General features: G+C 38.0%; 1 pseudogene; it reads left to right on the top strand.

Annotated features, from left to right (window-relative positions):
* Nucleotides 1–56,442: 56,442 nt before the first annotated feature.
* Nucleotides 56,443–70,457, top strand: LOC116898373 (annotated as a pseudogene).
* Nucleotides 70,458–72,089: the final 1,632 nt, after the last annotated feature.

The following is a 72,089-nucleotide window of genomic DNA, read 5'->3' as shown; positions in this document are numbered from 1 at the left end:
TGAAAATCTTTAGTATAGGCTTTTGTACATTGAGACCACTCTGAGATAAGGATACTTGTTGCTGTCTTCAGGTCTTCTTTCCCCCTTTCATTCCTCCAGGTCAGTAACCTCTGTACCTGTGGTGCTTGAGCAGTGATCCAAACTCTGCCAACTTTCACCCAATGTTTAGCTACTATTTAGCGAAGACCTAAGGGGGAAAATATCCACAGTCTAATAGGCAACAACACTAATTGGAAATGGAAAATGTGTAATTTAAAAACAGTTTATTCAACCCCCGCATGCTTCCTACAACCTTTGAAAGGGCTCCTTATACACATGCAATTAATTAATAACAACATGATATGGAGTGAAAACCCCAGAAGTTGCACTTTAAACTCTACCTTGAAACCATAGATCAACTCTTCTCGAGATATTCATCTTTAAATATTTGCCCTGTGACTTTTCTCTACAGATATTCTGGTGTATTTTTCCAAGAACGATTGCAGCATTTCTGTAAATGTGGGATTTATTGTATTGATGGAATAATAAAGAGCTAGCTGTGTAGTTATAAGTATGAAAATCACGGTCTCGTACGTGCTGTCAAATCAATTCACGCAACAGCAGTGTTGGGTTCATTTCCATCAGACTGATACCAAGAATCTGTTTTTCTGCTCTGTGGCTCTTCCTTTCTTTTCAGCCATTTGGTTGGTGACATAATACATTGTTCAGCATCATAGAAAACCTTTCAATCTACATGTATTTACCTCATACAGAAGTCAGGATTTATTCGTCTCCTAAAGTATAGCTCAAATAAGAAGTGAAGCGTCAATTATGAGAAAGAGATATATTATTCAATCGTTTGTTCCATGCTTCTATGAAATTCTATAACTATGTCTCAGCCCTCTGGGGCATGGGGGTTCATGTGTTAGAGACTTGGTCCCCAATATACCCATGATGGGAGATGATGTAGAACAATTAAGAGATAGGGCCTGGGAATCCACTCGGCTGCTTTGGGCTATGCCATGAAAGAACTGTTACTAATATTACAATGAGAACCAGTTTCCACGACAAGAGGTTGGTACAAAATAACGAGGTTAGCCTCTTTGCCCTGTCTGGCTTCTTCAGTCACCATGTAATCTGTTCCCTCATGTTTCCACCAAAATTTTATTTTGTTGATGTCATGTGTCCAGGGAGGACGTTGCCAAAGCCTTATAATTTTGACTTTTAGGCTAAACTGTAAGATAAATTAACATTTTTCTTCATAAGCTACCTAGAATAAACAGTGTAAAATGAGCCATGTACGATCATTTTTGTCTGCAGAAACCATTTTTCACCACTCCTTTCTTATTTCTGAATTTGTATATTAACAAGGAGATATAAAATTAAGTGATTAACATGTGGTTTGTGCCTCTTTGTGAATTACATAGAGTACAAGGAGCCATGGTAGAACAGGAGGAACGTAGTTACCAGACTTAGACCATTGTCTAGTGTTTGGTGAGCATATCTTTCCAGGTCTTAGTTATGGTTACTATTGCTGTGACAAAACACTGCAAACATAAATCAACTTTGGAAGGAAAGGAAGGGGTTACCAATTCATCTAATACAGTGATGACAGGAACTCAAACAGGGTAGGAACCTGGAGGCAGAATCTGATACAAAGGCTATGGAAGGTACTGTTTCCTGGCTTGCCCAGCTTGCTTACTTATAGAACCCACAACCACAATGGACTGGGTCCTCACCTATCTGTCACTGACTAAGAAAATGTCTTACAGGCCTGCCTATAATCTGACCGTATGGCTGCATTTTTTAATTGTAGTTTCCTCTGAGCCTGTGTCAAGTTGGCAATAAAACTACCCAGCAAAAAAGGCATTTAAAATTCTCTCATGGTGTGTCAGTTGCCTAAAAGACTTAATCAAACTCCATGAATAGAAGATGTAGAAGAGAAGCAATATAAGAAAGGAGTCTGTAGAAGTGGTGTGCAACAGATCAATGAGTACTTTAGAAGAAAGGTTAGAAGCTTGTAGTGCTGATATACAGGAGAAAGTTCCAAGTGCTTCCGATCCATTGTACTGACATATTAGGTGGGGAATTCCCTATTGCGGAGTCTATCCCATGACTTGTAGGATGTCTCGGCAGCACACAAACACACACACCATTTATGACAACATATTTACAAATATGTCTAAATCCCATGTTGGCTGGGAGTCACTACATAAATCAAACGAAGGGAACTGAACGACTTCAGATGAATCAGTCATTAAATCTTCAGGGAAAGAAACAAAAACCATGTGATAGAAAGGACCATTACACACAACGTGGCAGGAATTTTTCTCATCTTTTGAAAGATTAGGAAAAGGAGGTGCTACACACACCTATTAAACGAGAGATTGGGGACTTAAACTAATTTCAATCAGATTAGCACAATAGTTTGATTTAAAGGATATGTGAATTCAAGATTGATTGGATTAATCTAAATATACGACTTAGTAAGAACTACTTTAATTTGGTCTTTTAAATTTTATTAAAAGACTTTTTCTTGCATATTCAGTGCCAGGAAAAATCTTGACAATACTTCACTTCAAAGTCATTGTTCTTGAGGTACTGAGTTTCAGCATTGACAGGCAAAAGATGCGTTCATATGTCACCATTAAAGCCAACATTGTTATCTTCAACAGTTAAATAAATTCCAAAGGATAGTTTTTCTTTCTTCCTTAAATATGTGCTGGCTCAGCTCATCTCTGTACAAACCTGCCTCCTATCAAGACCAGACCCGATCTAGAAAGCTAAGAAGAACAAGTTTGAGCTAACTGAAAGAGCTTGTGTGACAATGACTTTAAATCCACACATTTCAGTTTATTTCTCTAAGTTTCATAACTATTGATTTTGGACTTCTCTTTCTCCCACACTTTAGAATTTGTATCAAAGAAGAAAATTAATTATTTCAAAGATGAGTAAAGAATAAGAATGAAGAGATAGAAATATTTCAAACACTGACTCATAAAAGCATCTTCCTATTTAGAATATATTTAAATATATTGCTTTTATTTAAATTTAAAATCAAACAACTTTGTAAATTAAACATGAACAAAATATAATGTGAGAAAACTTTAAAGTAAAAATAAATTTAAATGGTCATCTTAGGCATTTATAATTCATAATATATAAAGTATATTGTACCTTTCTGCTTTCAATGAGCAAATATGTTTATACCATTTTTTCCTAGACCCACAAATTTTTACACCTGAATTTTAAAATAATGAAGCACATAACATAGGAACATACTGTGTAAATCTGTAGTTCACCAACTTAGTGTATAAGGAAGTTGACATTGAACTATTTTTAGAAGTTAGTAAAATAGTTGAGTTTTATGACAGAAATCTGCAAACTGCAAGCAATTCATGAGGCTAAAGAAAACACAGTAGCCATGAATTCAGTGTAGTTATAAATACATTTCTGTCTGTTCTTTCTAGGACATCCACAAAGCTTTATTCTCTTAGTGCAGTACTCACAAGATCATATTTGTTGGCAGGATGACTTTTCAATTACGGATCTCTTGGAAAACTAATGATGTCTATATGTTCATACTGCCAACCCCAGGTCAGCCCATTAAAGAGTCTGTGATATTAAATATACTGGTGTAAAATTATATGTTATTTCTTCTCAGCCATGTGCAAACAATCTAGCTGAAGTGCTAGAATTATGTGGAAATCCTCCTGAGACAAAAGCACAATGGAATTGCATTGAGGGGAGTTAAAGTGTTCCATTATTTTAAGTGACTCCATGAAGTATAGAGACGAAAGCTCCAGAATTTAATTGCATGGGATCCATCACTCAAGGCTTCTGGTTAAAGTTATAATAATTGTACAGTGTTATTTTTACTATGGGGAAGGGAGAAGAGAAGAAGGTGTCATTAGACACCATTAATGTATTCATTCCAAGTTTTACAAAATCCATACATATCAGATTCTGGAGTGAAATGTTTATGGTTCTAAGAGATCAGAAATGGTGACTTTCTTTCAGGCAGTTGATATTACAAGGATCTGAGACTAAATATTTTCCTTCACATAATTACTATAGAAAAGCTAGGATCATATATTAATATTTATCATTCATAGCAAACTCTCATTTATTGGTTATGAACATTAACAATTGTTCAATGTGATGGGTTCCAGATGTACAAATACAGTCAGTAACAAGCAAATGATAAAATGAGCTATAGAGAACACAGTAACAAATAAATAATGAATATACTTCAAAAATGCAATATATAATAAATGTGATCTTTATTCACATATTTAAGATAATTCTCTATCAAATTCTCTTGATACATTTATTTCTTAGTTCCATGTCTCTTCCCTAATACATCAAGTTTAGGCAAAAAATTTCAGTAATCGTTTTATTTCATATGTATTAAAAATACCTGTATGATGTTCTCAGAGAATAAAACTATATAAAAAAAGCAAATAACATTAGATTCTTGGTACCCTAATAGCACAATAATTAATAAATAATAATTTAAATCTAGGCTGGTAAACTATATATTAACAATTAGAATATTGTTTTCACTGATCCTATATCAAAAATGCACCATACATATAGTTCTTAAGGTTTTGATTTAATAGAATTTTGCTACATTTTCTTAAAGATAGCTTTACTTATAGTAGAAAACAGAAAAATTTAATATTTCTTTTCAGTTATAATACATACAGTATATATACAATCTTTAGAAATTGTTGACATAAATAGCTGTGTACAATTTTTATACAATAATAATAGCCATGAGAGATAAGTAGTTATAAAATAAAATAAGTAGAAATTAGGAATGACCATACATGGCTTTTTATTTTTAAATTTTTATTTAGTGTGTGTTTGTGTGTGTGTGTGTGTGCGTGTGTGTAAAAAGCAGAGTGAAGGTATATATATATATCAGGGTCAGAGGACAGCTTTCACCAGTCAGTTACAACCTTCTATCTTGGGTTCCAGTGACTGAAGTCAGGCCTTTTGGCATTCATAACCAGTGCTAACCTACTAAGTCATATACCCACCCTGAGGTCATACCCATTTTGATAGAAATGTTTGTTACTTTTTTAAAGGTTGGGATAGGAAGTGACAGATGTATATGAAGCTATCGTTAACAAGTCTCCAATATTAAGGCTTATTCAATATTAGTGATACTCAAAATGATGGTAAGTAATTGAACAACCATATTTTGTTTACAATGAGCAAAGAGGCTCATCTTTGCACGATTTATAAACAGGTGCTGAAAATACCTCTAAGTGGCTCTTATTTCAAGTTGCAGTACACAGTGAATTTGTCCTCAAATACTATGTCTCCCTGGAATTGGCTTCCTTTGGAGATGTCATGATTTGGGTATAGTTGGTACCATGAGACAGCAGCTATTTATTAGCTCACAGCTCTGGCTCTCCAACTGTGGGTGTGGCACGCATCACTGAGTGATTTCACAGGTGAAGCCAGGTGTCATCTAAGCCATGTCCCTGTGGGTGTCCCAGCCTCCACAGTCTGGTTTACCCTTAGTCCTCTCTGTTCCACTGCATTGGACCTTGCTAAGAAGGGAACTTTCTGAAGTTATCTGCCTATCTCCTTGTAGTATTTCTGCTGTCCACCTAGTGCTTGTGACCAAAAATTCAATTTAATCCATGACATTTGACCTTTTTCTAAATATTAAGCCAATGCCTATAAAACAAATTACTTTAACAGGAACTATCCTGACTCTTCTGGTTGCTTCATGAATCAGACAGTGCTGTATTCAAATATGAATTTAACTCCCAAAGAAATGATTAAACAGTCAGATAGATGGGTAATAAACAAGAAAAATAGTAGGGATTTATATAACGTTTCAGAGTAGCTAGGCAACTGGACCTGTTTTAAAATAAAACACTGTAATATTTTAGGTATACTTTATATATGAACTTGTGTTTTCTACTTTATCTAATTTGTGTTTTTAAAAAAAGAATTCAGGAAAATTCCTGAAAGAATCCAATCCCTTATGCCTGTCAAACACGAAAATTGAATGTATATTTTCATTTCATCAACCAGGATAAATTACCCCCTCCCCATCAATACCCTTTTACCTGTTTTATTTCTTTTAGTGAATATCAAACAAAGGATATTTGAATTTTCTGTGAACTACATACTAATCATCATTTATTGAGGTCATAATAATGGTTAGCAACATAAAAATATGTACCTGACAATGAGGATGACAGATTATAGATGAATTTTTTAGAAAGCAAGCTGTTCCCAAAACAAAGTACCAACTATCAAATGCGTGCACAGACACACGCACACTCACACACACACATGCACACACACACACACACACGCTCACACACACACACGCTCACATTCAAACACACACCTATTCACACCTCACCTAAATGAACAGCCTGTTTATGTTGATACTAAAGAAAAAGAGAAAGACTGTTTACTAATCATTTTCAGTGTGAGAATTTGGACTCGTTTTGGATATGAGAAAATTAATTGCTTGCGGGTATAAACTAAATTATCAGAAATAGTGCATACAGTGTCCATACTACTCAAGGAGTTGCAGACCCAAAGCCATCCAGAGCAATTGCACAAGTGTGGAAACGCATTGAACGTCTTACACCTGAAGTCTCCAGGGTGCTTCAGTCTTTCATTAATTCTTTCATTGAAAAGTCACAGAATACCTTTCACCGTGGAGCGTGCCTTGCTCTTTAAATAGACATGCTTTCTCTACATTTGCACATTTAAATAATTGACAGTTTACATGAGTTGTCAAGAACTTGTGTTTAAAAAAACTCTAAGTGAAATAAACATTTATAGACGGCTTTTAAACATCTGAAAACATTTAGAGAACAGATCACTTTTTTAAAAATAAAAATATGAGTCAAGCAAAATGTGCCTTTTTCTCTTCACTCTGATTTTTGTTTGTGAGCAATGAAGTGTCCCAAGGACCATCACGATTGTCGCAACTGTAGCAGAAATAATTTCTTTTGATTATAGCTCTTGTTATTTGCATTCTTCAAGTAGAATAACTCCAACCTTGGGTGTTGCCTCCCGTCACGATAAAGATAAGATGACTAAGCTTGGAGACCTTTGAATTCAATTATTAGTTAACTTTATCTTCCTTCAGAAGGCCATTCCAAGGCCTATTGGTGAAGCAACTTTGTTTCCACAAGACAAACTTTATAAACATAGAAGTTGTGTTGATCTTCTGATACGGTGAAGTGTAGAGCTCTGTCTTCCTGGTTGCTAGAAGCACGTTATGAATGAGGAGCTTTAAAACTCAGATGCTCTGGCTGAACCTTGGACCAATTATAGCAAACTGATGCCTGAGGCCACTTCACCAACACCTTAAGATTTTCCATACACTCCTAATGTACAAATGAGAAAGAGAAAATGATCCTAATTAAACATTTTTCAGTTTGTTACACACTAGAATTATCTATGGAGCTATGAAATATCTTTCAAAATAAGCAAAACCACAGTCTATACCCAAAACAAGAAATAGATGGATGAGCATTTAAAAATATACTTCAGTTTATTCCAGTGTCCAACCACACTTGATAGCATGTGCTTTAACACAAAAGCCAGCTTTGACCCTAAGTCAATGTTTTATTTTGTCTTGGTGAAGCAAAGGAATATTGGGGGAAGTGTTAGTAACCAAACAAAAATTCTAAGCCATTTCAAAGAAAAGCAAGAAATTCTATCTTATAAATAATGGTAGTTAAAACATGTATAATGAAAAGGTATATGATAAAGGTCAATCATATTGAGAACTCTATTTGTATAAAAATAAAGTACAAATGTTTAATGGATGACTATCTGTGAACCTAAATCAGTGTGAAATAATCTACAATTATATTTTCCACAAAGAAAATATAGAATATGGAATTAAAATTATAAACTGAAATAACTGTTGTAAAATATTTATTTCATTTACTTCAAATTGATTTTTTATTGAAAAATTAAATGGAGAGGTATTTTTTAGTCTCCTGAACTTCAGTAAAGTGTACACATTTTTGTTAGTTCAGAATAATTAATGATATGTAATATCTAAAACATGAATATATTAAATCTTTAAAATAATTTCTTTTAAAGCTTTTTCTCTGTTTTTTGAATTTTTCATATATGTATACAGTGAAAAATGATTATATCTATCCCTTTCTAGCTCCATCTCTCCCCATATCCTCCCAACATATTTCCCCTATCCTCCCAACATATTTTCCCTTCCTACATGTACACACACACACATGTACACACACACACACACACACACACACACATATACACACATACACACACACACACACACACAATCTTTTATTGTTGAGATCAGTCTAGTTCTATGGCTATAAACAAGTATTTCAAAGGCTATATTTGACAGCATGACCAATTTGCAAAATAACAATAGAAAGTCTTACCCTAGCTGGTATCATGTCCCTAACTGTGGGCTGTTGTCCAGGATCACAGTATCGGGCATGGAATGCCCAGCTGTCGAGCAGACCTCAAGTCCACCCAGACAGTAGTTTTCCTATGGCAGTGCCACAGCTACTGCACTGAGAGTACAAAAGGCCACACGGAAGCCTGTTTTCTCACAACCCAGCTTAAGAGCACAGTTGGAAGGATAATGGGACATGAGAAAAGGGAAAAGGAGAGGATACTGATATTCTAAAGGATTAAGCAGGGATGGGAGTGGTGTATGGGTGAGTTAACAAGGTAGTGGAGAGATTAACCAGGTAAGGATACATGAAAGAGGCTTGAGGAAAGTCACTAGTTAGTAAGCTAATTTCAAAATAAGACTTTTAAGAAGTTCAAAGAGAATTATCCTGAATAGGTAGACAGTGTTGCTCCCCCAGAAAATATGATTATTAAATGAAAAATGGCAGCTGAGGGCATGAGATATTTGTATGAGCTATTGATTGGGAAAACCTTAGGGTCTCCAAAACAACATGGGCTAATTTGCTCTGGGTTATACATTATAACTACATGGTCAGATCCTCTTGCTAAAGACACTGCAGACTTCTGCTAGTGACAGAGACAAATCAGTTTCAAACTAACTAGGAAATTCCCTACCAGCTAGCTTTTCATAATGCTATGTAGGATGTTGGCATAGAAGAGAGAGCAGTGAATTCATTTTCTTTTTCTATGCTGAGAAAGACTGTGAAAATTATATATTGATATTTGAATCAAAGGTTAGGGTTTTCTTAAATGGACGGTTTTTGTTCTTAAGTCTTTGCTTCTACATATGACACCTAATCAGATTTTCACCCCAAAGGGACTCTAAAATTACATGTAAATATCAAGAACATCATTTATCACTTCTCTCTCTCTCTCTCTCTCTCTCTCTCTCTCTCACTCTCTCTCTCTCTCTCTCTTTCCCTCCTCTCATCTCCCCCATTGTCAATCATTATATCTTTTTTCCAATACACATCTAAGCTTTACTCAAAGTCATGGAATAACCTAACTTGGTCATTATACATCGTACATAGGAATTAAATTATCACACTGTAGCCAATAATTATATACAATATACAATGATTGTTAATTTAAAACATAAATAATAATCCTGTATTCTCAAGAATAGTAGGCTTCAGAAGTTTCCACATACAAATGCCTATACTTAAAACATCTTAAAATGGCAAAAGAGGAAAAACAAAATAGCAGTGAAGTTTATTTAATACTTTGGTGAAGAGAGGAAGTCCATGAATTAATTTTAGAACATATTCATTCTATTATACAATTCCATCCTTCCTTTCCTTCCTTCCTTCCTTCCTTCCTTCCTTCCTTCTTTCATTCATTCATTCATTCCTTCATTACTTCCTTTTATTCTTTTCTTTTCATTTCTGTTTTGTTTGACTGGTTGGTTTTGGTTTCTTGTTTTTTGAGACAGAACTTCTCTGTGTAGCCTGGGCTGTCCTAGAACTTTCTTTGTAGAATAGTCTGGCCTTTACCTAAAGGATCCACCTGTTTCTGGAGTTTGGGGATAAATGTATGAATCACCATTCTCAGCAAATTTCACATTTCTGTAATAAGCCTTTATATACTAGACTTTGAAATCATTGAAGTAATATAGGCTTGCTTACCTGATTTTTAAGTTTATTTCAAAATGACCATATTTTATATACATGGTAATACATTTCTGTAGTTAGTCAAGTTCATTTTATTTGCTGGAGTCTGTTTGATTATTTGTATCAAGGACAAAATGTACATTGAAAACCAAGAGATAGAAATAACTCTGTGAGGTGTTTCTATCTCTTGGTTTTCAATGTCCACCTCACACCAGTCAGAATGACTAATATAAAAAACTCAGGTGACAAAGGATGCTGGCGAGAATGTGGAAAAGAGGAACACTCCTCCATTGTTGGTGGGATTGCAAGCTGGTACAACCACTCGGGAAATTGGTCTGGAGGTTCCTCAGAAAATTGGACACAGTACTAACTGAGGACCCAGCTATATTACTCCTGGTCATATACATAAAAATGCTCCAACATACAACAGGGACACGTGCTCCACTATGTTCATAGCAGCCATATTTATAATAGCCAGAAGCTGGAAAGAACCCAGATGCCCTACAACAGAGGAATGGATACAAAAACTGTGGTACATTTACACAATGGAGTACTACTCAGATATCAAAAGAATGACTTCATGAAATTTATAGGCAAATGGATGGAACTAGAAAATATCATCCTGAGTGAGGTAACTCAATCACAAAAGAACGCACATGGTATGCACTTACTGATAAGTGGATATTACCACAAAAGCACAGAATACCCAAGATACAGTTCACAGACCACATGAAGCTCAAGAAGGAAGACCAATGTGTAGATGCTTCAGTCCTTATCAGAATGAGGAACAAAATATTCACAGTAGGAAATAAAGAGACAAAGTATGGAACAGAGACTGAAGAAAAGGCCATCCAGAGACTTCCCCACAGGGGGATCCAGCTCATATTCATACAGCCACCAAACTCAGACAGTATTGCTGATGCCAGGAAGTGCATGCAGACAGAAGCCTGATATAGCTGTCTCCTGAGAGGCTTTACCAGAGCATGACAAATACAGAGGCAAATGCTAGCAGTAAATCATTGTACTGAGAAAGGGGTCCATGTTGGAGGAATTAGAGAAAGGATTGAAGGAGATGAAGGGGCTTACAACCCCATAAGAACAATGCCAACCAACCAGAGCTCCCAGGGACTAAACCACTCCCCAAAGATTATATACATGGACTGACCCTGGACTCCAATTGCATATGTAGCAGAGAATAGCCTTGATTGACATCAGTGGGAGAAGAAGCCCTTGGTCCTGCCAAGGCTGAACCCCCAGTGTAGGAATGTCAGGGCAGGGAGGCGGGAAGTGGTGAGTGGATGGGTAGGAGAACACCCTCATAGAAGAAGGAGAATGGGGACTTGGATGGGGGCTTTATGGACAGGAAACCGGGAAAGAAAATAACATTTGAAATATAAATAAAAATTATCCAACAAAAAAAGAAAGAAAATACAGGCTGTGACTTTAACCCCAATGTTGGGTTTGGAGCCTTTACTGATTTTTTGGCCCAGCTGCGAGGAATATAGATTGATATTAAATTCAAGATCTTAATGACAGACCACTAAGTAGATTATGGGGCTATATAGTTAACTCTAAATTTTATTTCCTGATCATCCCTCCTTAGAAATATAGCCACCATCTGAAATTAAGTTGTATGTAGAAATATCTTGAACATAGATTGTTTGCACTCAAAGTCTGACTCAATTCAATCAAGACGAAATGATTTCTCAGTAGAAAGTGAGCTTTGATTGTGATTTTCCAGGCATAAGTTTGAAGTCTATGGTTTGCTAGCTCTGTGGTAATAACCAAAGTGTGCAATATCATGAGTTCTTATCATAATCATTAAAAATTACAAATAACAAAACAATCCATGACTGTAGTGTCAGTAAATCTGATAAAATCTGCAACATCCCTAAATGGGTAAGTGGCATGTTGGGCACCTAAACAACAAGATTTCCCCTGCTTTATACGTGCTAGGAAAGTTAATGCATCCTGAAAACAGTCTGCCTCAAAGAGTAGTGATAAGTGGATAAAGCATCAACAACAACAAACTATTAGAAACGAATTCTGCAAAGTTTCCATTATAATGCCTTCCATTCTCACCTTTCACATACTCACCTTTCTTTTTCCGGCTGGGATAATGCACACATTTTCCCCAGACCTATCTTTACACTTTCCCAGACATTGCATTTTCACAGACAGACACTTTGACAATTAAGCCTGAAAATATTTTATATTGAATTATTAGTTTTAGGTCAAAACATACATATAAATATTTAGAGATGATTTAGCTTCTTAGAATGTCTTTTGGTACTTAGTGACAATACCAAAGGTTTTTATTTCACTGAAAGCTTCAATATCTTATTTCCCTAATGACAGAAATCCCCAAGTAAGAACCATTTGTTTCTCTACTGTCAATTGCAACAATTCCTTTGTACATGCACACAGATTTCTTCGCAGTACATGGATTACCATGATCTCTAATCCTCACAAATATACCTAACCCAACATACCCCTTCTTTCCTCTTCATTTAGACCAAATGAAGGAAACCAAAACATATAAGCAGACGGGATCAAAATTATATCATTATTATGTCAAATCATATTTATGACTAACATCAGGTTTCCAAGTACTGAAGCCCAGAATCACCCATATTTTGTTCTTATACTCAATGAAAGTAAATAGAAACTCTCCTCTTCAGATATGAGCCTTCCCATTTTAGATAACAAAATTCAAAGATACTATATGCTTTTGCAGGCAACTGAGTCTAAATCCAGTTATTACTGAAAAATGTGCATGGAATTCAATGTTCCTTTTTTGAGAGGATGTGAGAGATATCCTGGAGAAAAGGCCAAGTCTTTACACTAAAGTATGCTTTCTACATAAGAAAAAATTATAAAGGTTCCTCTCAGAATAGAACTCAAATTATGGATGACAGGATTATATTTCTGGCCTTTGAACTCTAGAGATCTGACAGGGACTTGACTAAATTCCCTGTCATGAATTGAATGGTAAACATTCATAGTTTAATATCATTGAGAGGAAAGGAAGAAGGGTCATAGGTTGCCTGTGGAATATTTATGATTATGCGATAAAGGTATATTGTCTTTTGGAAAAAGCTTTACTCTAGCTATTTACTGTTAACCATGATACTATAATAATATAGTAAAGAATAAACAACCCCCCAGATCTTCATAGTAACCACAGTAATTTTCTATTATGTGTCCACCTGAAGTGAAGGTGGGCTTTTGTGCCATTGAGTATTTTCTCAGCTACTTGGCATTCATTTAACAATTTGCAGTGGTAGTATGACTTCTGCTTACGTAGTCATAGCATGTTGTCATGGGTTATATGCTATATATTCTGATGACTAAGATAATTCCTCCATAAGAAACAGCTTATCTGTATTATTGAATACACACACACACACACACACACACACACACGTATATATATTCTTAGTTTCATTTTTTTTTAACAGACAACTTCTAAAATCCCTAGATTTTGCCTATCGAGTGTGGCTTTATTTTTCTTTTTGGCATACTAATGGTTTGACTGATAGCTGGCCCTTTCTATGGCACCAGGATGAAGGCTATCCAAGTGCACTCAAGAACAAGTCCTCATTAGAAGAGTGAACTCTCAGACACAAGCTCCACCCTCTAAGGGCTGATGACTCTGTTCTGTACTGATGCTCCATGACTGGAGCAGTCCTCTGGAAGGAACAAAATCACCATGAAAAATGCAAAAGGGCAGTGTTGGGAGAGTTTACCAAGGTCTGGAAATGTGAGATTTCAGTACAGTGGGCACTGTGAAATGCAAGCTCTATGCTTTCTCAAAACTTGCCCTGTGCAACTTTTCATCTGTAATACCTTATGAGCCTTTGTAATAAATGGGCAGAGAGAAGTCAGTATGTCCCAGAGTTCGGTGAGCTGCTTATGATAATCGAACTTATGAAGGGAGCTGTGGGAAGCTCCATTTACATAAGCAGACCTCGGAGAGGGTAGGATTGGTTCCAGATCACCCTGTTAAAGCAACTCCTATTAAATGAGTTGCAGAAAACTTTGGTTTCCGGCTGCATATAAAAGTCATCAGAAGATAGAAACTCAGTACCATTTTAGGCTGTGTTTACTGTTCTCAGTCTCTTCCATCATTTCTGTTTGTTTATTGACTTTTGCTACTGATTATTTGAATTGTTTAAATTCACCACGATGGTGCAATCAGTATCTTCTCACCTCTTTTTTGTCAGTATTTTCATCTTCATCATAAATTTTTAATAGTATATGAAATGATAATTCTTTTTTAGGAAACTATCAGTGTACTTTGCCCAGATCCATGGGAGGTATCGTATCCAAATCTCAACTCTAAAACAATATCTCTTAAATACTGTCTTGGTGGTCAGATTACCCCTTGATATATGAATTATTTGATGAATATTGCATTACCAAGAATGAAAACTAGGCAGAGAACCTCATATCAGAGCTGGGTGAAGCAACCCAGTAGGAGGACAAGGGCTCTAAAAGCAGGTAAAAGAGTCAGAGACATCCTTGCTCCCGCTGTTAGAGTCCTACAAAAACATGCTAACAACCATATCATAGATGTAGACTCTTTGATGGGTGTTTCAGTCTCTGTGAGGTCCTATAAGCCATGCTTAGTTGATTCTGTGGGTTCTGCTCTTCTGGCGTTCTCGACCCCTCTGAATTCTATACTCTCTCTCCCTCTTGGATGGGGTTTACTGAGCTCCAAGGGAAGGGACCCCTTTGGCTTCTGTCTCCATCAAATTAATGACTGTTGGTCTCTGCGACTGCTCCCATCAGCTGCAGAAGGAAGCCTCTCTGGTGATGACAGGGCTAGGCACTGATCATGTTATCAGTATTCAGTTGATATTCCTGGGAAGCCTGCTGTTTTCTGAAGGGAAATTGAAGAAATATGGATCAGGAGGAAAGGGGTGGTGGACTGGGCAGGGAGAAGTAGGGGAAGGGGAAAGTACAGTTATGTCTTATGGGATAATAATAATAATAATAATAATAATAATAATAATAATAACTGATTGATGATTTTATTATACATCTCCAATTGGACAATTGGGTGTCCAAGGACATTGTCAAGAAATTTTTTGTTGTTAGGTAGGTTTAAAATATTCAGTGTTGTGAGGAGATGTGCTGTGATTCAGTCTTTGACATTCTGTTTACACAGCACAGAGAGAGTAGGTTTGTAGTTTTGAAGGGCAATAGGATTTTTTTCAGGATGGTAAGTGAACATTGATTTCAATTTAAAATTAATAATTATGTTAGATTCTATCAGATATTCTTCATATCCTTAAAACATTGAAGTCAAGTACTTACTTTGGTCCAATTGTGAGAGTCCAACATGGCATCTTTTTTCACAGAAGGCTGTGCCATGTATATTGAAAATATATTGATTTTTGTAGCCACCTTCATTATTGACCTTAAGTAGATTTTCTGTCCACCCTGCCTTTCGGTTGTATATAGCTGTGCTGTGCCTTTAGACATGAAGCAAACTGCTGGGTTTATGCTCTTTTCTGTGGCTTTCTTTCTCAGCATGTATAGAAAACAATAACAACCCTTACAGATGTGTTTTGAATTGGTCATTAGATTTAGAGGCTAGTCTGCTCTCTCTGGTTTCATATTCTATCTAAACAACTAAAAATATACATCGGCAATAAAGATTGTTCTGCTTCCTTATCCTTTGTGTTTTTACTGAAGTGCCATTTTTATTTTCTCTCAAGAAATTTCTTTTGCAACAACCGCTTGGCTGTTTCGAAGAGGATGCGGAGGCTAAGTCATTTCCCTTCGTGACACATGCTTCCCTCACGAAGATGATTCACTTCTGGCTTTCCTGTAAAGGTAGACTCAGATATGGGTCTTTACTTGACCTTGCAAAACCACTCTTAGATTATTAATTAGCCTAATTTACATGAATAACTAGAGAGTAAAGAAACCAGAACAGAAGATCAAAAGTTGTGGGATGGATAGTGGATTATCACACACCAATTTACTGTTCGGTATCTTAAAGGGACAGTTTTTTATTCAAAAGACAACTGCAGTAGTGACATTAAAGACCCTTGATCACAGAAAACCAAAAACAAATACAATAACAAGGAAAACGTTTGGAATACTAAAGGAAAGTCAAAAAAATGTGAGAGGGACAAAGAGTGCTTTCCAGAGAATGCCGTAGATGCACTTGCTAATGAAAGGCCTTACAGGTTTTTTTTTTAATTTCAAAACAAAATATATAATAGTCAAAATACAATAAATCAAAGGGCGATAAAATGAGATTTGTCTGCTGTCTGTTGTCCATTAGCACGGGAAACTTAATCAACTGTTGCCAGCAATGACTCATCTGTGGCCCAGAAGTCTTTGAGGTTGGATCCTTACCCTGTGAGATTTGATCCTATGTCAGAGAAGTGACCAAACTGAAGTAAGTAGAGGATGCTAAACCAATGTGCCCTGTGGAATCGAGTATATGCTTGTCACCATGGAGAAGGTTTTCTGCGTGGCATGGTGAGAAAGCAGAGAAAAAGCGGATTTTGAACTGGTGCTGAAATATGTAAGGCTTTTTTACAGCAGGTACCTTGACATCTGAATAAGTTTATAAAGCTGAGTGGGGGACATGGCGACATTTGGTGGAAGAGGCAGGAATATGCATTCCTTCCCTTTACGGAAAGTACTGCAGTTTCGGGATCCAGAGGGCGAATACAGTAAAGGCAGGGACAGGTCACGAAGCCCGTCATTACGATTCATTTCACCAAGTTTGAGGGGGAAAGAACATTTCCAAACTCTAGTTAACACCATGAAGAAAGATACACTAACAGCTAAAAAATAAGTGAGTCCACCTACTTCCAAGTGAAGTCTACCAGGCACCAACAGAAATGCTGTGACAGTGTGGTCTTCCACATGATGACTGTACTATCATCTAGACATAAACAATGCTGTCCAGAATAAGATTATTTTTCTTTTTTTCCCATCTTTACTAAATTGGGTATTTCTTATTTACATTCCAAATGTTATTCCCTTTCTCGGTTTCCAGGCCATCAGCACCCTAACCCCTCCCCCTCCCCTTCTATATGGGTGTTCCCCTCCCAATCCTCCCCTTATTACCGCCCTCCCCCCAACAAACCTGTTCACTGGGGGTCCAGCCTTGGCAGGACCAAGGGCTTCCCCTTCAACCTATGCAGTTGGAGCCCATGGTGAGTCCATGTATAGTCTTTGGGTAGTGGCTTAGTCCCTGGAAGCCCTGGTTGGTCAGCGTTGTTGTTCATATGGGGTCTCAAGCCCCTTCAAGCTCTTTCAGTCCTTTCTCTGATTCCTTCAACGGGTGTCCCGTTCTCAGTTAAGTGGTTTGCTGCTGGCATTCGCCTATGTATTTGCTATATTCTGGGTGTGTCTCTCAGGGGAGATCTACATCCAGTTCCTGTTGGCCTGCACTTCTTTGCTTCATCCATCTTATCTAGTTTGGTGACTGTATATGTATGTGCCACATGTGGGGCAGGCTCTGAGTGGGTGTTCTTTCAGCCTCTGTTCTAAACTTTGTCTCCCTATCCCCTCCTAAGGGTGTTCTTGTTCCCCTTTTAAACAAGGAGTGAAGCATCTGCATTTTGGTCATCCTTCTTGAGTTTCATGTGTTCTGTGCATCTAGGGTAATTCAAGCATTTCGGCTAATAGCCACGTATCAATGAGTGCATACCATGTGTATTTTTCTGTGATTGGGCTACCTCACTCAGGATAACATTTTCTAGTTCCATCCATTTGCCTATAGCTGAGTAGTATTCCGTTGTGTAGATGTACCATATTTTCTGTATCCATTCCTCTGTTGAAGGGCATCTGGGTTCTTTAAGCTTCTGGCTATTATAAATAAGGCTGCGATGAACATAGTGGAGCATGTGTCTTTGTTATATGTTGGAGCATCTTTTGTGTATATGCTCAAGAGTGGTATAGCTGGGTCCTCAGGTAGTACAATGTCCAATTTTCTGAGGAACCTCCAGACTGATTTCCAGAATCATTGTACCAGTCTGCAATCCCACCAACAATGGAGGAGTGTTCCTCTTTCTCCACATCCTCGCCAGCATCTGCCGTGACCAGAGTTTTTGATCTTAGCCATTCTGACTGGTGTGAGGTGGAATCTCAGGGTTGTTTTGATTTGTATTTTCGTATGACTAAAGATGTTGAACTTTTCTTTAGGTGCTTCTCAGCCATTCGGCATTCCTCAGCTGTGAACTCTTTGTTTAGCTCTGAACCCCATTTTTTAATAAGGTCAGTTGTGGGTTTTGTCCTAATAACCTTACTGAAGCTTACAGAAGCTTTTAGTTTTATGAGATCCCATTTGTCGATTCTTGATCTTAGAGCATAAGCTATTGGTGTTTTGTTCAGGAAGTTTTCTCCAGCGCCCATGTATTCGAGATTCTTCCCCACTTTTTCTTCTATTAGTTTGAGTGTATCTGGTTTGATATGGAGGTCCTTGATCCACTTGAACTTAAATTTGTACAGGGTGATAAGCATGGATCAATATGCATTCTTCTACATGCTGACCTCCAGTTGAACCAGCACCATTTGCTGAAAATGCTATCTTTTTTTCCATTGGATGGTTTTGGCTCCTTTGTCAAAAAAAATCAAGTGACCATAGGTGTGTGGGTTCATTTCTGGGTCTTCAATTCTATTCCACTGGTCTATCTGTCTGTCTCTGTACCAATACCATGCAGTTTTTATCACTATTGCTCTGTAATACTGCTTGAGTTCAGGGATAGTGTTCTGCCCCCAGAAGTCCTTTTATTGTTGAGGATAGTTTTAGCTATCCTGGGTTTTTTGTTATTCCAAATGAATTTGCAAATTGTTCTGTCTTAACTCTATGAAGAATTGGATTGGAATTTTGGTGGGGATTGCATTGAATCTATAGATTGCTTTTGGTAAAATGGCCATTTTTACTATATTAATCCTGCCAATCCATTAGCATGGGGGATCTTTCCATCTCCTGAGATCTTCAATTTCTTTCTTCATAGGCTTGAAATTCTTAACATACAGATCTTTCACTTGCTTGGTTACAGTTACACTGAGGTATTTTATATTATTTTGGACTATTATGAAGGGTATTGTTTCCCTAATTTCGTTCTCGGCTTGTTTCTCTTTTGTGTAGAGGAAGGCTACTGATTTATTTGAGTTAATTTTATACCCAGCCACTTTGCTGAAGTTGTTTATCAGCTTTAGTAGTTCTCTGGTGGAACTTTTGGGATCACTTAAATATACTATCATATCATCTGCAAATAGTGATATTTTGACTTCTTCCTTTCCAATCTGTATCCCTTTGGTCTCCTTTTGTTGTCTGATTGTTCTGGCTAGGACTTCAAGAACTATATTGTGAAAGTAGGGAGAGAGTGGGCAGCTTTGTTTAGTCCCTGATTTTAGTGGGATTGCTTCAAGTTTCTCTCCATTTAGTTTAATGTTAGTGACTGGTTTGTTGTATATGGCTTTTACTATGTTTAGGTATGGGCCTTGAATTCCTGTTCTTTCCAGGACTTTTATCATGAAGGGGTGTTGAATTTTGTCAAATGTTTTCTCAGCATCTAATGAAATGATCATGTGGTTTTGTTCTTTCAGTTTGTTCATATAGTGGATTACGTTGATGGTTTTCCGTATATTAAATCATCCCTGCATGCCTGGGATGAAGCCAACTTGATCATGGTGGATGATTGTTTTGATATGCTCTTGGATTCTGTTTGCAAGAATTTTATTGAGTAATTTTGCACCGATATTCATAAGGGAAATTGGTCTGAAGTTCTCTTTCTTTGTTGGGTCTTTGTGTGGTTTAGGTATGAGAGTAATTGTGGCTTCATAGAAGGAATTCGGTAGTGCTCTATCTGTTTCAATTTTGTGGAATAGTTTGGATAGTATTGGTATGAGGTTTTCTATGAAGGTCTGATAGAATTCTGCACTGAACCCATCTGGACCTGGGCTCTTTTCTGTTGGTAGACTTTTAATGACTACTTCTATTTCTTTAGGAGTTATGGAGTTGTTTAAATGGTTTATCTGTTTCTGTTATAACTTCAGTATCTGGTATCTGTCTAGGAAATTGTCCATTTCCTCCAGATTTTCAAGTTTTGTTGAATATAGGTTTTTGTAGTAGGATCTGATGATTTTTTGAATTTCCTCTGATTTTGTTGTTATGTCTCCCTTTTCATTTCTGATTTTGTTAATTTGGACACACTCTCTGTGACCTCTGGTTAGTCTGGCTAAGGGTTTATCTATCTTGTTGATTTTCTCAAAGAACCAGCTTTTGTTTCTGTTGATTCTTTTTATAGTCCTTTTGTTTCTACTTGGTTGATTTCAGATCTGAGTTTGATTATTTCTTGCCTCCTAATCTCCCTGGATGTGTTTGGTCTTTTTGTTCTAGAGCTTTTAGGTGTGCTGTCAAGCTAGTGATATATGCTCTCTCCTGTTTCTTTCTGCAGGCACTCAGAGCTATGAGTTTTCCTCTTAGCACAGCTTTCATTGTGTCACAAAGGTTTGGGTATGTTGTACCTTCATTTTCATTAAATTCTAAGAAGTCATTAATTTTTTTCTTTATTTTTTCCTTGACCAGGTTGTCATTGAGTAGAGCATTGTTCAACTTCCATGTATATGTGGGCGTTCTTCCCTTATTGTTATTGAAGACCAGCTTTAGCCTGTGGTGGTCCGATAGGATGCATAGGATGCATGGAATTATTTCTATGTATACTCTCTCTCTCTCTCTCTCTCTCTCTCTCTCTCTCTCTATATATATATATATATATATATATATATACATGTATATGCTGTGTTTCTATATAAACTGTATTTGTGCCCTATTATATGGTCAATTTTGGAGAAAGTACCATGAGGTGATAAGAAGAAGGCATATCCTTTTGTTTTAGGATAGAATGTTCTATAAATATCTGTTAGGTCCATTTGGTTCATAACGTCTATTAGTCTGTCTATGTCTCTGTTTAGTTTCTGTTTCCATGATCTGTCCATTGATGAGAGTGGGGTGTTGAAATCATAAGATTTTAGAGTTATAAAAATTATGTCTCTTCATGGTTATTCATTGCAAGCCAAAGAAAATACCAGATACTGTGACAGGAAATCAAAATGGTGACTCCAAACCAAGCAATCACATCTAGGGCAACCATATCCAGTCATTTTGCTAAGTCAGGAAACCACCCACAAGTGAAAAGGCATGAGTCACAGGATGAAATCCCATAAGAGACACTACAAATTCTACTTGTCTGTCTCAGTGGACAGGAGAGATGACACCACAGGAAGCCAGGTAGTATCTATAATGAGGAGAAAAAGGAAGAATAGAAAAACATGTGTTTGTATCTATCTCCTGCATGCTCTACTCACAGATTATGAATCCCCCACCTCCAGCTTTTTTAAATAGTACTCACTACAGATACAATGTGTAGTTATGTCCCATTTAGAGCGAGAGTAAGTCAAGGTAAATCATGACACAAGCTGTTTCCTTCACATTTATGAAAATAGAAAACTACACCAGTCTTTCATCATTGAAGTGTTTTCTTGTGAGTTGTAATAGGAATGAATATGATGACTTGACTTTCAGGCAAGGGTTAACCTGAGCTTGGTTCTGGAGTTGAGTTGGTTTTGGTTATTTTGTTATTTTTATTTTTTATAGAAATAATGTGTACATTATCTAGTACTTGTCTTTTCCCAATAAATATGCTTTAAGTCAATGAATATTCATTGCATATATTGATAATATATATTATGCTTTTGACAATGTGATGGGTATGAATAATATGGGTATGAAGTACTATAACATCAATGGATTAAAGTAAAACTTCCTTGTTTAATTGAAACTGTCAAAAAATAATCCAGGGCCTTGTGAATGTGCACGCATGAGTGACAATGAGACAAAGTATAGGCTTTGCCCCCCTCTATCAGCAATATTTACTGTGAATATTATAGCTGCTTTCTACATAATATAGCTGCTTCCTGTATCATAAATAGGAAAAAAAAGATAGATTAACAACTTAAGTCAGACAGCATAATTGAATTCTTTAGTATTCTCTGCCTACTTTTCATCATCCAATTCACTTTCATCTTACAAGAAAATTACTTGGGTCAAAAGTCATTGCTTTAAGTCTCTAGGTATATTATGAGAAGCAGAATGTTGTGCTGAAAAGCCATTATTGGGTTTCTGATAAGGGCTTTTGTGATAGGAATTCTAATTTTTGCGTGGTCATAGTTATTAATGAGCACTGTAGATGCAGGCTCTGGTTGCTCTACTGGATAATTCAGCGGGCCTGTCTGACATCATGCATCCTGGCAGTGTACTTGAACATTTCCCTGCAGGATTAGCTCAACTTAGTCTGTGTAGAGAACATTCTCGCTCACTGCCTCCCAAAGGTGCCTATGTGCTTTTCCTCTCAGATGTTTTTCAGAAAACATTTCCTGCTGAATAAAAGCAAATGCTAACTTTGGTAAAAATTACACCTAATATCTAAAAGGCATCCACCTCCAAGAGGATTGATACAGGGTGATATTTCAACGTAATGACCTTCCTCTTCCAGTAAGTTTGTCACTACTTATAAATTAATCTTAAAATGAATGTTTGCAGAACCTTAAATATAATCAATTTATCTTTCATACATATATCCAGACATGATGACAGATGTATCCTTACATAACTTGATCCAAATTGGTTCTACTCTCTTGGGCAATTATTGACAATTCATATGTAAATATTCTACTCTTGTAAAGTTTTTGAGCTTCCTGTTTCACATCAGGTGACTTGGATGTGCACAAAAGGAGAGCAGAGCTCTTCATGTAGAGGAACAAGGTTTCACAGTGAGAATGAACAGCAGAATCTGTGATTGGTTATACATGGCAAAGTCTCACTTTTGATGTTCTCTCAAGCTAACACAATCGTTTCTTCAGAAAGTGAGATGGGGCATTGTTCTGTTCTGTGTTCAGATACCACACATCTTGTTTCATATCTAGCTATGTATGTAGGATTATGCTAATTGGTGGAATTAAAGTGATTTGTCTCTTTACTCTAATGCCCTACACAAAGCTCTACCCTGATGTTAGCGGTTAAATTCCCTCTTTCTTTCTCTAATTGTTTTTTAGCTGTCATGTGCTTAATATTACTGCATTCCTAAGGAAATTAAACTTTCAGAAAATTTCAGCTAAAATCCCTATGTAATGTTAGAGTACCCAGTGAAGAGGATGCTGGCCCTGGAGGCTGAATGAAATATTAGTTGCTCCCATGGTCCTCTGTAATTTCTCAGGATATTACTGAGAAGCAATGAATTGCTGCTGCTAAGTGCTCAGAATGGTTCTCCTTTGTCTGAACTGACACCTTCAATTGGAGCTAGATGTTCTTTCTTTCAGGATTGGATTAGCTCAGACACTCGCATGATGAGACCTGGTCAGGGACAGAACATCAATCCTGCCCCCAAATAACCATCACAGTGTGGTTTCTCACAGCCTTACAGACACTGTAGTCTTCACAATGAAATAGAAAGATACAGGAATATTCTATAAGGATGTGGAAATGCAGGAGATAGGAAGAAAAAAAATTATATTGTAACAAGAAACATTATATTCATGTATGCAAGTATCATGAAATTAGTTTCCTTTGACAAAATGATATTACCTTTTAAAAATAAAAGCACTCTAGAAAAGACATGCACTTATCATCTTCACCATTTATATGATTATAATTTGTCAAGTAGATAAAAAGGAATGAAATATAGCCCAGGCAAATAATTTAAAGAATCACTTTAAAGATTTATGTGAAAGTTTATGTCCCTACTAGGTGCACAGATGGATCGCTTTAACTATAACTGGGTATGTGATATAACAAAGGTCATATATCTGTGCTATAACTAAGGTCATTTAAATATAGAAACTTTTCTTTACCCCAAATATTATCTCATGGGACCAGTAGGTCAAATGTCTTCTCTCCATCCTGTTTCACTTGTACCTGGGGCATGATGTCAGAAGTCTCCGTAAATGGAAACATATGAAGGTATTTTGTACTCACTTTAATGAGTAAGTTCTATCCTTTGTACTGGTATAGCGTGGTATCTTATTTAGTCATTTATGTTCCAATGAAATATCTGCTTGTGTTCAAGTTGTTGACCATTATAAATAAAGCTGCTTATAATTTTTCTATAAATATTTGTATTTCACTTGTTTTGTTTAGTTGGATATTATCTCGAATTTCCCTAACGAACAAATTTAATTTATTTTATTATTTATTTTCATTGCCTGCTCCAAGTTTAAAGTAACTTCTGTTGGCATGTCTTCAAGTTTTAGTAATACACACACACACACACACACACACACACACACACACACACACACACACAAAAATTTTATTTGAAATACCACCAGAGGTCTGGAAATCAGTAAGGGGTTATGGAGAAAAGTTTTCACAGCAGGTGAAGATAGGAATTCCTAGTATACAGGGTTAAAAGGGAACTATGGGCCAGGAGGAGATAAATAGAGGAGTGAAAGCTCAGGGCAGAGTAAAGAGGGAAAGAAGGTGATAACCAACATTGCAGATCTCAAAAAGCTACATGGAAACTTAATTCTGTAGAAACTTTCTGAAATACATCTCTGTACATACATAAAAAGATTTAAAATAGCATTATCCCATAAAAGGTAGCAATGACACTGTTGGATGTCACAACAAAGAAAAATCCCTGTCCCAAGAGTGGGTCAATTCTTTAGAAGTTCAGAGCCAATGAGGTCCTGAAGTTCACCAAATATTACAGGCTTTTCAATGTTCTTGGTTTACCATGCAGAATTTGATACTAAGGCCCTATTGCTGAGGAAACTACATACTTGAGTCATGGAGCACGGAGAAATCAACCTGATACTCTCTTAGAAACTTCGCCTCTTGCCCACGGGCTTTAGTAGTTCTAGAAGCTGGAGGAGAAAAGTAAGGGTCAATCATACCTTATTGTGAACCCAGCAAACTATAGAATGACTGGCCTAGTACAATAGTGACATGATGATTATGCAGTAATCAATGACATTCTGATTGGATTTAAATCCTGCTTCTCAAGATGGAATGCGTACCTGGTACCATTATCAGAATGACAACTTGTGGCTACACGGGTCACAAAGAAGAACCTAGTACTTTCATGCTGCTGAATAGATGTAATATTAAGCTAATTCTTAATGACATATTATTATACCCTTTCATTGAGGCACCTCTTACCTCATCCAAAAAGATTCTGTTTGAACTAGATGATTATCAACATCTCATGCCTCATTTTAAGCCAAATTTCTCCCAGTGTTGCCTCAGGTTTTTCTGCTTCTGGACTTTGTGTTCAATATGTCAAATAACCTTCCCATAACCTTTGCTGTTAGTTTCTTTATACCAGCATTAAATCTACTTCTCCACTAAAAACCAGCTACACTCATCACCCTTCAAAAGACTGATATGTTATATATATATATGTATGTATATATATATACATATATATATGAAAAGCTTAATAAAAATCTAAATTTTGGGCTAGTCATTGACATAGCTTCAAATGCTATGAATTTCCAAATTTACATGTGACACTAGAGCCGCTTTCTTAAATTTCAGACCTTACCTTTACCTATCTGGTGGGCACTAGTGCTTAGAAAAAAGGAATTAATTGATCAACTATATTTTAAAAAATTTGTTGTTAACCTCAGTGATCAAGTAAGCAATTCTAGGAATGACCAGACTGCTGGATTCCATCACAAGTGATTTAATGACCTTTTAAAATTTATATATTGATCACTTTCATAACAATTTAAAGACATTGAAAATAAATAATGCAAAAAGAAAAGAAATGTCATCCTCTGTCATAAAAAAAATCAAATGTTGTATCACAAATGAAATGAGTTCCAGTCCAAGAGGAAAACATAGTATCTCAGAGTTTTGATTCCTATCATGTGATAGCCACACAAAAAGGTATATATCTCTTTATTTCTAGGTTACTTTTTTAGTCAACCATAAAGTTAAACCTCTCTAGATTTTATTTCAAAGTATGTTTTAAACTACATTTTATCAAAAGGAGACATATTATGTTTACATAGTCTAATAAATGTACAAAAGGAGAGTTTTCTTTTGCAGCAAAAAAATATGACTTGATAATGAGATTGGATCATATAATTAAATCAAAAACACCACATCAAGTTAAAAACACAGCAATCATTTATGTATGTGTGTATATACATATATGTGTAAACATATACACATATATCCAGACACCATGAAGTTGAAAGAGAGAGAGAAAGAGAGATGGGATAGGGTACATGGGAGTAGATAAAGGGGAAAAAGGAAAGAGGAAAAATGTGTAGTCACATTGTGAGAGCAGTAGATGAAGAATAATAAATTTAGGGTAAAAATTGCAAAAAGATCACTATGGGTAAAGTTTATATGAATCAGAATCATGGGATGCTGAGCCATGGGCACCACCTGATGCCCATGCAAGAAGCGAAAGGCAATGATATAGGACTGAAATAAATAATAGAGCTTTTTATTCTCTTATAAAACTAAAAGCATAAATTTAAAAAAAATGAAAATTCAGTAATCATTCACTCAAGTTAAGGACAAGTTTAACTTTCACTTATAAAACTTTACTTATATAAATGATTTAAGTATGTTATAGTAAACGTTTTTACTATAGTGGAGTGAACAAGTGTATAATATATCAAATTATTCCTTCCCTTCCTTTTCATTGAATGCGTGACATCCCAGTTAGTACCTCCTGGGATGGTGGCTTCTGCATTTGCTAAAGATGCTGACAGCGAATTATGGAGAAGAATAGGGGGTGGAGGAGATAAAATTCAATTTGGAAGTCATCTAGTTATAACGAAGAAGTTTTCATTCTTTCCCAGATTTTGCACATCGTTCACGTAAAGCTGGAGACTTTCTAAATTCTTTACAAAGAATGTCTTCGATATATAGCAAGAGCTTTACTTCTCCAGGAAAATCCTACAACAATGTGAAGAAACCCTTTGTCATAATTCTCTTGCTAATTAGATATGAATGTTAGAAACAACTGGTTATGCTTCATTTCTTATTTGCTTTACTTTTATTTGATTGACACATTTGTTCTTTATCCACGCTCTGTGACACAGTTGTCCATTGCAGCTGTTTCATTGAAGGGCTGTTTCTATTGCCAAATTCGGGTCTATGTCCCCAAGACCATTAGAGATAATGTTCGTGTGTAAATCATGGGAGATGTGATGATGAGGGCTTATTGTCCACTTGACAGAATCTTGAATCATCCAAGAGAGGAGGATCGAGGCCCACCTATGAGGATTATTTAGATTAAGTTAGCTTCTGGTTATGCATCTAAGAGATTGTCTGGATTCGTTTGAAAGACGGAATGGAGCCAAGTCCCAGCCTCCAAGCCTATCTCTTTCCTTATTCCGTTTGTCATGTGACTACCTGCTTGAAAATCTTCCTCTACTTTCTTGCTCTGCAGTGATGGGTTCATCCTTTAACCATGGGCCCAAATCAACCCCTTCCTTCCTCATGTTGCCCTTTGCAGGGTAGCTTATCCTTTGTCACAGCGACAGGAAACTAAGTGAGACTATGTTCTTTGAATAACTGCCTTTCGGCAGCTTCCACACAGTCCTTGTTTCAGTTGTGAAGAGTGTGTGTGTGTGTGTGTGTGTGTGTGTGTGTGTGTGTGTGTGTGTCACATGGCCATGAGACAAGAAAAAGGTGTTAGATACATGCATTTAAAAATAATTTTTAAAAGAAATCTGACAAAATTCACCAAACGACATACTCTGGAAAAAAGTCAACTGACTTAACACTACCAAATTTCACAAAAATTTGCATCCTTCAAAACTAAATATTATGTATTTTAAGTTGCTCTAGGATGGTATATATTAATATAAATATATCTATCATAATAGGTTGGTATTTTATATGTTTTTGTATATTTTGTTTCATTGTGAATTTTAAAATACTTTTATCTGTGTTTTGATAAGTCCCATGTATTAATTAAAAAGTTCATATGGAAATTTAATTCTACTCCTCTGGAGGAGCAGAGAAATCTTTTAAGTTATAAGCTTGTCTCCAGACACTTGTCATGAGATTTTAAAAATGTGTTCGGTTATAAAAGTGTTCCTATAAAAAAAATCCACAAACATATTCACACCCACATTTACAATCCAGGAATTGGCAGTGAACTCATGAATCTTGGAGAACCTACTATTGACACTTTACTAAACCAGCAAAATTTCTAATTACACTAATTAGCTGTGCTTAGCCCCACAGAGAAGTGTAATCTTTGCCCTTCATCAGGGAAACTTCTCATTACAGCAAACAGAGACCACTTCAGAAAACACCACCAAGCAAAATGCTAAGTTGTAGATTTCGGCACCATAGAAGGGTAGAAAGATGGTAAAACTGAAGGGATCAGGGAGTTCACCGTGAGATATGTCTCCTAGTAATGTCAAAAGCTATAGTCATAAAGTTTCATTGATTTGGCTATCTAACCATGAACAAAACAGAGAAAGAAGTATATAATGCTAAAGTACATGAAGAAAAGCCCAAGAGGCTTCAACCCTACACACAGAACTACAGACAACTAGAGAATGATTAGAGCAGGAAAAAGAACACACCACATGTTTAGCTATCAATGGAGGAGAAGGAGAACAAGGTTATATAAATGCTTGAAGAAGATTAATGGGACACAAAGAGTTAAACTGAGGCAGAAGAGGGGAGTATAGTGGAGACAAGGGAATACGGGAAGGGTTAAATAATAATAAAGATCTTTCAAAAACAGCTGTATGAAAGCCTACTGTTGTAAATTCTTTCCATATATTTATGTGAATATATGAATATATATTTATTTATGCATGAATTGTAAGAGTTAAAATGGTTACATTATCCTGTAATAGAGTAATAATATTCCTAGTATTTGTTGCCATGAGCTGACAGAAACTAATAGCCCAATGTCAGGAATGGGCTGCCTCTATTAGAATTATTAGCCAGTGCGTTCCTATAGACTGCCAAATATTACAAGTTCTTGCCTTTGCTCTTGGTTACTCTCCATAACTTAAAGGTATGTTCCTATGGTCACAGAAGAAAGAGAAAAGTCTGAGTCTTGTAGTGTATGTGCATCTAGCCTGTCAAATGAATGGTGAGAGAAATAATCACAAAGCCAAAAGAGAATCCTTGCCTGGAATGTGCTGGTTCTGGAACTTTGCATGAACACATGGAGCAATACTTTGACAATGATACAATGAGGTTAGCAAGCCATATTCTCTTCTCTATAACCTGAAGCAAGCAGTATGATAACAATGTGGAGAATCTGTCAGTTCAGTTTCAAAGTGCTCTCAGACACATGTGCTAATCACCTTAACTGGTCATTTGCCCAGAATAGGTTGCGTTTAGAGGTAATGAAATGATTCTTCCATTATTATGAAGTTCTAAACTCCTGAGATTTACATGTACAAGTCTTGCCTTATTCAGTCGCATCTTTAAAAAATTGTAATAGCAACTTAAAACACCTTTAAGAAAGTGAGATCTGAACATATTGCCTGCATTAGTGGTCTGTGAGAGTCATCTAAGAAAGAACAAGAAAATTCCCAAATTGTATTTATAGGTGTGATGCCACAGAATGTCCTAAAATGGAAAATTCAATATATATCACCAAGTGGAAAAAGCTATTTCAGTCACAGCTAAAGAAGAGAGAACCTTTATTGTCCTCTCATAGCAAAACCAAATTTCTTCATTCCAATTGTGGATGAGATTAACAGCCAAGACTTTCAAAGACAACACAACATGTGAAATCTGATTAATTTTAAGAAATAGTACTGTTCAAATGAAATCACAAATCAAATGCAAGTCAATTAGTCTTAAAGGGACAGCATAATGTTTAACTAAGTGTTTTGCTTTGCTATATTATTACATATTTCTTGTAATATGTTTGCATTTCTTAATTCTATATGGGTCATGGGGTTTTATGGCAGAGAGCCTGAACTAAGGAAAATATTGTAGTATTATTTAATATCATCTTGGTTAACAAAACTACTTTAATATATATCACATATTTTAAAAAGCAGTGCAATGCCATTTTGTGCCTTTAATAGATTTAGGAAGTGCCTAAATTTCAACTAGAAGCTCTCATCGAGTAATTCAGGAATTTGTCTGCTATTCATCTTGTGACTGGCTGCACCCCATTGGCAAGGCTTTGCATTTTCCTGAGACTCCACATCTACACTGGTAAATCCTCAAGTGCTGAAGCACACATCTTAGTAGTGTATACACAGCACGGCCATGACAGAAGATGCCTTCATCCCAGCACTTGAGATGCAGAGGCAGGAGGATCTCTGTGGGTTTGCAGCCAGCCTGGTCTACAAAGTAAGCTCCAGAAGAGCAAAGGCTACCTTGTGAAACCCCGTCTTTAAAAGGTAATAGAATGCATTAAAATATTTAGGGTCAAAGGGAAAAAATCATGGCACTGAGTTTTGTTACTAAATGTAGGGTTTTCTCAATTAGTCATAAATATCCAATTATGCCAGTGTATCCTGACAGCTGTACCACTATGTAGTGATGAATGCCAATGATATTTTCAAAGGCTCAGGAGCACATAACCAATGGGTATGGCCTGCCCTACTCAATGGTAGAATGCACAAGCAGTTAAGAAAGCCATGAGAAATATAATGTAAAAGTAACGTGGGCGTGGTTTAGCAGGAAGCAAACGCGAAATACAGGTGATTTTGGTTGAGTCGATGGATATTTCCTTCTGGGATTTACCATGGACTAAGCACAGTCTACAGTGCTCAGGATGATTAGCTTAAAGACAGGTTTCTCATGATTTCTGAAGTGGTGGAGAGAACGATAGTAAATTCACAAATGAGGAGCAATGTGGCACGCCCAGCTCTGACATGTGTCACCTGACATCTAGGTACACATGCTTCAGTTTCTTGCATGTGGACTTTGAATGGCTTGAAGCCAAGCTTCGTATGAAGAAGGTAATGTTAGCATCAGGTTTAAGAAAACTATCCTTTAATTTTTATATAGTCACGAACGAGGAAGTCAAACTTAGGTCATATTGAGTAAGGTTACAAATGCTCCTTAAAATTGACACTTAATCCCCCTCTGGGTTATCCTAACAAAATAACTACTGTAATGTAGTACATTGAGCAAACTTTATTTCCAGCTTCATTAACAGACAGTGCTGGGCGATTTTGTGTCAACTTGACACAACCTGGAGTTATCTGAGAGGAAGGAATGTCAGTTGAGAAACTGCCTCCATAAGATACCACCATAGTAAATTTTCTTACCTACTGACCAATAGGGGAGGGCCTAGCCCACTGTGGGTGGTGTCATTCCAGACTGCTGTTCTAAGTTCTATAAGAAAGCCCCCACTGAGCAACCCACAAGGAGTAAGCCAGTTAGCAGCACTCCACCAGAGCCTCTGCAGTAGCCCCTGCCTCCAGGTTCCAGCCCTACTTAAAAGTTCTAGTACTGATTTCCTTCAGTGATGAACAGTAATATGGAAATGTAAGCCACACATGCTTTTCTCCTCAACTCGATTGTGGTTGTGGTGGTTCCTCAAAGCAATGGAAACTCTAATTAAGACACAGACATTGGAGTTAGAGAAAGGATTGAAGGAGCTGAAAGGGTTTGCATCCCCAGAACAGCAATACCAACCAACCAGAGCTCCCAGGGACTAAACCACCATCCAAAGAGTACACATGGGCAGACCTATAGCTGCATATGTAGCAGAGGATGACCTTGTTGGGCACCAATGGGAGGAGAAGCCCTTGGTTCTGCCAAGGCTGGACCTCCCAGTGTAGGGGATTGTCAGGGCAGAGAGGGGGAAATCAGGGTGGTTAGGGAGGGGGAACACCCTTGTAGAAGAAGAGGGAGGGGATAGGATAGGAGGCTTATGGATGGGCGACCGGGAAAGGAAATAACATTTGAAATGTAAGTAAAAATTATCCAATAAAAGAAGAAGAGAAAACTAAAATACTAAAGAAAAAAAAAGACACAGACATTGCTAAAAACAAATAAACAGGGTGTGAGGACTCTCAGGGTAGTACCTACCCTGGACCTGGGAGGACCTGAGTGCCTGGGACTACTGTGAAAAATAAAAATAAAAAATGTTTGGCATGGCAGGCAAAGTCCTGGGCAGGCAGGAAAAGGAGGACTCTTGGGTCTTGTGGATAAATCTGAAAGCTCCAGGTTCAATGAGAGAGCCTGTCTCAAGAAAATGAATGAAGGAGTGAATGAATGAATGAATGAATGAATGAATGAATGAATGAATCATAGAAAGGAAATGAAGAGAATGCCCAGTGTTGATCTCTGGTTCTACAAACAAGTTCACATGAATGCAGATATATGTGAAAACACATAGACAACACAATCACACATTGATGTTATGGTCAATGGGCATTCTTTTGTGAGTAACCCTAAAGATGTTATCCGAAAGAATCCAATTGGGTCCTGGTTTTGTAGAAGTGAAGGGAATGACTGTAGACCTCAGAGGAAAATCACTCAGTGAGACCCAGTTATGATGGGGCATTTTAGGAATGAATGGTATTTTACCAGGTGTGCCCCAGAGAACACCACGAACAGAAGCAAAGAGAACAGACATGCCCTGGGAACTCTCAATGGGCTGTCTACAGCATGAAGTATTGTGGGAGAATAAAATGGGGGTCAAGTTTGGAAAAAGCACAACAGGTTCTGATCATAGACAGATTTGATGTTCTGCCAAGCCTTTGGTGCATACACATCTCTATCATCGCTTATAAGGAAATAGCCTGATGCCAGCACTAAGCAGAGAGACCAGTTAGGTCGGCTGCTGTCATGGTGGCAAGCATGATGTTTCTGAAAAAGGGACAATGGCTACAGAGAAGGAATTAAGTGCATTAACTAGGGAGGTAATTTATGCTTGGATAAAAAGCCATTGCATTCAGTCGGCTTCTGAAGTAAATGAAGAAGCTGGAGACATAACTTTTATGCATTAAATCAGCTGTCAGAGTGTCTAGCCTGTGAGAAGCATGAAGAAATGCAAACAGTGAAAGACAATAGCAGACTCCTTTTGATATATTTTAGGTTTGCCACAGGAGCAAAGCATTCATTCGATACTCCTAGACATAGCTAGTGGTGTAAATATGAACCTTCTGAAAGGGCCAAGGCTTGAGTCATATATCCTCTGGGAACCATTTGGGAAGTGAGAGTAAAATCAGTTAAGAAAGGAATGTCACAGAGGACATCCATCAACACAATCACCTATAATAGCATTCCACTGAGCAATCATGACCTTTGTATACTAGCTGCAATTCTTTTTTAAAGTTTAACCAAAAGACAGATAAGAAGAAAGAAACATCAGAAGACTCGTTAGGTTGTGGTTTTTAAAAATATGCCCTACTGATTTTCCAGAGACCAGATTAAAAGTCAGGTTTTATTTTCCTTTTTGTGCATTTATATATTTCTTTCAGATGAAGACCAATGTGTTACTTTATCAGTCCTTACAGTTTAGGAATGTAATATCAGAAGTAAAGACACTATTTGTGTCTCACTGGTATGTGATGCCTTGTGCACAATAGGGTTTCAGTTCATACCTGTAATGTGCATAAATGAAAATGTATAAATAATGACTGAGTCATACCTTGATGCCTTGTGCACAGTAGGTTTCAGTTTATGCCTTCAGGGTGCGTGGATGAGAAACTGTGAATAACGACGGAGTCACACCTTTCCGGTGATGTCTTTCTCATAGTAGGGTTTCAGTTTATACCTGTAGAGTGCAGAAACGAAAATGTATGACTAGTGATTGAGTCACACCTTTCACGCTGCCCTGAAAACACACTCCTCTGAGAAAATGTAATTCCTGTCTGTTAGGAATTATTTTTTCTACCATTATATCAATGGTTTTCAAGTATTCTAATCCTAATTGAGTGAGAAAAAGAAAGCATATTTTGGAATGAAACTCCCTTCTTAAAAATTTGTCTTACAGAGTCTTTGAGAATTGTGTGCATGTGCATAATATACTTTGATGATATTGAAACCCTCCTCCCCTTCTGTTCCCCACTGATCTCCCTCACCAATGTGTCTCCTAACTTCCTGTCAGATTTTTTAAGTAACTAACTGAGCCCTGGAATGTTGAGGATATGTTGGAGAAGTATAGGTCCATTTACTAGAGCATGTGAAACCTACTGGGGGCCACACTCCTGAGAAACATGACTCTCCTCTGCTAGAACCATTTAACTTCCAAAAGTTTCTCAATGTTTCACAGACACTGCCCACCATCCATGCTGGAATTTTGACTAGCTTCATCTTTTGCCACTCCTACGCAGGCAGCTAAAGCTGCGGTGAGCTCACGAGTGCAATGGGCTTTTATTTCGAGAATGCTTCTCAACAGTCCTATAGGATCCCACTTTCAAAAACTCCGTATTGCAAGAGAAGTTCCCAAAATTGTTTTTGTGGTTGCAAAGTTTGACAGGATTAGCTCCCTAAAACAAGTTTTTTGTAACCTTGCTGACGTTTGCATTTTTTCCCTGAGGGGAGGGAATTTTAGTTCATCAGCTTACAATTGGTTCCGTAAGGTTTCCTTCTACTACTAGAAGCCCATCTAATTTTTCCCTAGAAGTGGAAATCAAATCTGATGTCTGCCTTGGAGAATTTTTACCCTTATTCTAGCAGACAATGCATGAACGCTCCTTGCTTCAGAACTGTAGAATTCTCAGTCTCATATGCGCCTGTCACCACTTTATCTTAGTTTAAAGTTGCTTTCATCTGACAACAGAAAATCTTTTTGCTCATCCGTGATACAGGGCAATAGGATAATTGGGAGGAGTCCTGATGAATCTCCAATACTGATGGCGTCACAGAAGCCGCTGACCTTAAACCAGACCAATGACTCATTTCAATGAACATTCACAGTGAAGATATGTGGACAGAGAAACATACTGTGGGACACACTGTGACATACTACTATTTCCATGGTGAGATGTTTTGTGTGTGCGTGTGTGTGTGAGCCTGTGTGTGTGTGTGTGTGTGTGTGTGTGTGTGTGCATGCGCATGCGTGTGTGTCTGTGTTTGTGATATTTTGTTATGAGGCGGATATTGCAAGGGCAAAGGGCAGATATGAAGGGTTTTGGAGAAGAGCAGGATTTGGGTGCATGATGGGAAACTCACGAAGACTTCCACCCTCTGCTTATTTCCAAACATCAGGTGTATTTAATCAACTCACCCTGACATGTTCACTGTCTCAGTTATCTGACCAAGATATAAGTAAATTTATATTCTGGGAGACACTAGCCCATCTTTTATTAAATTTGGGAGAACTGGACTAAGAACTTCAAATAAAGCTTATTAGATTGAAATCGTGAGGGCTATAATTGTGTGTCCCCTTGTGTTATAATTCAATCAAAAGCCTCTGTATTGAAGGGGTTACTCTACTCATGCATTTTAATAAACCTGTTGCCAAATGTAACTACATAGATGTCAAGTGTGTAAGGTCACACTGCTGTTTTGAGTTACTACCTTCATGTATAATGGTGTATCAGTACAGTTATATTTCTTCGGTTATTTCTAGGTATTCTTGTGGTTATGGGAATGTAGTCTACAACACTAAATGAGAAAACAGTTTATTTTGGAGAAGTAGCTCAGGATTATACATCATTAATAGGAAAGTCTATTGAATGGTATTTACCTTGTGGCCAATCCTATCAATAATAAAGAAAATATCACTGTACAAACTTCATAATTTTGGACAGCCTAAATCTGCTATCATGAACTTATACCTCTTGTAGATATATTTAATTTTTTTCATGTGCACATATAAATGTCAGAATTTACATATTATATAAAATGTCATTATATATATATAGAGAGAGACATAGATTTATTTTTATTTGATAGTAACCTTGTAGTTCTGATACAAACTAAATGAAATGCATTGACTTATACCCTGGGAAATCAAGCTGCTTATGTTTTCCCATACTATTGTGTTATTTTAGTAGCCTAATGGATAACACAAGTCATTCTAATGAAGTCCAAGTGTAATTACTGTGCCATTATCTACAGAATTTTGACATTTTCATAATTAACTAAAGCTTAGGGATTTGGTTCTCACTTAGTTCTTTGGTTATTACTGAATTCTTAAATGTGACTAAGAAGCTTATTTTACATCAGAACACTCCACTTCAGTTGCAAGAAACCATACTTCCTAAATTATATGGTCTTTAAGCCTTCCTTGTGGCTGGAAGAGGTCATTTCCATAAAGCCATGAGTGGGTCTTGGAGCAGCTGAACGTTTGGTAGAACACTGTCCTCTCAGCCCAGCAGCCACTCACCTTTGCATCTTTGGTTCTCCTTCTTCAGGTTGCAGCTTAACTACCAATTTCAAAAGACTTCTGAAGGGTTTGTATAATGTCTGCTACAATGATATGTATGCCAGATTCATAGAGCTCTAATATATTATAACATGTGATACCTAGTACTAAGCTCTAACCTTAATTTTCTTAAATAGTGAAAACCAGTTGACTCTGTGGTTTTTACTCTTGGCAGGCAACTCACAAATTGACTAAAAATTTGAAGTTATTCCTTTTTTGGCACTATGAAATATTTGAAAAGTGAATGTGGCCCAGTTCACTCCCTCCTTCCCTCCATCCACCTCCAATGTCTATTTTATTTCTTTTGAGTGAGATTCAAATATCCTCCCTGCAGTCCTTGTTGCTTAGTTTCTTTGGGTCTGTGGATTATAGAACAGTTATCCTATACTTTATGACTAATATCCACTTATAAGTAAGTACATATCTTGTGTGTCTTTCAGAATCTGGGTTACCTCACTCAGGATGATAGTTTCTAGTTCCATCCACTTGCCTGAAAATTGCATGATGGTTTTATTTTTAATAGTTGAGTAATATTTTATTGTATAAATATACCAAATTTTCTTTATCCATTCTTTGTTTGAGAGGTATTGTGGGGTTGGGATTTGGCTCATGGTAGAGTGCTTACCTAGGAAGCCAAGGTCCTGGGTTGGGTCCCCAGCCCCAGAAGAAAAAAAAAAAAGGAGAGGTATTGTGGAAGAGTGAGAAGAAGAATCAAAGGAGGCAGAGGGTGCCAAGGATGTCACAAGAATATCTAAAGAGTCAACTAACCTGTGCTCACAGTGACTAGACCACCAACCAAAGAACATCCATGCACTGGACATAGGCCCCCTACACACATATAGTAGATGTGCAACATAGTTTCCATGTGGGTCCCCTCATAGTGGAGCAGGGGCTGACTCTGATTTTGTTTCTCCATTGGCATTCTTTTCCTCTAGCTGGGCTGCCTTGTTGGGACTCAGTGGGAGAGGATGTGCCTAGTCTTGCTGCAAATTGATATGTCAGGGCAGAATGGTACCCATGCAGGGCCTTTCCTTCTCAGAGGAGAAGGGGAGGGGAAATAGGGAGGGGGCAGTGAAGGTGGAACTAGGAGGGAGGGAGCCGTAATCAGTATGGAAAATGAGTAAGTAAATAAATTAAGGAAAAAATAGAAACAATCAACTAACTTAAAAAGTGAATATGGAAGTGATATATACAAGGGTTTTTTTTTTTTTGGTTATTTTGTTTATTTACATTTCAAATGTTATTCCCCCTCCTGGTTTCCCCTCTGAAAAACCATTCCACTCCCCCTCCCCCTGTTTCCACGAAGGTGCTCCCCCACCCACCACACCTACTCTTGCACCATTCCCCTACACTGGGAATGTAGCAACATGGAGCCTTCACAGGGCCAAGGGCCTCTCCTCCCATTGATGCCAAACAAGATCCATCCTGTACTACGTATGCAGCTGGAGCCATGGGTCTCTCCTTGTGTACTCTTTGGTTGGTGGTTTAGTCCTGGGGGTCTAAAGCTCTGTTGGTGGTAAGCTCTGGGGTGTCTGGTTGGTTGATATTATTCTACTTCCTAAAGGGTTGCAAACCTCTTCAGCTCCTTCAGCCTTTCCCCTGACTCCTCCATTGGCATCCTAGTGCTCAGTTTGATGATTGGCTTCAAGCATCCACATCTGTATTGCTCAGACTCTAGCAGAGTCTCTCAGGAGACAGCTATAACAGGCTCCTGTTAGCAAACACTTCTTGGCATCAGGAAGTGTCTGGGTTTGGTGGCTGCCTATGGGATGGATCCCCAGGTAGGGCAGTCTCTGAATGACCTTTCCTTCAGTCTCTGTTCCACTCTTTGTCCCTGTATTTCCTTTAGACAGGAACAATTCAATTTTGGAAGAGTGGGTGTCTCCATTTCTCAACCGGGGTCATGCCCAACCTGTGGATATGGTGTCTATAGTTCTATCTCCCCTTTGTTGTAGTTCAGCTAACGTCATCCCTGTTAGGTCCTGGGATCCTCTTGCATTTCTAGCACCTGGGACTTTCTGTTGGCTAACCCAGTTCCTCATCCCTCATGGCTTCACACCTCTGTTTAATTTCCTCACCCTCTGTATATCTGGCCCATCTCCTCCCACACCCAATCCTGCTCCCTTTTTCCTCTCACTCTCCTCTCTTCCTCCCAAGTTTCTCCCATCCTCAACCTCCTGTGATTATTTTGTTCCCCCTTCTAAGTAACACTGAGGCATCCACATTTTGGTCTTCCTTCTTCTTGACTTTCATATGGTCTGCAAGTTGTACCATGGGTATTCCAAGCTTTTTTCTGAATAACCACTTATTAGTAAGAACTTACCATGTGTATGGTTGTTTTTGTGAAAGAACTACCTCACTCAGGATAATATTTTCTAGTTCCGTCCATTTTGCCTGTGAATTTCCTGAAGTCATTGTTTTTAATGGAAGAGTAGTATTCCATTGTGTAAATGAACTACATTTTCTGTATCCATTCCTCTTTTGAGGGACATCTGGGTTCTTTCCAGCTTCTGGCTATTATAATTAAGGCTGCTATGAACACAGTGGAGCACGTGTCTTTGTTATATGTTGGGGCATCTTTTGGGTATATGCCCAGGAGTGGTATAGCTGGGTTCTCAGGTAGTTCAATGTATAATTTTCTGAGGAACCTCCAGACTGATTTCCAGAATGGTTGTACCAGTTTACAATCCCATCAACAATGGAGGAGTGTTCCTCTTTCCCCACATCCTCACCAGCATCTGCTGTCACCTGAGTTTTTATCTTAGCCATTCTGACTGATGTGAGGTAGAATCTCAGAGTCGTTTTGATTTGAATTTCTCTGATGACTAAGGATGTTGAACATTTCCTTAAATGCTTCTCAGCCAACAGATTCCTCAGTTGAGAATTCTCTTGTTTAGCTCTGTATTCCATTTTTTAATAGGGTTGTTTGGTTCTCTGGATATACAAGCTTTTTTAAGGTTAAAAATATTTAATAACTTACATAGTTGAATTTTTTTTCTCTCACATAGCATTTTTCTCCACTCTCTGGGAATTTCACATCATGTATCCCAATCTCAATTCTTTCCCAGTCTAACTCTTCTTGTGACCAGACCCCAAAAGGAGTTAAAAAATAAAAATAAAATAAAAGAAAGATTTTTAAAAACCACAAAGTCCATTTTGTGTTACCTGCATACTCACTGGAGCATGGTCAAATGCTCAGTCGCCTGCCCCTTAGGTAGAATGGGGTCCTTTTGTCTTGCACTGCCACCAGAAGCCAGAAGTATGGAGAGCACCTCCATCAAATTTTTTAAGAGTTTTCTTTAATGGTTTCCCATCTAGGCTAATGCACTGGGGGAGTGGGGAAGTTTGAGGTTAGGGTAGGAGTTATCACCAAAGCTTTCCATGTCCCTCCTCAATTGTGTGTCATTAATATCACAACAAAAGTAGTCTCCTTGCTCTTCACAATCAGTGGGAGCCTGGATCATGGGCCTTCATATGGTTCCTGGTGACAGCACAGACCAGGAACCGAACACAGCTGCTACTGCAGTTGAACCCTGGATTTAAACAGAGTCTTTGGTGGAAGCAAGGACCTGACCATCACCAGGTCCTGAGGTGGCAGCACAGGCCACTCACATCATTATGTTCCACTGGGGCCGAGCACTCTAATCGCCTTTTTGAGGGCTTCCTTTGCTTTAATCAACACATTTCTGAGTAATGTCTATAGGCCCATTAAACATTCTTTTAAGAAAACAAGAACTGCAAGGATTCATGAGGTTATGATCCACACTAGTGCACTAGAGAAGGAAGCATAATAGCTGTAATGTATACTGAGGAAATGATGTAATGTCGACTTGATTTGCTACTTCCTCACACTCTTTAAAACTCATACACAGCTTCTTATTTGTGACAACTGCTTAGGTAGAATGGAATGAAGCAAAAATCTCTGGAAAATATGTCATTAAAATCTCTTTAGAGGTGCATAAGGAGAGACTGATACAGTCCTCTGACAAATAGTGACACTCCATATCCTACAGAGAGCTCAGTTCCTCACAGGCATAGCAGCCCCACGTCTCATTCCTTGGTAGCTTGCATAACAAAAGACATACATGACATAAAATCACTAAAGAAAACAGAGATGACTCTACCTCAGATGCAGTTAGAATAACCAAGTCCAGCAGCTGTTATCTTGACTCTACACAGTTTAGTCTATGGACATACTTTCTGCTGTCTTTTTCAATCTCCTACACCCAAAGCCAAGATTGAGATTCCTTGGACTGGTGACACAGAAGATGCACATGACTCAGAGTTTGTGTAGGAGGATGTGGTCAGCCGAAGGCTCTTAAGAGAACAAAGGAGCTTCTCAAACCCTCTGCTGAAAAGTCTAGGGGAAATTTATATATGACAAAACATCGCCTCTCACGAATCCATCATCAGGAATGCTCATTAAAGAACATGGTATTTGTGAATAGAATCACATATGACATAAGGATTATTGTGATGATACCAATTCTCCAAGGCCATCTGAATGACTTCTGAGTATTAAATTTTGGAATGGTTTTACTTTGCAAAGTGACAATAAAATTCAATTAGTCTTTAATTAAATTTCAAACTTCAGTCATTTAAATAATCTAGAATTAATATTACTCTAATGCTCATTTACATTAACAACAGTTCCTCAATTTTAGGTGATAAGGGTTGTTCTAGGGAAACATAATTCTCGGAAGCATATATGAAAGACAATTTCATGGATGGATCCCGTTGGGCCACTCATTGGATGGCCTTTCCTTCAGACTCTGCTCCATTTTTGTCACTGCATTTCCTTTAGATAGTAGCAATTCTGGATCAAAAATTTTAAAGATGCGTGGGTGGCTTCATGACTCAACTGGTGGGACATATCTAGTGGAAGTGATCTCTTCAGGTTTCATCTCCCCTCTGTTGATCGTTTCAGCTAAGGAATCCCCCTTAAGTCCTGGTAGCCTCTCACATCCCAGGTCTCTGAGACATTCTAAAGCTTCCCCGACCCATATTTCCAAACATCCTCCTGGCCCTCTAGGCCTCTCTCCTGCCTCCTCCTATATCAAATCCTGTCCCCCTTTTCCCGTCCTACTCCCCTCTCCCATCCACGTCTCTCCCTCCCTCTGCCTTCCATGATTATTTTATTCTCCCTTCTAAGTAAGGTTGACGTATGCACACTTGGGCCTTCCTTCTTGTTAAGCTTCATGTGGTCTGTGAGTTGTATCATGAGTATCTGTACTTTTTGGCTAATATCCATTTATCATTGAGTACATACCACGCATGTCCTTTTGGGTCTGGGTTATCTCGCTAACTTTTCAATATTTGGATATAAGGTCTTCATGTGCACTCTTGACTTAGGACTCGGGAATATTAAGTACAGTTTTCACCATATAAATATCTATAGTTCTCTTGGCGCTTGCTTCAGGCTGTATAAGCACACTTTACTCCTGCTCATGTTACATACTCCACTCTCTGCTGCTCCTGCTAATACATGCCTTTGTACTCCCCAGTACTCCACTATCTGCTTCACCATTGTGTGCAGACTCTCTAGAGCAACTCACTCCAGTTAGGAGTTGTTTCTAAATCAACAAAGTCATCCCTGTAGACCACTAAAATGACTTGCAGCATATTTAACTAGCAGTATATAATGTGGAAACTATAGACAGTAAGACATAAAGAGTCCAAATTATAATAGGCTGTACAGTGATGGATTTTATTCTTAAGAGAATTCTTTTTTTCAATAATTTATTTATTTATTCACTTTACATCCCATCTAAAGCTCTCCCTTCTCCCAGTCCCACCTTTACAAATTCCTCCTTTTATTACCTCCTCCCTTTCTCCTCAGAGATACCGTTTTGGTATCACCCCACCTGGGATATTCAGTCCCAACAGGACAAAGCCCTCCCACTGAGACCCAACCAGACAATCTAGATAGGAGAAGGGGATCTACTGGCAGGCCCCAGAGTCAGAGATAGCTCCTGATCTAATTACTAGGAGATCCACATAAAGACCAAGCTGCATGTCTGATACAAATGTGTAGGGGCTCTTGGTCCAGTGCCTACATGGACTTTGCTTGGTGGCTCATTCTCTGTGTGACCCCATGGACCCAAGTTAGTTGACTCTGTAGGTCTTCTTGTATCCCTGACTCCTCTGACTCACTCAATTCTATCACTCAAGATTCCCCAGGTTCTCCATGATATTTGACTGTGGATCTGTCCATTTGTGCCCATGTGCTGCTTGAGGAAGCCTCTTAGGTGACAGTTATGATAGATTTCTATCTGCAAGTATAGCAGAATATCATTGATAGTGTCAGGGGTTGGCTTTCTCACATGGGATAGGTCTCAAGTCGGGCCAATCCCTGACACTGTCAGTCATTGGTTGGCCATTACTTCAATCACTGCTCCATCTTTATCCATGAGCATCTTTTGACCTCGAGGTTTCCTATTAAAATATCAGCCACCTTCTCAAACCCCTCACAAAGTTTCATTTATATCATCTAGGTTAAGCCTCCTAGCAGATACCTGTTTCAGCCCTTCTCCAACTGAACAAATACTTAAAGTACGTTGGCTGTTGTATGAATTTTATAAGACACTTGTATATATAGGCTCCTTTGTGTGAATTTCCAATAAGGAATTTTGAGGGGAAAAAAGATAATAAAGAATCAGATAATTTTCCTTAAATTCAATCCCATCTCTGTTGAAGTCAGAGTCTGGGCAGTTCTTTTGTAAGAACATGTTGATTTGATACTTAGGTACTGTTTCTATTTGTTCCTTCTGTTTATAGTATTTTTCTATCTTCTACTCAATAAATGTTCCATCTAAATCCCTCTCTGAAGACAAGAGGGAAAATTACTGCTAGTTTAAGGGTACCTTAAGGGAGTATTCACACTGTAATGGGCCCATTTAAACTTAGAGTAGTGTTTCGGTTTCCCTGACTATATTTTCATTTCCAAATTCTTCATAGAAATCTCTCCTGACATAAAATCAGAAATATTGCATTCCTGTGTGATGGGGCCCCTCATTTTATATTTAATCTTTTGCATCTGAAAATGAAACCAAATCTTCATTTCCTCTGCCGGATCTTGCAAAACAGTGTTTGATCATTTAAAATATATCCATTTTCAGATAAATATTATGAATTTATAGTAACATAAGCTCTGTTAAATTTACAAATGTTGGATCCTGGCCTTTGTATTTCCCATGAACCTTACTTTTGTGAAAGTCTACTTCTGCAAGATAATAAATTTATCCCCAGGCAAAAGTGTGTTAATCAAGACTATCAGTCAACTATCCAGGCAAGCAACACAAACAATTTGGCATGTATCATTAAATATTTTAAGCAAAACCCTTTGCATTGTGTGTAGATGTGGACACGTTCTTGATACTGAACTGTTTTTAGGAGGGAAACCAGGTTGTCCAGCCAAGATTGATTTTTCAATTCCGAGCAGCTTTAGAGTTCTGAAATACATTCTCACTGAGATTGACCTGACCCAGCTGGAATCAGCTTGGAGGGAAAAAAAACATACATGAGAGCACAGAGTGTCTCTCCCTTTTTGAGCTGAGTTAGTTCTACAATGAAGATATTCTACCCCAATTATTTGACTATTACATAAGAAGTCAGGACACAGAGACAACTTATCTTGTGCAAGTTCCTGGCTGGTATCAAAGACCTACATAATTTCTTACTCCAAAACATATCGCTGCCCATATTCCTGATGATCCCTGACACTCACTTGCCCTCCTTAGGTTACAAATATTCAAGACATTGGGTTGAAAATAAAAACTTGAAAACTTTTCACACAAAATTAAATGATTTATTTGAGCAGATTGGGTGAATTAAACATTTTTTGTGTGTGTGCGTGCTAGTCCTGTTATTACTGTCTACATTTAATTTTTCAAGATTGTAAAGTTTCTTAATGTTAATATTTATCTTAAATGGGTAGCGTGGAAGTGATGTATAATGACCTCTTTCTCTGTGGGGAAAACGACTATGAATGGACTATGGTTTTATGGTTAAATGTCATAAAAAAGAAGTTGTTCATTACAGAAACACATTTTTGAGAGCTGGCAATCTCTTACAAAGGTCAAATAATTTTAAAGTCAAGTGGTGGAATTAAATGACTGAGAAATATTTGGAATGCAAGTTGCTGCCTAGAAATTTGCCAATGGAAAATTTTGGATAAATAGCTAAAACAAAAATTCTTTGTTGAACTTAGGATTTAAAGCGAAGGCAGTGTAATGTGTTCAACATTTGAAGGAATATATCTCTAGAGCCAAAGGCCAGTTTTATTTGACATCTTCCCCATCGACCATTAAGTTATTTGGAATAGGATTTTAAGTATATGATGAAGCCAAAGTATTTTTCTAGTCCAGAATATAGGAAATAGCCCAGGATCTCTATCTCGTCAAATATGAGGTTAGATTACATAGAAAGTATTTTCATTTTTTTTAAAGTAACTTACTCTCCAATTCCATGATTTGTACAAATCAAACCCCTAGACTCTGTGCCTTTTCCTCTTCTGCTTTAGTCTGAAAAACTCATTCAGCAAGAATAAATGCCAATATCACAATTGTTAGAAAAGCATTTTGGCCTCTGGACAACATGAATTGTTCCCTTGCTTCAGTTACTAAACTATACTTTATATTACAATTAATAGAAAACTTGGATCTCAGTGGTAAGCTACATGTCCCATAACTGGAAAACATTTGTGTCTATTTCTCTGCTCCCAAATTCTTCAGCACATTTGTACGCAATACATGCCTTAAGTGCACTTAGTGTATCCCTGACTAGAGAGATAGTACATATGCTTATTGTCTACCAAGGTACCATTCTTCTTCGGTGACTCAGAGTTCTCTTCTCTCTAGTTCTCACCTTTCTATCTGTATATACATACCACCATATATTGCGACTCTCACTTTCCTAATTCACAAATGGAAAGTAAGTGCCTTTATTTTTATGGTAGCTCAATTCTGCTTTTGAAGTTTGGTTCCTTCAGAAAACGTAACCTTCTGTTAAGACCTGCTGTTTCTTCTAGTGCAGTGCTTAAGCGGGGAAGCCTTGAGATGGTGGAAGAAAATCTATATATGATTTGCAGTGTTTCTGTAAAGGTTAGCAAGCACTGAAAAGCCAGATGTTCCATCCAATATTTGATTCTCAGTATCACCGTCAATGATGATTTGTCTCTTTTCCCCATTTGGTGTGGATATACAACCTCAGCCTGTCTCAGTTATCTCTGCAAAACATGGGAGAATTAAGAGTGCATCCAGGTACTTCAGTGTCATGTATAGTAAAGTGGAGAATTAACGGAAATCTCTTCAATTCTTCATCACTCTGTTCTACTCTTGAAACAGGACATCACCCTGCTGTTTCCTGCCTCTTGCTAAGAAAGGGAAAAATGTTAAAGCCTCCTCTATAATTGTCACCTAGAAATGAAATACAAATGTCAGGGTGTTTTGGTTAGAAGCTTTTGGTTTTCCTATTGACAGTGTTGGCCATAAATAGATCAGTAGATGACAGCAAAGAGCCTTGTTTGTTTTATTTGTTTTGAGTATCAAGGAATACCTCACCTACCATAGAACCAATACCCGTAATTTTTCATCATCTCTTTAAAAATCTAACTCTAATATAGTTTTCCTAGAATAGTTTTGTGAACCTGTTTGCTTACTATTGTCATAGCAAAATGACCTTAGGAGTGAATTACACAATGTGTAACTTAAGTGAGTATAATTTCAAATAGTGTTTGTGAGCAAATTGAGCTTTCTAAATACACACTTAACACAGATAAAGGGAACCAGATTTTAACATGCTTAAATGAGTTACATAGCATCATATACCTGGGCAATGGTAGATGTGGGCTACAAACCCGACTTCTCAGCCAGTGTGCCCTCTGCAGTCCATACCTAGAGCTGCTTTTTCCATAGTAGCATTGATAATTCCGCATCACTGAGAAAACCAAGTATTTCCTATCATTCTCTCACTTCAGGTATTTTAAACAAATAGTACATAAACCACAACATCAAACATACATATTTAATATTTCTTCAGTTTTTAATAATTGCACATTAAACCTACAAAAAAACATCCAATGTGTTTATGAACTGTAACTTGGTTACTACAGTTCAGTGCAGTCTTTTATAGAAATGAAAATTCCTTAAATCTAGTAATGCTATACTCTACTAAACCACCATGATAGTACAGCTCATTGAGTTGGCTCTTTTCAGTCTGCGGGCCAAATTGACCTAGAAAATCCCAAGGGAGGGACCTTTAAGAAGAATTACACAACAGTGGTGCCAGAATTGGTCTAGGAATATAGTTAGGAGTTGTCCCATAGAATGTAGCACACAAGTCACTGGCTCCTTTCACCTATCTATCCAATGGCAAAGAGGCCAAAATATAGGAGGGTTAGGTATTCCTTTTCTGATGGTTAAATACTAATGCTGTGTCTATAAATTATTATGATGCCATACAATGTTTCAAAGAGTAAAGTCCTGATAATCTATCTTAAAATACTAGCCCTAACTCTTAGGCACTGTTTCTAAAATACAAAACACCTGGCACAATGCGTGATTATGTTTTATATATTTCTATGCCGTTGGACATGTTTATTATTGGTTTAGTCACAGTGTGTTCTCTTCTGGAAATTGGCTTGCTAGGCAGGTTTGACCACCTCTGGCCTAGTAGTCCAAACAATTGTAGAATTATTTTTTATTTATTATGTGTGTGTGATCATGTCTATGTGGAAGAGAATAGGTGTGAGTGTGCATGTAGTGGTCAGAAGAGAGCTTTGTGGAGTCAAAGCATTGAGTCCCAGCATTGAGCTTAGGTCCTAGTCTTGGCAGCAAGTGCCTTTGACAGCTTATTCATCCTGCCAGTCCTAAACAAATGTTTTAGCAAGCTTTGCCTTTAAATTTATGACTGTGACAGCAACATATTGTACTCTGGTACTATTAACAATCTGATGAAAATACTTTGAAACACATTCAATTAAATAATTTTACACTAAAGTACCTCTGGGAATATTTAATGTGCTAATGTTGTTTGCCAGAAGTATGCATCACCTAAATCATCTCTAATGTTTTTTTTAGCAATACAAATTTATTCCTGTGAATTACAATGGAGGAAATGTGAGAGTATAGAATGTAACTCTGAGCTAGAGTTAAAAAATGCCTTACATATTTATCACTTCAGAAGTCTGAGCCTGAGGTAATGGTGCTATTCCTGCCTATTGTATGAACATGATTAAGAAGGCCATAAATTTTGAAAGGCTAACACCTCTGGTCCATCCCTACCTGACCATCAGCTCAGTGTGAGGGTGTGCCTGACATATAAGGAATTTTTATCAAGCATTTCCACAAAATAGTCCATCTATGAATAAATGATATTGAGTGGCTAGAAGCAATTAACAGATATAAAACAGATTCACATAGTAGAACTAATTTTAACCTGAATTTATTCTAAAGTATTTTTTGTCACTGTGATTTTGAAAACTAAAGATTTGTTTTATTTTGCCTAGAGCCATGTAATTAGCTGCTCCTAATAGCTATCATTGTAATCAAATATTGAAACAGCTACAATCTTGGAAGGATGGTAATAGAATACAAAAGGGTAAGCGCTGGATTGGTTAGATTCTATACAATGGCACATTACTGGTATTATTTTATTAAGTTTGAGCTTAACAAAAGTCTTCCATATCTAAGACAAGAGAGTGACAATAGAAACCCAGGCTAGTATGTCCATACCTGGGCACAGTGACATGTCTGGAATGTCTACATGTGGGAGGATGGAAAAAGGTCTCTGAGAGTTAAAGGGTAGGCTAGATAACAATCGTAGTGTCCTGTTGCCAAAACAGAAGGCAAAAAAGAAAGGACATTGTGAAGATCTTTGTTTTGTTCCAGAACCATCACAAAACCCGAAACAGAACTTTTTGCTCCGAGATGTATTATTGTCAGTGATGTAATGATTTTAAGGGACAGAGAATAACTTGAAATAATCGCAAATAAAGTTTTACATCCCAGACTCATCTAGCATAACTTCTTAAGCTCATCTCTTAAAGACTGTGTGGTCTGCTCCCCAACCTTTCTTCTTCATGGTCTTCATGCTCTTTTGCTCACTGCTCTGCCTTGTTAGATTCATCAAGCAGTATTTATATCAATGTCTTGACTAAATTCAATTTGTGGACTTTTTTTGGGGGGGAGGGGCATGTGTTTAAGGCAATTAGAGGATTTTTCTTACAAGAATATCCTTTCACAAGTAAAACTGCCTGTCAAGTTCTGTTTATGACTTTTTGAGAACAGGAGTTGCAGACCAATCATTGACTACATGTTAAAAAATTCAGGCACAGCATGCATTTTCTCCAGATACAAATCCTTGAAAGCAATAATCGTCCCTGGGTTCATTATATGCACATGAATGTTACCGACAGATAACATACAAAAGAACAAGCAATAAATGTCTCTGAGAAGGAGAACACAAAGTCACATCAGATTCTAAAAATACAGCTCTATTTCAGTACACCAAATAAATTATACTTCATGAGGATAGAAACTGAGTATTACTGACAAACAAAATATGATCACTATGTTTTTCCTGGTCAAAAGTCAGAGCAGTCGTATGCAGCTGTGAAGGGAAATTTAAAAAAAGGCATGTTTCAATCAGTCATTTTTAAATGATAGAAAAATTAAGTTTTACAAAATTCTGCAGAGAAACAAGACAGGCCTAAAAGAAATGCGTCTGGTGTCCTAGATAACCCGACTGTGTCCCTTCTGTGCTGATTCTGTTTCCTGTCAGAGATACACTAGGGACTGTGGAAGGGGAAGGTGGTAAGAGTTTTCCAGGCAGGCCCATCAGTCATTCCCAGCCATGCTTTTGCCACTGTCAGCACTTCAAATAGAAACCACTGAAACTATGACTATTGCCACTGAGAGCTTTGGAAAATGTGACACATCGGTTACTCACTTCTTTCCTCCTTCATGCCTGCGCTCGCTCTTAAATAACATCGCAATTTCTTACCAAAGTGCTGTGAGAGAAACCACTGGCAAGTTAGGAGTCACCTCTTTGCCTAGTTTTGTCCCCTCAGCCGGTGGCATAGGGACATTTTCACACAACCATTTGAAAACAGACTTTAAGGCACAATTACAATGGTAGAATGGTAAGGAACTTTAAGGATAAGCCTTTTACCTATAATATTTCAGTAGACTTGGAGGGCTTTCTTTTATATGCAAAAAACTGCAAGAACCGCAGGAAACAAACTGCAATTGTGTTAGTGAGGTTAAAACACATGTAAGAGAGGAATGACGCCACCATTTCTCCAGAGCAGTATAACACGTTGGCGTGCAGTATCAATCACTGACGGTTTTCACCAGAAGTTCAGTTCTTCCTTTACAGTAATTATTTCCTCTGTAGGATCACGGATATTGAAAAGTGGCCATATATTTTGCCTTTAAAATTATTCAAATATTTTCTTTTCATACACAAAATACGTTCATCGTATTCTTTTCCTTCCTGCAAATCTTCCCAGGTCCTCTCTACCTTTCTACCCACCCATTCTATGTCTGATGTATCTCTCAAAAACAAAGAATAAATAAACAAAACCCAATAAAACGAAAGATACCCAAACAAACAAGTAACTGTGACCACTTGCACACACGTATGCACACACGTGTGCACACACACAGACACACAGACACACACACACACACACACACTCACACACACAGTAAATATCATGGTGTCTTTTTGTATGTTGGCCAACCACTCCTGTACATGGGACCTGTCTTGTAGTCTGGTTGATATACCCCAGTGACATTCCATTGGAGGAAAATGATCTTTCTTTCTGAGCAGGTATCATTTGCAAATAACTTCTCTGTCAGGGATAGTGATTAATGCTCGCTTACTCTTCTCAGTGTTGGAATTGTCTGGATTGAATTTGTGCAGGTATTTTATATGTTGTCCTAGACACTATGAGTACACACACACACACACACACACACACACACACACACACACACACGTGTGTGTGGGGGGGAGCTTTTTGTGGATGATACTGTTTTCTTGTCATCCATTGCTTCTGGTTTCCAAAGGCTTCTCAACTTATCTTCTGTGTAGATCCCTGAGCCTAAAGGAAGGAGTGCTCCAAGGTCTGTTACAAATTCTGCACATGGTCATGTTGTGAGTTTCTGTGTGAATCATCATCTCTGCCAGGAAAACATTCTCTGATGAGATTAAGTGGTGTAGAGATAAATGCTGTAGCAATATGACATTCGGAGTCATTTTATTGTTATGCTCCCTTCCTATAACAATAGCAATTGGTTTCCCTTGAGACCTGTGATATATCTAGTCTCTTGACTGTATATAATCAACTACTACATAGATACACCTAGGTCCTTGACCATGTCACCAATGTCATGTACCGGTTCCTTCTCATGCAATGTGCTTTAATTCTTATTTTAAAAATTGGTTGCATGGTCCCATAGCATCTGTGCCACTTATTGTACCAGAATATCTTACAGACAAGTCTGTGCTGTATGTCAATAGGATTGTAGCTCAGTGATATTGATGATTGCTTTTCTCCTCCTATAATGCAAAAAAAAATTCTTTGGGCACCGTAAATTCTAACTAGTAATAGTGCAGCTTCTACCTGGGCATGTGTTTCATCCCTTCTATGGTTCATTGAACTATGAACTTAAAATGCATTAATTAATATTGTCTTTAATATTGTTTCTATTGCTGTGATAAAACACAATAGCCATAGGAAAAAATTTGGGGGGGGTGTTTTGTGTTTATAATTCCACAGCACATGAATTCAAGGAAGAAAACTGGAAGCAGAAACTTAAGCAGAAGCCATGGATGAGTTCTTGTTTGCTTGCCCATGGCTTGCTCTTCTTGCTTTGTTATACTCAGGACTTGCACTGTATTACCTCTTTCCACATCAATTATCAATCAAGAAAATATAAAACCCACAGGTGTGCCCATAGAGTAATAATGGTGGGCGAATTTTCTCAAAGAAAGTTTCTGTCTCTACAAAATGGTCTGGCTTGGGTCAACTTGATATAAAAGTAGCCAGAACAAATATACAGTGACAAAAGCAACATTTAAAGAGTTCGTCTTTTCCTTATGTTTACATATGCATTCATATCTTTAATCTATGTGTGATGTATTATACAGTCAGTTTTCTGTTTCTGTATCTGACATCAGGAGATTCACTATAAATATGCATCAATAATACTGGGCTAAAACAATAATACAGAAATAAAAAACAAATATAAAAGATATCAGTTATGAACAGTTTGTACATTATCTATATCATATTGCGTATTATATCTAACTTAGAGGAAGTTTAAAATATATAGTGTTTTACGTAGGTTGAACACAAATATTGTGTCATTTTACATCTCTGGGTTTGAAATATGTGGGTTGTTGGAACAAATCCTTTGCTTGCCCACACATACTCATGAACATGCATCAAATCAAAGGGTGTGTGTGTGTGTGTGTGTGTGTGTGTGTTCCAGATAATTCAACCTTTTCCAGTAAAGTGATATGACAAATCACAACTGGATGTATTACACACTTCTCTCATCTTTCTCAATTGATTTTTGTCTACATACCTCTCCAGAAAAGTGATATTCTGAGGTTCAAACTTTCTTTGAGTCATTACCCAAGGGAAAAAACCAATCTGCGAAGAGATCTTGCAAATTAATCCTTCAAACAGCTGCACCTGTTAGAGCCTAGGGTTTCCAATAGTGCAAGAGTTCTACTCCATCTCTACACCCGCCCACCACGCCTATCAGTCAGTGTCTAAACTTCAGGATGATCGGTGTTTTGCAGAGTATGCAGTCAAGGTGCTCGAGGGATTTTAAGCTCTCTGGTTCTAGATCATTAATGCTAGAGGCTCCTAGTGGAAAAAGCACAGCTGATTACAGATGCCGCTGTGGTTGGTTGCTGCTCTGGACTGAATGGGTATCTGTGAGAGAACTTAAGCCCCAATCTAATGGTATCCAGAGATAGAACTGAAGGTAATTCAGTCTAGATGAGGCCATCATGTTAGACACATCTGAACTAGGGTTCATAAAGAAACATGTGATACCTCATAGGAAAAGCACAATGAGCCTCAGTGATAACTCTTGGCTCGTACAGAAATCACCATCTCCAAGTCAGGGATCAAACACTCTCTGCCTGTGATGACAACCTGGCCGTACTGGGGCCCAGACACCAGACTCAGGCTTGGAAAGCCTTCTCAACTGGAAGAACCAAATGCTTATCATTTAAGTTACTCTCCTGAAGTAGTTTTCTTTGGTAGCTGGATTTAACTGAGACCCAGTGCTCCTTAAGTGTTCACTTATGGCCAGTCTCTCTTTCATGGTACTCTTATTCCTAGTAAACCTAGGTTTCCTGGTGGTCTTGAGTATCTAGGCTCAGCTCCAATTTACAACCAGACATCTCTTCCTGGAGTCCTTTCCTTATGCCCCAAATTCCCAAAGTATACATGGGAATACTGAAAGTGATTCTACCCCAGGGCTCAGGGGATAAAGTCAGCTCTCAGGTATCACCATCTAACCCACCAATCAAGATTCCTATCTTTTTATTTCTCCATTTCAGGCCAATCCTTAGCTTCTGCATCTTCCCAGTATGAACTCGATCCCATCCACAGTACACTGTGGGGTCTTATTTGTAAGACCAATCAGGCATCGCTCATTCATATTGTCCTAAGTAAGGAAGAACATTGCATCGCAGAAGTTGGTGAGAGATGAGATGGTTTAATAAGTCTTTTTGTTCTAATATCAGTTCCCCTAGCCACTTCCAGTCTAGTCCTTCATGTAGGGAAGGTGGGATAATGTCTAATGCTCACTTTGACATCCTGACTTCTGCCTTGATATCTCTCCTGTTTTACTTCGGTTGTCATTGAAAATTATGCTAGCCAGGAATCCTATTCTTCACCTCCGAGTTTGACTGCATCATTTGCTAGGCCAAGTACAAGATGATGTTCAATGATGGTCTTCTCCTACGATTTATCAGGAACTGCAAGACATTGCCAGCAAAGCATGAAAATGATCCCATTCTATGTGTCGTCCTCAGTGATGACAGCTACGTGTCCACAGAGCCTGTTCTAGAAAACAGAAGAATATGATTGTTCACTCTTTCCTTTTCCTCATCTGTCATGCCACCTCTATCAGATGTCCCCGTGTGGTAAGTGCCACACTGAGATTCTTAACCAATCTTTACTAAAAAAAATCTTTACCCACTGTGACACTTTAGTTCATTGCTCAGAATTTATCTCGCATTGCAGCATAATCTAAAAGAAACAAAAGCATCCTTCTTCAAAGTTAACTGGCTTCCTTAGCCCGCAAAAAGTAAAAATCTCCTAAATGGATATGAAAAGATATGAAAAAATTGGGTGACACAAAAAAAATGCTAGATCAAATTTAGAAACAAGAAAATATTCATAAACAGTAATTTAAAAGAAATATTTTACTTCTAATATTTATTTTGGAAATGTTCTGTCCATGATTTTAGACAATTTCACTTAATTAAATAAAGCAAAATATACCGATACCATGTAAAATATCACCACCTGTACCAGTGGCGGCTTTGGTTTTGCTTTGAGAAAACAATAACAGAGCAATGAGACAAAGGAAAAAAATAAACAAGAAAGCTCCGCACTCGGGTATGTAGAGAGAGCGATCCATCAAATCTCTAATGCGTGCTATTATTTCCATTACGGTACCGTGTACTGAGAGAAAAAATAAGACATTTCTCAGAAGGGGGAGGTTTGCCTTTCTAATTCAATAGCACAGAAGCTAGCAACCCCGAGGTAAGATTCAGCAGGAGCTCCTCGTCAGCCCCGAGATGCAGACACTGCACACATCATCCATCTCACCGACACTCACGGGGCCTCATTGTGGGGCTGCCAGACACAGTAGGCTGGAGGAGAATGTCACAGAATACAGAAAAGGAGGCAATGCGCTGGGATCATTACGGCCCCCATCTAGGAACAGTGCCACAACACGGTTCTGAGATAATTATTCAGAAATGAAGAGGAATCTTGCCCGTGGCCATCGCGATCAACACAGGTGCTTAAAGAGTTAAGGGAACCGGAAACTGTGTGCCAAGCCAGGGAACGGTTTTGGTATAGGTGCTGAATCATTTTTTTCAGGTTTATATTCCACCACCTCCTATTCCTCTAATTCTACACACACACACACACACACACACACACACACACACACACACACACACACAGAGAGAGAGAGAGAGAGAGAGAGAGAGAGAGCGTGCAAACAAACGATAGCAGCTGAAAAACAGCAACAAAGCTCATCAAAGCCTGCTTAATAGACACGACATTATTGGGAAAGGGAGTGAAAATGCAGCGCATAGGTAGAGGGGGATCGAGTATAACACATAGAGCAATTCCGTCCCAGGTACATGCCTCAGGCTTCCGCAATGAAAGAGTAATAACAGAGTAAAACACAAGCAATCTGGAACAGGCTGTCCCTGTGTGGGCAAATGGATTTACACAGATAAACATAGCCAAATGCAAGGAACGATGTATGGCCATTTGAGACTTTGTGTCGTGGAAAAGTTTTAAGGCTAGCTTTGAATATGGAGCACTTGCAGTTAACCCCTGCGTGCCTTACCATGTTTCATGGCCACTCAGAAGAATTACATGGTTTACTGTTAAACCCTGGGGACCTCGAAATCTATTTAATGTCCTTGCTTCCTTTAAAAGGAGCCCATACTCTACATACAAAGATCCTCGCCTCCCTCACACACTCCCTGCCTTTCATTTTAAGCAGAACTTCTTTGAAGGAAGAAGACAATTAGTGCAAAATCCATCAGAAGGCGCCTCAACCTGTCCTGCCGTCTCCAGCCAGGAACTCTCTGGAAGGAGGCCATTTAACACTCATTATTTGCTTAGGCCATGGCCTATTTTTCCAGGCTGTTGTATAAGGCAAATCCATTACTTCATTTCTCATAGCCTCTCCACAAAACACAAAAGCAGACGGATCTTCCAAACTCAGACAGAGTATTGCGCACAGCCAAGTGGGCTGAAAGCACAGGCTGCCAAGTTGGCCAGCACAGCTCCATGAGTTACTCTCTTTCCAGAGCTTCGGTGACAACAAAGGCTGACCGCATCAAAACGGATGCAAGGGGGCCTTATATGTTTCTGCGTAGATAGAATCCTGACTCGCTGAGGCAGACAAGAGATGCGTTAGTGTGGTCTGGACACCAACATTTGCACATAAATAAATCTGAGCGGGAACAACTTCATGTTGAGGAGACACGAGGTGGGATGGCTTAAATCCTCAGGACACTCAAGTCTTTCATGCTCACAGGAGGATCCTGGGTCACACTCTGCAGACTGCTCTTCATAAGCAGTGATTATTACACCGACGTGAAATAACTTCTTTTCTGAGTGTTTACAAAGTCCTGGCGTTGTGATAAGTCTTGTGCGTGGATCATCTACCTCTCGCTGTAACTTTGGAGTTACTCTGAAGCTGAGGGGAGAATACTGAAGTCCAGTGTTCAGCACGTGTACCAACTAATGGTGACAGAGTCGGCCCGTCCTCCCAGAAGAGGGCTGTTTAAATGGCTCCTGCTATAACTCTGCTGCCTCTTGATTTCGTTGTCTTTAGGATGGTCGACTGCACACATCCCAGACTCATTTCTTTCCTCCACACTTACCATGCATGGAACGATGAACTTCCATGACATATGATGAGGACATAGTTTTCGCCCTCAAGCAATTTTTAGAATGTTATTTGTTAACATTAGTGGAAGGTTTAGCCTAAAATACCCCATAGCAGAAATTTCTCTTTTTCTCTTACTTCCTAGTTTACTCTTTCTCTGTGTCTGTCTTGTCTCTTTGTTTCTGTCTTTGTGTCTATCTCATCTCTGTCTCTCTCATCTCTCCATCTTTCCTTCCTGTCCTCCTTTCCTTCTTGCTTTCCCACCTTGTTCCTTTAACCCCGCTTGTTGGATCACAGTTCCCCTTTAAGCCCTTGAAGCATAATTGCAAGGCTGACTCCCATCTGCCCTCCTTTCTCACAGACCAAGACCAAAGTCTTCCAACCATGGGGGCCACATTTTTAATGGTTGTAAAACTTCTGGTGGTGGAAAAGCTACAGTCTCCAAACACTCCATCAAGCCCTTCAGCCGGTAGCATTTCACACAGTGCTACAAGATTAAAGACTATGAAGGTTAAACATTGTAACCACATGCATATGCCTAGCAGTGGTCTTTTGAAAACATCCATTCTGAGGAACCATCTGGGCATTCCTTGTGATCTCCATGCCTACTGATGAAAGCTTACTCCATCACACATAACAGGGCAATCCAGCAGACTGCTTTTCATAGTCTCTTTTGTCCTAGACTCTTTAAGAAGAGCCAAAGGTTGACAAAACTTCCATCAAAAGACTATTAATTTATACAAGAGAAGAAGCCTGGATACAAGAGCACCAGAATTCAGATCTTGCTTCTGAGCACTTGCAGATGCAGATTTTCACTGAGACTCAGGATAGAAACCAAAGTTACAGAAGAATCTGTTTCAGCCGGATTCAAGGAAAGCCAAGAGCTCTATGAAACTTGCCAACGGTTCCCAAGTGGCCTGAGTTAGTCATTGAATCAGATTTACGTAAGATCTCACTCACATCTAGCACATTTATATATCAAAACACGAAAGGACAGGGCTGGCAGGTGGAACCCAGATCTCGGTGTCTCAGACTTCTGACTCTCCGTGTAGAAAATCTTCTTGAAAAGTAACCCTGACCTGTTCACGCAGAGATCTGGAGCATTGGAATGCTGCAGCTATGTTTGACTGTTTCGATGAGAGAACTATGTCAAATACTGTTTTTCATTCTAGTAATTTATGATAGTGAAGCTATGTGCATAGGATAAATGGTAGTAATGATAAGGAAACATATAATGGACATCCCAAAGACTTCTTTCCCATCCTAGTCATAAACATGGATAAAAGCTATCTAGAGTAAGGGAAAAAGTATTCAAGATATAGATATTAAACATAACTTTATTAAAACACTATAAATGTGCTTAAATATATTGTGTACATATAGATGTATGCATGCTTATACGTGTATATTTATATGTGTATATTTTTATGTGTGTGTTGGATATTTATGTGTGTACATATGTGTATGTGTTCATGTGTATGTATGTTGTATGAATGTATATAGGTGGATATGTGCATCCGAGTATATGTGCATATATACGTGTGTGTCATTACATATTTATGAATGTAAAGCAAAATAGTTGCATACAGAGAATGTCATGACAGAATTTAAATAGATATTTGGCCAATATCAGTGCTTTTTCATCTTTTAGGAAGCAATATTTGTATATTTGTAAAGAAATTTAGTATTTGCTATGGATAAAATGATCCTTCATAGAAAGTTAAGTTGGTCACAAACTGATTTGTGAGTTAGAAAATAGATTTTCATTAAATGTCTGGGGCACTTAATACTTTACAGTGGACCCTGGTACCCACTGATCTCATATGTGAGGATAAACATGTCAAAATAAATTCTGGAAGCCCCAGACAGTTTTACAGAGACATACGTACAAGTCAGTGTGTGTACAAACGTGACCTCAACAGGAAAGGAGATTGTCCAGCAACCCACTCGACATACTCTCATGGAGTCACTGAAGTCAGCCAAGAGTTTTCAAGCTTTTCTACTTTGACCTTAACGTGAACACAGGTGTTCTCACTATGTCTCCAAAGACTCACTCTTGGAATCTGATAGTGTCTCCTATATCATGTACATATCATGATACCAGGAGTGGTGAATTTGAAGCCAGGCCTGGTACTAATGTTTTATTAAAGAAAAAAGAATGTAGGATTGAAGAGTATACAACTGTCAGGTTCTGGTGTTCCATTCAAAAGTACATTTCATACTTTACTGTCCCTTGCTTGTAATTTCTGTGTGCACAGACATTCTTTTGACGAGGTATACATACTATAGTCTAACTCACTGTGTCATTAATAATGTCTAAAATTAATGTTTTTTTTTCCTATTTCTAATAAAGTTATTCTTTACAGTTAGGTTATTTTTTCTTGATCCTGGTCAAAACTAAGTGAATTTAGAGAGGAACACCTCACCCAGAGAAAGCATACTGTAATGAATTCATAGATTTGGAGCCTGGAATGCCTGAGTTCATGACTTCACTATTCTTTATTAGTTCTTTTATTTTGGTCATATCCTCTCTCTCCTTCCATTCCTTACAGATCTGTAATACTTCTCTCCCCCACACAAAACTGTTTTCTTTCATTTATCTACTTATTTTTACATAAGCAAATATATTTATTTCTTTTTTATCAGGACAAAACAAAACACAACAAGACAAGGCAAAAGACCTCGTATTGAGACTGAACAAGGCAACCCAATAGGAGGAAAAGCATCCTAAGAACAGATATCAGAGACAGAGATTCCCCTGCTCCCACTGTTAGAAGTCCCACAAAACCACCAAGTTAGCAGCCACAACGCATATAAAGGACCTGGTGCAGATGCAGGCTGCTTCCTTCTCTGTGAGCCCATATGAGCCCTGCTCAGTTGAGTAGTGGGCCGGCCACATTCTTCTGATATTCTCCATCCCTTCTGAGTCTTACAATCTTTTCTTCCCTTCTTCTGCTGGGTTCCCTGAGCCTTGAGGGAAGGGAGTCTAATGGAGACCTCCATTTTAGACTTTCTTCATAATGTCTAGCTGTGGGTTTCTGCTTGAACTCCCTCCTGCTGCCAAGGTAAACCTTTCTGATGCGTCATATTTTTCCATCAAATACAGTTTGCGCTGCCCCTATACTGCTGAACATGTACTGTCGGCCTTCCTTGGGAGGACAGTCAAACAAGGAAGGTTTGTGCCCTTAAAGAAAACTGATGTTTCCTGTCCCACAACCTTTCATTTGCCAACAGCATCTTATCTGCTGAGAACCAGAACCTACACCTCAGAGGTACCAGAGCACATCTAAAACACAGTTAAAGCATGGTTTGTAAACCTTAACAACAAGGTTTAGTGAACTTGCCTGGGAGCCAGCTATTGCTTTCTTTCCTTTGTTAGCTCTAAGAGTGAGGCACCTGGGTCATTACTTGGTGTGACCTCTTATACTCAACATTATAGCACTAAGAGTGAGTTAAAACAGCCTTTGCTGTTACTAAGTGGTGTCTACTTGGTAGACATTTTTTCAAACTGTTTACTGTGCCTTGAAAATTAAAAAAAAAAAGTCAATTCAAGTTAAACAGATTAATTTGGTTTTGGTTTTTGAAATTTCACATGACGGTGTAGAGAAGGACTCAAAATGGTTAATTTAACTGAAACGTCTAAGCTACTAGACCTTTCAAAAGTGGGCGGCTTTCACAGACATGCAGATAATAGTTTAATAATATGTATTATCCACTTCAAAGTTGTTAGACTTGCACAAACAATGGCTCCAAACCTATCAGGCGAGCCAAAAGTGTGCTGGCTAAGAACGCTGAAAGCTTCCATTATGCATTATTTTAGCCAGGGTAATGAATATTGGATGATCCCTTAATGTCGAGGTAGTTTCGTGCTATTTTGGTGTCTATTCTTCTTAAAGGAACCTTAAGTAATGTAATGGAGCTAAGCTTAAATGCCATTTTGCTGTTTGGGTCATTATTTCCCACTTTTTGCCTGCACTTCAGATTATATGAAATCCTCCTGAAAAGAGAAGACACTTTTAAGGATACAATAGAGTGCATGTTAACTCCGGAGCAAATCTTCCCTGGGAGAAACAAAAGGCATTTCACACCTGGTCTCTAATTACACTATAGGTGTGTCAAACTTGCCTGGTGAGTACTTGATTCCTGAAAGAAAGAACATAGGTAAGGAGATAATGTACACATTTGAGAATCTTACAGTTAGGTGCCTTCACTTCTATGTATGAATACAGTCAGCCTTCCCCCTCACAAATTCTGCCTTTGTTGATTCCACACTCTAAAATATCATTTAAAATGTCTGTATTGAGTATGCACAGACAACGACCCACATAGTATTTACATTATATTGATTATTGTAAATAGTGTAGAGAAGGTTTAAGCTATGTATTGGTGGATGTGCATAATTCTATGCAAACATCGTGCCATTTAGGAAAGATAATACGGATTATGTTTCTCCAGAAAGCTCCTGGAACCAGTCACCAACAGATAAGCAACAAATAACCAAATGACTGAATAGAATAAAAAAGAGCAGGACACTGAATGCTCTACATGTCCCAAGCCTTGACACTTCATACTGACCTCAGAGATGCGCCATCTTTTCAAAGCAGCACAATCTTATAAAATTCGGAGTCATAGTTATCACGCTTGTCAGCCATCTTGTTTTACCACCCTTGTCAGCCATCTTGTTTTACCACCCTTGTCAGCCATCTTGTTTTACCACTCTTGTCAGCCATCTTGTTTTCCGGTATTCCTTCTACATTCAGCGACTGTCCCTGCTCCCTCCGGAACATCTCAGAAAAGCATTGAATTTGCTATTCCATGCCTAGCCAGGGAGCTTAATGTCCTTTGGAGCTGCCCTGCACTATTTAATGGTTATACACTCTACAGTCCATGATTCAGATGTGGGGGAAATCCCATCCTTCTTCACCTTCAAGTCTCAGTGGCTATTTCCACATTACTTCCCTTCCTCCTCGCAATGTTTTACAAATCATGTTCATCTATAACGTTTACTTTATTAAAGAATTCCTTCTGACATCTTCTGAGTTCCGTAATACAAATTTGGGAAATTTACCTTCTTTTTATTTTCTATCTTAAAGAATAGGAAAGCCTTCCTTGCTCATCACCTTATTTCTAAAATAAATCATGGCTGAGGTCTGTCTCCACCGGGGGATTGCTTAGCTACTATGGTGATCCTTATCTCCCGGTTTGATCTTGTACACTGTTCTGTAATTGTGCTGCTTGGAGATAAATTCGTCCAAATCTCATTATGGTCACTCCTCTCTTTATACTGCTAGCTTGTGTTATTGGTGGTAGGTACCTCACCACTTTAACTTTCAATTGAATAAGAACTCCCAAAAGATATCTCAATTTTTGTCAAAATTACTTTTGTCAACATGCAATCTCTAATGTCTGTACATCCATTGAGGCAGAAAAAAATAAATAAAACTCCTTTTTATCATAATGAAAGAGGAGTGCTGAACAATGAACCAGTATCTTATTCTAAAGGACTCATTCTGTACACTGGATTTTTGGGGGGCGGGGGGAATGACTAATTTTTAATGCATTTAAAAAAAATTAGTTCCTTGACAGTTTCATCTATGTCCATGATGTGTTGTGATGACACAAGTCACTCGTCTCTTCTTATGTCTTTCTTACTCCTGTAAACCTCTGTCTCCTACCCATCCCATTCCTGGCTTCATGACTTTCATGTTGACTCCATTTAATTTTATCATCCATTCAATTTTATCAGGACCATCTGAATGAGCACTGGATTGGACTATCCACTGGAGCCCGGCAGAGAAATACATCTTTCTTTTTTTTTTTTTTTTTCTTTTTTGTTTGTGTGTTTTGTTTGGCAGCCATTTTTTTTAAGTCAGACATTTCTTTTTTTCTACTTACTTCATTAACTTTTCCCAGTGAAGTTTTAGAAATGACACTCATCCTTTTACCTTATTGGTTTTCTCTCTCCATTTCCCATATTGCATATCATTCTAAGCCACATTTCCTTGGGTTTTTTTTTTCTTTTAATTTTACTACTTTATGTGCATGGGCAGTTCTGCCTGCCTGTCTGAGTGCCCGGTGTTTTGCTCGCGTGTTTATCTTGTCCACAGGATCGGAACCTTGATAGAAATGGAGCTACAGAAAGTTGTGCTTTGCCAGACAGATGCTAGCAACAAACCCAGGTCCTCTGAAAAAGTAGCCGATGTCCTTAGCCACTCTTCAGCCCCTGAGCCATGTATGTCTCAATGACAGCACTACCCATAGGACTGGAATTTTTAATATTTTATTATAGCATTAGATTTTATTCAGGCTATAAAGGAACTTTATCGCTCATTGCTCTCTTCCTCCCCTTTTCCTGTCTCCTGTGCCAGCTCAGCCTTTTGGAAAAGTCACCTTTAACAAGGCTGGTATTTAGCAACCATGAGATATGGGAGAGGCAGCTGTTACTGAGTAGTTTGCGCACATCATCCTTTCCATCCATAGGTTTAAAGGTCAAGTTAATAGTTACATGGAAATAGAAATTCAAAAATCATATTGGTCCAGATGAACTGTAGCAATCGTGTTAGTAGAGAGAAACTTACTGAAAAACAAAAAGAAAACAAAACAAAAAGAAAACAAAACAAAGACAAAACAAAACAAAATAAAATGTCTAAATCCTCATTACCAAGTGGCATGCATATTCAAAACATATAAATAGAAAGTATATTAAATAAAATATACTATTTCCCCAATTTCCATAAATGCTTCCTTTTTCTGCCATCATTATTACTTTTTCTTAGTCAGTTCCAAGTTGAAAATTTAATTATTTAGGTAAGTTTCAACATCTGCATACACACTTAATACATCTGATTTGATTAAAATTATACAGCTAAAATGCAATGAACTGAGTTTGAAAGGAAGGAAGAATAAGCCAGAAAGTTGGAAAGGAACCTCTAAAAGGTCACATAGACAAGGTTTTATACTTTCTGTTAAGAAGCTAATGATGTTGTTTGTGGTTTCAAATAGGATATACAAGAAAGTACATTAAAAAAGAACAATGTAACTGTAGCAGATCGAATTTATAAAGTTATCATTTCATTGTACTCAGAGAGTCCTCCACTCCAGGGAAGCAGTTTTCACACATTTAATATAGTTGTAGGCAGCTTTTCATATAAAGCAGATCTAGAGAATTCAGAAAGTCTGTTCCTTTAGTTTCATAATAATCATCTGACACAGACATGACCACCCCAGTCCCCATTTCTGCCCCAAAACTCAGGTGAAACTCAGAAATCTGACAACATCACTCTTAAAGCTTACTTAACCAAATACACCATTTGAAAAATGATCCCATAATTTTAACTTCACCAAAATTCTGTTTCAAAAATAAATTTAATATTTAAGGAAACTGCCGCTCTGGATTTCATTATTAATGATTAATTTCATTCTGGTAAAATAACCTTATTTTATGGAAAATAGTATAACTTAAATGCAAAATTACCAATGTAGAACACGTTGCTCTGAATTTTACCCTAATAATCTACTATTCACTAGCACTCAAGGAAATATGTTCTTCATTCCCAATTATGAACAAAGTGAGAAATAGAATCATTATGCAGTAGTTTTCAAGGCAAGGCCAGCCGCTCTGGGACTGACTGGACATATGATTTCAGTCTACTCTGACTTCAAATGTGTAAAAATGGATTCAATGCAAACAACGTCTCTTGTTTCTTCTACCCTTAGTGACTATTATTCCATTAGTCAACTGTGTAATAATGTCTTCCAGGTGCTGTCATATATACACGCATCTCTCTTTTAGAATAACTCAAAGGAATAATTTCCCTGAGTTTCTGCTATTAATATTCCCAATGATTTCAAAACCTAAATTCATTTTTTTTCTACTTACTGAAAAGGACTAGTGCTGAAAGTAAGATCTGTTTTCCTTAGCATATCTACAGCGAGTGAAATAGCATTAAATGACTACGTGTGAACATTAGCTAATAATAACTTCGGGTCTAATAACTCTGTTTTTCTTAGCAAAATCAGCTAACAGGGGAAGGCCAGGGGGCCCCAACACCACAGAAGTAACTAAGGAATGCTGAGAGCAAGAGAAAGAATCTACCCTAGAGAAGAGCACATCAGTTAGTTACTCAATACTTGATGATCCGCTCTGAAAACATACAAAGAAGGGACAGTAATACAGAGTGAACAGGTTGTATTTCCATAGTTATGAGCACATATGTATACATACACATGTCTGTGTGGGACAACAATTAATGAACAAAAAGAGATTACAGATTTGAAAGGGAGCAAAGAGAAGTATAGGGGAGGGTTTGGGGTAAGACAAAAGCAAAAGGATACCATATAAGTACACTATAGTCTCAAAAATAAAGATAAATACATTTTAAACATTATATTTGACACTTAGTTCTTGTCTTAGTTTATGAATAGCCTTTTTGACTTATAAGAAAAATAATACCAGAAAAGGAGATGGAAATCTGGTGTATGGAACTGACTAATTTTAAGCACTCCGAGAAGGTCTGTGGCTGCCTTTTTTTAATTTTTTAGCTATATGAATAGATTGGTGATTGTGTTGGACTCAAGTTCTATGCCACAGCTTTTCCAGTGCTTGGGAGCATCGGTCTGTATTCAGAGGAGGACCTGTTAGCCCTCGCTGTTTGCTGGGAATCACCACGTGGCGTTCAGTTGTGGTTTCAAAATGTGGCTATCTCAGCAGGTTGCCAACAATTTGGTTCCTGGAAAAATGAACTATATATCTTAATGTTTTCAGTTTTCCATTGACATATATATATTTGAACTTTATAATTCATGAACCACAAGAAAGAATTGTATTTTATATCTTTCCAGATAAATAAGTTTAAAGAATAAACCATTATTTAAAGTAAAACTAACAGACTCTTAGCCTATGAATTCTTATCAGCATTTGGCCTCACAGAAGACAGGAAAATGTTTATACCATAACTGTGCTCCATATCTTGCTAACCATTCACCCCTTTGATCATCCCAAAGAGAAATCCATTCTTGTCTGCCTGAAAGAGAACCAAATATAGTATTTTAGCTAACGAAAGAAAAATCTATGGCCAGTCAAAAATACTCTCAAGTTATTTAAGATGCAAAGATGATAGAAGGATAGAAGAATAATGGAATTGTAGCGAATAATAGTTGAAAAGAGAAGAAAAAAAGAAGAAAAAAGAGAATTCTTACAGAAGAATGCTGTGTAACAGTGAGAGTATTTTTGTGACTCAAAAATTATTTTAAGACTTTCAGATACATTGCATGCAATGTTTTCTCCAGCCAACAGGAAAGAAATTAATCGAAATGTTTTTTTAAAAAAAGATTTGATCTGAATGAGAAAAAAAGTTATACTGCCAAGGCATTATAATCTTGGATATGTTTGTCCTCACTGATAGTCAAGAGAAAACTTGTTATGGACCCAATCCACAGGACGCTTAAAGATACCTGACTCTGATGTATAGACCGATAGGGGGAAGCACCTCTTCAATCTGAAATCATCCTACTTCCTGCATGAAACTTAATGGAAAATCTCTACCTCAACAAGGTTTTCGACCATTTGCCTTTGGAGCCCACAAATAGAATATAGTTGTTCATGAGAAAAACTTTAAATAAACTTTACAATAATTCATTTCTCACATGGGTCCACTAAACTCACCCAAAATAAAAGTAGCCAAACATTTTCCTGTGGGGCAATAACCTGGATGTGGTATCTTGGGGAGAGGAAGTTTTCTTTTGTATATTTAACAGTTTTCATCTCCTTTCTTTCGCGTCTCTCCGATCTTCCTCTGAACAGGCGCTTTCTCAAACTGTTCATTCAGATGGCTTTACAGCAAAGCTTCACTGAACTTGGAAGGTGAAAAACCTGTGACAGGACAGACTGGAGGCACGAGTGATTGGAAAAAGAAATGACAGAGCTAAGTGGTGACATTCTTGTATTGTGAGTTCTTCTCAATAGGGTTTGGCAAGTTTTACTTGAATGAGAATCTACAACAGTTACAATACAGTTACTATACAGTTAGTTACTATATAGTTACTATACAGTTAGTTACTATACAGTTACTATACAGTTACAGTTACTATACAGTTACTATACAGTTACAGTTACTATACAGTTACTATACAGTTACTATACAGTTACTATACAGTTACTATACAGTTACTATACAGTTACTATACAAGGATTTGAGTGCAGTTCTTAAAAATATTTTTTTCTATTGGGTTCCTGACTGCTACTGACACTTACCCGACTTCCTGAAAATGCATATTCTATCTTAATAATTCTTACATAGTCTCATGCTTTACTGCGAGGTCACTAGTTTTCAGCTAGACTGGCAGCCAGCAAGACACAGTGATCCCTCTTTCTTGAGGCCCTCAACCAGAGCTGGAGTGGCTTGTGGTTGTGCTTGGATTTAAAAAAAATTTTTTTTTCCTTTATTTTTCTGAGATTATAATCACATCGCTTCCCCCTCTCTTTCTTCCTTTCAAACACTCCCTTATACCTCTCCACTGTGTTCTCTTTCAAATTCACGGCCTCCTTTTCACTAATTGTTACAAAAGGACTGAGCATCTGAATTCGGGGCCCCATACTTGTGTAATCAGCCCGTTACTTGTTATATGCTTAGCCAGCTTCCGGCCTACAAATATTTCTGTAATGGCTACTATGTTTCAGACATAGGTTAGGCAAAATTTTGAATCTAGACCACAGGATGATCTTAAGGAGTAAGATTAAGAACATCGCAGAAGAAAGGGGGTCACTGAAAAGACCAACTTGATTTATTAGCACCACTCTAAATACGGCACGTGCTTAGGAGGAAAGATTACATCATTTTGGGAATCACAGGGGAAGTGAAATTTTCTCGGTGGTTACTTTGGATGTGGCACAAAATGTGATCATTTTAAAATGAGTCAAATGGACGAGTATATTTATTCCAATAAGGGAGAGTAAAGAGCAAAGAGGAAGGGGATTGGGGAAGCCCTACCCAGAGCAAGTTGAGCACACTGACTAGCTAAACAAACAGCATGGGACTGAGTGTTGAGAAGTCGGAGAACAGGAAGCCGTTCTCGGTCCTCCCTCCATCCTTGCCTTACTTCCTTTGCTCCTTCCTCCCTTTCTTTGTTGTTAATGCTATGAAAAGTTATGAGAAAATATGAGGATTGATGGAAAGATAAAGAAATGATGATGCTTTAGCTTCAAAGTAATATAGTAGACAGAGAATATACACAGCAAGAGGAAAGCAATAGATTCAGGGTAGCATAGAGGGAATGGGAATAGTTGGGGTGAAAAAATTAATCATAGACTATTGTGGGCCAATAGAGGGTGACTAATCCAGAAATCAAGACTGATTCTACTAATCTTTTTTTTAAAAAAAAATTATAATTATGTGTATGAGTGTTTTGCATTCCTATATTTCTATGCTCAATGTCTGTGCAGTGCCACAGAGACATTGGATCCTCTGAGGCTGGAGTTATGAACAAAAAAGCTGCCATGTGGGTACTGGGCATTTGACATAGGTCCTCTGGAAGAGCAGCCAGTGCTCCTGATCCTAAGAGATCTCTCCAGCAGCAGTTTGTAATTTTCTTAGTGAAGAATTAAAGGGCATTTCAGTGTTCCCACTTCCAGTTTTAAAGTTATAACTAATTCTTAAATAATAGGCATACCCAAACATCAAGGTAAACATCGCATCAAATGCAAACATAAATAAATTGCATCTGACCTCTCACATTTTCTATTAAAAAATTTAATTACCTATTTGAAAATTACAATTTTTATTTCAGGTACAGAAAAATACTGTAAATACAGCTCTGAGGCATATGGATTGAGATATTTATGAATATACATGTGTTTGTGTATATTATCCATATGACAAGATGAGGCATTAAAAACACCATATTTTCCTAAAACAGAGATGAATGTTACCATAGTTGACATTTTAATACTCCAGAAATCACAAACATTAATAACCATACTTAAGAAACTATAATTTTAGCTTTTGCCAACAAATATTTTACTACTAAAAGAGTTTATTCTTAAGAAATAGAATTTAATTTTTCTTAAAAATTAGATAGCTGATGCTTCTTTGTTCCATGCCTGTTATAATAAGACATAATGTGGAAATGGTGATAAACCTTGGCAAAGATTCTTTAAGAGTTCATTGCAGATGTTATCCCATTTGTTAAGTACTACGATTAACAAAATAACAAATTAAGATAATTAATATAAAATACAGTATTCATGCTCAGTAGGGCTACTCATACTGTATAATAATTGAAAAGATGTCTTTTAAAAAGGCACACTAACCAAGGGCTTTTATTTCATCTTGAGAAGATTACATATCACAATAAACTCAGAGATTAGATCTTGGCAATTATACAAATTGCCTTTCTAATATCATGTCAGTATGAATGTTATGTAAAGATAAAGTAATGAAGCTAAAGAGGTTTTTGTTCCCAATCATTTTACTGTGGTGGAAATAGTTTATAGAGAGGGTATACTGTGTGTTCTGCTAAGAAAATATTAGAGTTTCAATTTTTTATTGGTTAGTTAATTTCATTGTGGCAGTCTTTACAAACTGTTCACATAGGTAAAAGGAATGGATGAGTTTAAACATGGCCAATAAATCATTATGCTAATTCTCCTATTTAGATAGAAAAGATTGCTATCCCACTGTTCCAAACTTTTCTTTACATTGAACTATATTACAAGGTACATAGGACAACTTTCAAATAATATTTTAAGCTATTGATTCTCTAACAAAAATCAGTTCAGGAATAAATGGAGAAAATGTGTTGCGGGATTATATATATATATATATACATATATATATTAATTGATATTGTATTTCATGTCATGAATTTTTTTGTATGCTTTGCTTAATTAAGTAAGAAAAACTCTTTGTGAATAAAATCCTCATATTTTGTTTAAAGTGATCAGCAAAATAATTGTATCACTATTTTGATACGCAGTAACCACTCTATTGAATGCCAAAATGAATGGTGAAGCCCTTATTATGCAACAGATGCTGTTATGACCACGCTAAAGGGTATAAGAGTAATGAGATAAAGTAGGAAGCAATTCGGTAAAGAGGACGGATAATGTCATGAAACTTTAAGTAATGTAATCATCACATCAGGATATTTGTGTTAAACTCACATTACTCGTTGGAGCTCTGGTAAGAACTGCTGAGGCAAGTTCCTTACACAGCCTTCCCCTTTTCTTTTGCCCTTGAAGAATTCATGCTACAATCACAAGGAGAATAAAAGTCATTTAAACTTCATTTTTCTTCTATTTTTAGTGAACTTTATTATATATTTTAAAAAACTTGCGACTCCAGAAGGTTTGACAAGTTTCTACACCAGCTCCCCGCCAGATCCAGCCGACACCTCGAAGCAGGAGAGCGACATGGCAGCTCCAACCTGTCCCTGGTGGTGCACGGACCTGGAGACATTCGCCTGGAGAACTACCCAATCCCTAAGCTGGGCCCAATGACGTATTACTAAAGATGCATTCGGTGGCGATCTGAGGCTTGGCTGTTCACTACTGGGAGCATGGCCGAATTGGGGACTTCGTTGTAAAAAGCCAATGGTGCTTGGGCATGAGTAAAACCAGGAGATCAGGTTGCCATCGAGCCTGGCGTTCCCAGAGAAATAGATGAATTCTGCAAGATCAGCGGATACAATCTGACGCCATCCATCTTCTTCTGTGCCACACCCCCAGATGATGGGAACCTCTGCGGCTACTACAAGCACAGTGCTGACTTCTGCTTCCTGATGGTGTCACCTTTGAGCCTCTCTCTGTGGGGATCTATGCCTGCCATCGAGGTTCAGTTTCCCTGGGGAACAAGGTCCTTATGCGTGGAGCTGGACCAATTGGGATAGTCACTTTGCTTGTGGCCAAAGCAATGGGAGCTGTTCAAGTAGTGGTGACTGACCTATCTGCTTCTCAGTTAACCAAGGCCAAGGAAGTTGGAGCAGACTTTACCTTCCAGGTTGCCAAAGAGACCCCTCAGGAAATTGCCAGGAAGGTGGAAAGTCTGCTGGAGAGCAAGCCAGAGGTCACCATTGAATGCACGGGAGCAGAGTCCTCCATCCAGTCGGGCATCTATGCCACTCACTCTGGCAGGACCTTGGTGATTGTGGGAATGGAGTCCAAGGTGATCAATTTACCCCTAGTGCACGCAGCTGTGCGGGAGGTGGATATCAAAGGCGTGTTTCGATCCTGCAACACGTGGCCGATGGCAGTTTCCATGCTCACGTCGAAGACTTTGAATGTAAAGCCTTTAGTTACCCATAGGTTCCCTCTGGAGAAGGCTGTAGAAGCCTTTGAAACAGCCAAAAAGGGAACGGGGCTGAAAGCTATGATCAAGTGTGATCCCGATGACCAGAACCCCTAAATGTGATTACTCTATGCCATTAGCCCACTCTCTCAGCATCTAAGGGCTAAATGGCTAGAAGGGGAAGCCATTAATGCAGAACTTTGTTTTTGAATGGTAGGAATAATAAACTCAGAAGCCGAGAGCCTTAGAGGAGCTGGCGTGCCTTAAAGACAGAAGTAGGGACACCTTGGGGGACCTCGTAGCCAGAATGAGATGCATATACTGAGTAAAGTCTAGAACTAAGAGTCTGGCAGAGGTCCCGGAAATGCTCTTTCTCAGTCCTTCTTTGGGTGAGGAGGCGAAGCGTGCCAGAGAGTGGGGCTAACATGGAGAAATGACTTCATGGAAGTGGCCCCAGAGCTGTTCAGAGCACAGTGTTTCCCAAGTGTCATTTGATTTGAGGGAATAAGAAAAGGAACTTGCCTTCTGGATCCAGGCAGGGAACTGATGGGAAGAGTAAGGCAAATCCCAGATGAGGTACACCAGCTTAGATCCCCAGATAAGGGCGCTCAGCTCTGCCCAGACACCACCTCTGCCTCAGCTCCTAAGAATTCTGTCCTTACATTTGCAAAGTGGAGGCCCATCTCCCCAACAGTGCTCATTCATGATCAGGAGCAGTACTGGTTGCTAAGCAACCAGGAGACTTCCACCCAAAGATCCTAAATCCAGCCTAACTCATACAAGAGGGCCACAGGAGGGCTTGAGTTTCCCACTCACAAGATTCGCCTCCTCTCCCAGGCTCTCTCACAGCCAATTATCTCATCCCACTCAGTTCTGGCATCAGAAGATGCTCCCCTTCTCGGCTGGGTAAGGCTGGTGATGTCTGATGGATGGGTATCCCAGAGCCTAATTAAATCATAGGGCTTTTCTTCATAAGGTCTGGGTCCAAATCACACCCTTTGTGATCTTAAGATAATCAAGAAGTGCACAGTAACTGTGATGTAACTTGGGCTGCAGTCTGTAATCCACCTCTTCAGCTATGAGTAGGGGACACGTGGGAAAAAAAAGACTGCTGGAGAAGATGATGGCCAACACCTGAGCTTTCTCAAACTGCTTTGAATAGTAAATTCTGTCGCTGGTGTCGAATTCTTGTGTAGTTTGTTCTGTTTAAGGAGCAGACTTAGGTCATCTGTTTCCTACACGGAAGAATAACAAAGCCTAAAGCGGGGGACATGGTTTCTGTACTAAACACGATCTTACAAACTACTCGACCCCTCTGAGGGCTGCCCATCTTACATCCTGCATATTAGATGTTTATTACTGCTCATAACGGAGAAATTCCAGTTATGAGGCAGCAACAAAATAATTTTATTATCTCCTAGAATGAGAAAAAACTCTCACCTTGGAAGACTTCTCAAAGATGTCTCAGGAAGGGGCAGACTTCTCTGTTAAACTTCCAAATAAACATTCGAGGCCAGCTAAAACAAAAAAACAAACAAACAAACAAAAAACAAAAAAACTTGCAAGTCATTAAAAATATCAAAGACCAAACTTATCCAGATAGAAGCTGCATTTTTGATAGATTCAGAAATGAAATGTATGTATGTGTCAACAATATACTGATCGGCTGTTGAAGAGAAACAATACAACTCAAATTAGAAATATAAAAATAAGAAATGTACCCAGGAGAACCATCTTTCAGAAAGCCAG

Source organism: Rattus rattus, chromosome 4 (assembly GCF_011064425.1).
Source record: "Rattus rattus isolate New Zealand chromosome 4, Rrattus_CSIRO_v1, whole genome shotgun sequence".
Classification (NCBI taxonomy): domain Eukaryota; kingdom Metazoa; phylum Chordata; class Mammalia; order Rodentia; family Muridae; genus Rattus; species Rattus rattus.
The sequence above is the reverse complement of the archived record's forward strand: the minus strand, read 5'-3'. Positions and strand labels throughout refer to the sequence as shown.